Raw genomic sequence first — 51773 nt, 5'->3', positions numbered from 1 at the left:
CCACTGCAGTGCAGTACCTGTAATACCTACAGCATGTTCTAATCGCTCTAATAGGATATTATGGTCAACAGTATCGAATGCTGCACTAAGGTCTAGCAGGACAAGCACAGAGATAAGTCCACTGTCAGAGGCCATAAGAAGATCATTTGTAACCTTCACTAAAGCTGTTTCTGTGCTGTGATGAACTCTGAAACCTGACTGAAACTCTTCAAATAAACCATTCCTCTGCAGATGATCTGTTAGCTGTTTGACAACTACTCTTTCAAGGATTTTTGATATGAAAGGAAGGTTGGAGATTGGCCTATAATTAGCTAAGACTGCTGGGTCTAGAGATGGTTTTTTGAGTAAAGGTTTAACTGCAGCCACCTTGAAGGCCTGTGGTACATAGCCGATTATTAGAGATAGGTTGATCATATTTAAGATCGAAGAATTAATTGATGGCAGGACTTCTTTGAGCAGTTTTGTAGGAATGGGATCTAAAAGACACGTTGATGGTTTGGAGGAAGTAATTATTGAAGTTAACTCAGAAAGATCAATTGGAGAAAAAGAGTCTAACTTAACATCAATGGTACTAAGAGTAGCTGTAGATAATATTACATCTGTGGGATGATTATTGGTAATTTTTTCTCTAATGATAAAAATTTTATTTGTGAAGAAGTTCATGAAGTCATTACTAGTTAACGTTAAAGGGATGGTTGGCTCAAATGAGCTCTGACTTTTTGTCAGCCTGGCTACAGTGCTGAAGAGAAACCTGGGGTTGTTCTTATTTTCTTCAATCAGTGACGAGTAGTAAGCTGTTCTGGCTTTGCGGAGGGCTTTCTTATAAAGCAACAAAATATTTCTCCAGGCTAAATGATGATCCTCTAAATTTGTGACACGCCATTTCCTCTCCAGATTACGAGTCATCTGCTTTAGGGTACGTGTTTGAGAATTATACCACGGAGTCAGGTACTTCTGATTAGAGACCTTAGTTTTCACTGGAGCTACAGTATCCAGAGTCGTACGTAGTGAGGAGGTGAAATTATTAACAAGATAATCGACCTCTGTTGGGGTAGCGTTCAGATAGCTGCTCTGCTCTGTGTTGGTACAGGGCATTGACGATGATAACAGTGGCTGGATTATAGTCTTAAACTTAGTTACAGCGCTTTCAGAAAGACATCTACTTTGATAAAGTCTACTCTCCACTGCTGCGTAATCAATTATTGTAAATGTAAATGTTATCAGGAAATGATCAGACAGGAGAGGGTTTTCAGGAAACACTGTTAAATGTTCAGTTTCTATGCCATATGTTAAAACAAGATCTAGAGTGTGATTAAAGTGGTGGGTGGGTTCTTTTACATTTTGAGAGAAACCAATTGAGTCTAATAACAGATTAAATGCCATGTTGAGGCTGTCATTTTTAGCATCTACATGGATGTTAAAATCACCCACAATAATTATTTTATCTGAGCTCAGAACTAAATTAGATATAAAGTCTGAGAAATCAGACAGAAACTCTGTGTAAGGCCCAGGTGGACGATAGATGATAACAAGTAAGACTGGTTTCTGAGTTTCACAGCTGGGGTGGACAATGTTAAGCATCAGGCTTTCAAATGAATTAAAAGTCTGTCTTGGTCTTTCATTAATTAATAGACTGGTGTGAAAAATTGCTGCTACACCGCCCCCTCGACCTGTGCTTCGAGATTTCTGGTAGTTAGAATGACTCGGGGGTGTTGATTAATTTAAACTAACACAATCATCCTGCTGCAACCAGGTTTCTGTAAGGCAGAGTAAATCAATTTGTTGATCAATTATTAAGTCATGTACTAACAGAGACTTGGAGGAGAGAGACCTAATATTCAATAATCCACATTTCACTGTTTTACTCTTTGGTTCAGATGTGGATACTGTATTGTTCTTTCTTTGTAATTGTTTATGTTTAAGTTGTTTGTTGCTGGTTTTTAGTTTGTTTTTTGTCTTTTTGGAAGCTGACACAGTCTCTATGGAGATGGGTTTTTGGGGGGGTAGCAGGAGGAGAGAAGCTGCAGAGAGGCGTGTAAGACTGCAACTCTGCTTCCTGGTCCCAACTCTGGATAGTCATATTTTGAGGGGTTTAATAAATTTGTCCATATTTCTAGAAATGAGAGCTGCTCCATCCAAAGTGGGATGGATGCCGTCTCTCCTAACAAGACCAGGTTTCCTCCAGAAGGTTTGCCAATTATCTATGAAGCCCACATCGTTTCTGGGACACCACTCAGACAGCCAGCAATTTAAGGAGAACATGCGGCTAAACATGTCACTCCTGGTCTGATTGGGGAGGGGACCAGAGAAAACTACAGAGTCCGACATTGTTTTGGCAAAGTTGCACACCGATTCAATATTGATTTTAGTGACCTCCGATTGGCATAACCGGGTGTCATTACTGCCGACATGAATTATGATTTTACTGAATTTACGTTTACCCTTAGCCAGCAGTTTTAAATTTCCTTCAATGTCGCCTGCTCTGGCCCCTGGAAGACAATTGACTATGGTTGCCGGTGTCTCTAGCTTCACATGTCTGAGAACAGAATCACCAATTACCAGAGTTTGACCCCCAGCGGGTGTGTCGCCGAGTGGGGAAAAACGGTTAGACACATGAACGGGTTGGTGGTGTACCTGGGGCTTCTGTTTAGGACTATGCTTCCTCCTCACCGTCACCCAGCCGCCCTCTTTCCCCAGCTGCTTGGGATCTGCCGGGGAACAGCTAGCGGGGCCTACGCTATCTTCGGCTGCACCAGCTACAGGGGCCTGGCTAGCTAAGGGTGAATGAAGGGTGCGAAGCCGAGTCTCCAATTCAGTAATCCTGGCCTCCAGAGCTGCAAATATGCTACATTTGTTATAGATATCATTACTGCTAAAGGAGGCCGAGGAGTAACTAAACATCTGACACAATGAGCAAGAAAGTGCAGGAGGGACAGGTGAAGTAGCCATGGTGCTAACGAGTCGGCTACGAGCTAAGCTAAGCTAGCGAAACAGTACAGAGACAGTGAGTAAATACTTTGGCTATAAATTAGGTAGTGAGTACACAGAAAGTGTGCTTCGGATGAAGCACGTGAAGATTATACTCTGAAAAAAGAATGTATTTAAAAGTTGTTAATTAAACTGCTAAGCAAATAAGCTACTCAGAAACACCACTGTGTTTGAGCAGGAACAGGAATTGATACTCTACCACAGAGCGAGCGAACACCCATTCATTGCAACTATACAGTACTAAGAATAACTTGATGTTTCTGACTGTGCAATACTGTTTACAAACTGACAAACATTTCAAGTTCCACTAAATTAAAAAGCAATTTGAGGTAACTAACTATTTTTTAATCACATTATGTTTTGTCATCCTTGAAATTTCTAATACAGCACTTATATTAACATAACACTGTTTACATGATTCATAAAGAACAATTAACAACACTTCTTGTAATAACTTTGAGTGGAAAAGGACAGAAAAACAACATGGATGCTGGAATAATTGTAGCTTCCATCATTAATGGACTGAAGAGGAAGAAGTTCCCAAGGAATCATTTAGAAGAGTTTAGAACATCAACTGATTGAATCCATGAATTTGGACACATGTTTCTGAGTGAAAGAGACAGACATGTACAGATTGAACAACCTGTTCAACCGTCAGAGAGTTTCTCTAACAGGAGGACACTCTTTACACTCAACTCAGCACAGACACACTGAAGAACCAGGGCGGACTCTAAATCCAGGTTAAAGAGGTTCAGTGAATGTGGTGTTGAAGGTGTGAAGGTAGATCAGAGTGTCAGAGGAGACTCTGTAGAAGGACAGAGTGCCACATACACTGCTACTCTGTTAGAGACAGAGAAGGAGATTGATGATACTTTCTTACAGTGCCAGACACGAGAAGGACCATCATCAGAGCAGTACAGACTCCAGGACTGATCATTCCCTCCAAAACAGCAGTCATTGCTGTCTCCTTTCCTTGTGATTCTTCTGTATCTCACAGATATATAATGTCCCCTCTCCATTAAAACCTCCCAGTAACAGCGACCAGTCAGACCATTTGTACACAGCAGCTGAGGCCAATAATGGAATCTGTCTGTATGATCAGGATATGACTGATCCTCCTCCACACATGTCACCTTCCTGTTGTTATCAGACAGTTTGAGGTTTGTGTTCACTGTGTTTCTGTTGATTGTGAGTTGACAGGAATCTGATGGAGAGAACAAACACAATCCAGCTGCAGTTATTGATCCATCATCTGTCCATTGATTGACACTTTGATGATGACTCCTGACATCAGAGATGTGAATCAGTGATGTGAGAGTTTGAAGATGGTTGAATGTGTGCTGCTTTGTTTTCATGAATCACATTAAAAACACACTTACACTTCCTCAGACCTGGTCTCAACCATCGGACTCCAGCAGGCTCCACCCTGAAAGGAGGAGGGGGGCCAGACCAGCACAGTCTCTTTCAGCATGCACACATGGACATTACATTACTCTCATAGAGATAATGTTGGACACTGATAAAGGAACAGTCCAACATTTTCACGAATACACTTCAATCCATACACACAGACTGAAATGATTCACAGCCTTGTGAACAAGTTTCCAACCTATCTTAACCTGTTCATCCTTCAATCAGTGTCACTGACTGTCATTGTGACTGTGGACATACAGCATGAGAAACACACACATTTAACATGGCTGACACTTTATTAGGTACAAAGTGGCCACTTTCTTATGTACAGTACACCTCTGGCCAGAGGCAGGAAGTAACGAAGTATTTTGTTAATGGACTTAAGTAGTATTTTTGGGTGTCTTTACTTGAGTATTTACTTCTCTGGCAGCTTTTTACTTTTACTCCACACATTTTTAAACAAATATCTGTACCTTCTACTCATATTTTTAGAACAGGCTTGTTAGTTTTGGTTTAACACATTTGCGGGGAGTTATTTCATGTCACTGCGAGCCTTCACACATCAAATCAATTTGAGGCTAGACATACTGTGAAACCTGCTGCAAAACAAACTAAACTAGACTAATTGCATTATTTAAAGGTTGTTTAATATTCTACAGTATGTTTAACATGTTGATCCTGAACACAGGCCATTGCTATAAGTCAGTGTTAGAGTCGGATTGGTTCTTTATCTTTTTGGTGACCTCACCCCAGTGCATCACTGACTGAATTCCACCCTCATACCAACTTTATACCATCTAGAAAACAGACAGCATATACAGTGTACTGTCAGTGTAGAGGATGGAAATCAGCCAGGACAAGTCATGAAACATCTGCTCAGATCTGGTTGAATTCAGTTGTGTACATCCACATCCCCTTTAAAGAAAGATTTTGTTAGTGAAAACAGGCTCCAGGATGAGCATCTACCATGATTGTTTGCAGGGTGAGAGGAAAGAGAAGAGAGGAGCACGGAGACACAAGAACAACACACAAACTAAGGAGAGAGAAAACAAAAGTTAAGGATATGCAGTAGTGACATATAAAAGCATCAGACTGAAAAGATGGGAGTGGAGAAGAAAGCAGAGCATCATGGGAAGTCCAGGTTTTCTTTGTGTTAGCTGATTTGACAAAACCTAAAATCCCAGTCAGAGATGATGAGTATCATCACTGTAATTATCATTTCTCTGTTAAACCAGGCTTTCTGCTTCAGAACCTATACATGCTCACATGACAAGGAGCACTTTAAACATCATTTCACAGGTGTTAGTGCACGTGTGTGATGTAGATGTGTAGGTTTGAGCTCTCCACCGCAGCTTTCCATAAAACACAAGATACCATGATAAAACCATTCAGGAGCTGATATAATCGACTCGTACCTTTGGCTTAATCATTGCCCTGCATATCTGAAATGTCACCGCCGAAGAAAGCCTCGAACCTAGGCAAGAATAAGACCATCGACGGATACATTAGCAATGCTAATGTTAGCGACTTACAGAACCAAACGGAAGGTCAGGAATTAGCGGTCAATGCACTGGACGAGCGAATGGATGTGCTTGAAGCCAAATGCGAGGATCTGGCAAAGCTTGTTGACCAGTTTCAACCCAAACTATTGGACTTCGAGGCTCGTTCTCAGAGACTTAATATAAAAATTGTTGACATAAAAGAGGGCTCAGAAGAAGGGAGACCGACAGAGTTTATTTCCATCCTCATCCCCGAATTATTGGGTAATAATTCTGTGTGTGTGTGCGTGGGGGGGGGGGGGGGGGGGGGGGGGGGGGGGGGGTTGTTTTATAGCTCAGATGCGTGTGTTCATTTATATTTATAATGGCTGGTGTCCAGGGTGCTGTAAAGGAAGAGGGGAGAAACCTGCAGTTGATCTCATGGAACGTGAATGGACTAGGCAGTCCTATAAAAAGGGGAAAGTTTTCAAGCATTTGAAATGTGTGTCTAAAACCTAAAAGAGAATTATGGATTTGATCAACTGGTTTCTGAATGCTATTGACACCCTTTAACGAGAAGTCTGGGCTCGGGAGAACCCGAGTGCCCTGGAGGGACTTTCCCTGCTGGATACACGATGGACGGATGGCAGAGGATCGTGTGCCTGGCGGGACTGTCGATCGAGGATACTGAAGATATCTACCTATTCAGAACCATGATAACAGGGTTCTTGCTGATCGGAGCTGGCTTAAGAACAGTTTCTTCCCCTCTGCTGTTGGACACATGAACAATAACCGTATGACTGTTCCCACCACTAACACATGACCCTACGCTGTGTTCACTGCATCATTCCATGTTTGGCACTGATCACCACCTGCACTCATGTATATATCTGTCTACTTAGCACTTAATTCTTATTCTTATTTTTATTTTCATGTCTATTTAAGCGTTATATGGCAGTATGTTTGCACTAAGTACCGCAGCAATTTCCTAATGTTGTAAACCTGCTCAACATTTGGCAATAAAACCCTTTCTGATTCTGATTCTGATTCTTGGCCCTGGCTTATCGGAGAATTAAGAGAGCGGAACCGGCTGTTCAAACCCCCACAAGGCTGCCCGCTGGGATTGGAATGACAGGTGCTACTTCTCAGAAAGGGCTCACTGAAGGCAGCATGGTTAAGAGCTTGGAGGCGCTTACGACTGCAGTGAATGCTCAGAATAACACCTTTGAGCGTATGTATGTTCGATTACATCAGGAAAGAATCAACTCAGAACAACATCTCTGGGTGGAAGCTACATCTCGGATCAGTTGGCTGCGGTCGTGAGGTCTCAGAATCTGCTATGTGAGCAAAAAAGAGTGACAAGACCACAGAATCGACGGCTAATAACATCACGGAGAAACTCGCAGCTATTAACGGGAGATTGAGAGACCAGTGTGGAGTGTTAAAAACAGCTTGAAATTTTCATGAGTTGTTTGCAAAAGAAAAATTACCATCATAATGCGGCTACCCCTTCAGCGCCAGCTGTGGGCTCAAGGCTGGAGCCGAACAAAAACTCCCTGATAATGACTGTGTTGAGTCTGTTCCTTCCCATTCCATGCAAGGCCACCTGGGTTGGCTGGAAGACTGTTTACTTAGCCTGGCGGGGCGAAGGACACTGTCTCAGATGAACTATGGACACGCACACACATACATATACTGATACTGATAAGCACTCACTGACGCATCACCCTCCCTATCCAACGCCGCCTCCAACGCTTACCTCCCCCATGATGTGGACATCGGGTCAGCTGGAGGCGCAGTCGAAGATTGCAGCGGTCCCAGATCAGATGTACACACTGAAACACTTTCCCATGTTGCTTGTCTGTGTTTATTGTGTTATGGTGTGTTGATACCTGTGCAATCCTATATTATCCTTTTGTGTTACACATTTCGATGTTTTTTTTCCTCGCTACCTAGCCTGACCTGTCTCCCCAATGTGATGTTTGTGTATTGTATGTATGGTAGGCAAGGTCTGTCATGTCGGTTGTGGGCAAAAGACCTGCAACTGACAAATAAAGGCTATCTCGTCATCTCTCATCTCAAATCCTTATCTGCAGGTATTATCCTTCTGCAAGAGACTCATATTAAAAAAGACACACAACATAGATAAAGTGCAACTGGGTATCTCAGATATGTCAGTCACCATATTATTGGGGAAGAATGTCCCATTTCAGATGACTTGTGTGGTTAGCGATAGATATATAATGGTCTCTGGTACTATAAATTCTCATTCATTACCACTTCTAAATATATATGATCTAAACACAGATGAACAGAGTTTCTTTAAGAGAGTTTTTGATCTGCTCACAGATAACAAGGATTCTAATATAATAGTGGCTGGAGATCTTAACTGTTATCTTGACCCCTTCCTAGATAGATCATCCACACGACTAGCGTCAGAAACAGCATCTGCAAAACTTTTAAATAAACAGTCTTCTAAATACTCCACTGATTTACTTAGGTCCAGTCTCTCAGCTCATCCTTCTGTTCCCCAAGGAAACTACAAAGACTGAGGTATACAGAAAAAGTAAACAAAACAGAAAAGTAAAAGAAATAGCGGTATAAAATAATTTATGCCAAGCGGGGAGTGTGTTGTTATAGCTTGAATGTGTTAATATGCTTTTGCTTTGTATGATTTGGCATCCTCTTGTGGCCACAGTTGGTACTTGGGAAACTTGTTATGCCCAACTAGTTCGATACAAGTGTGCAGTAGAGGTGAAACTTTTGCCCATGCATGCCTGTAAGTGCCTGCTTTAATCTGACTCTCTGATGTCTCCTATGTGCCAATGAAGCTGCTGATGCTCTGCGATTTCCTGATAGAGTTCAGTTCCATTTTAAATCATTTTGCCATTTTGTAAGAAAAAAACTTGAATGACTTCACTCCAGGAAATAAAAAGAAAAACCCTGAAAATCAAACAGAGGGTTTTTGTTCTCAAACATCAGCTATGGAGGAGCAAAACCAAGGGAAAGAAAATAAAGTCAAACTGAAAATGCTTTAAAAAAGACATTTTGAAAAATAACTACAACAGTTGTGTCCGTACACTAGACCAGGTCTTTTTTCCTACTGACCTTCCGTTGTCATTTCTAAAATCAATCTGGCCACCTCCATCAAACGGCCAGAAGTGTATGTCTCCACCATAAGATCCACTGTTTTCATTCTGCTTGCGTTCTCCAGATGACTCTTTTTGATGGTTGGAAAATCACCTACAGGTACATTCAGCAGGTACCAGTGGAAACGTTTCAGCTCCTCCTCTCCCAAATCATCCAACAGGTCTAATAGCTGCTCCTGAACAGGCGTCTTCATCTTAAATCTACAAAACATGAGAGGATATTTTGAGCAGAGGGAACAAAGTGAAGCAGGATCAGTGTTACAACACATCATATTGTCTTTGCAGTTTTTTTGTTGGATTCTACTGTTTATTTACTGCAATGACATGATTTTAATGAAAAAACCTGCCGCTCATACAGAATCCCAGGCAATTAGACTGATACTATAAAACCTGAGGATGAGGAACTCTGATCTAAAAACAGCCAAAGATCAGTAAACTTAATCAGAGGAAAACTAGACCTAATCCTGATAAACCTGAAGATGATTTTTGCCTTTAATGTTATTGCAGAAGAACTAAAAACATGAACACGAAAATCAAGTAAATATAGACCAGTGGAGAAGAGTGTGTAAGAGGGCAGCGATATTTGATTAGTGTCATGTTGCCAGTGAAGAAAACACATACCATAATATAAACTCTGACTCTCTAATATGAAGAAACACTGCACTCTTAAATAAAGAAAGCAGTTTAATATCTACAAACAAGTTCAGTAACAGCTTTAATTTTTTTGAGATTGTTGAAGTTAAAAAAATAAGTTGTTCAAGTTGTCCTTTTAGTAGCTCAATGATCACATTCAAAGGTCAAGTTGATTGAACAATAATCTTATTTCCTTCTCTCGGGTCAAGTTTGTCCAATTTTCCCCTCACTTGAGGTATTGAGTTATCAGCTTATTCCAATTGTTGGGTCGGAATAATTTTTGTCTTTTGGGTCATGTTCATACACCATGTGTCATTTGAGCATGTAAAGGACTGAGTCTGGTATAGTTTTTATTAGTTTATTTGGTTTCCTTTTATCAGTCCTTTAGAACTGTAAATATGTCACAATGTTTTAGATCGTGTTTATTTGTGAGAATATGTTGGGGTTTTTTAATTATACATATTTATATATATACTCTGACATTTTATGCGTGTTGATGCATGCTCAATCATCCAGGTCAGGAATTCCCAAAAAGTTGGTTCTGTTCATCTGGACATTTTCAGTTCTTCAGTCTCAGCTGACTGCAAGTTTCCCCAACCTTATAAACATTACATTTGCATAATGAGTGAAACTAGAAACCACTGAATGAACAATGGGCAGCATTGTAAGATGGTGAAAGATGTACCCTTAGGCTGCTGGGGATTCCCATGATACACTGAGTGTTTCTTCAACACTCATGTGTGCATAGTCAAGTTCTGTTGGAGGTTTCTCCCTCTTGCTAGGGGTCATGTGATCGTTGGATTTTTCTCTTCTATGTATTATTGTAGGGTCTGTCTTACAATATAAAGTGCCTTGAGGTGACTGTTGTTTAATTAATAGCACTGAAAGGTTGTGTAAGTGCTTTAAAGTTTTGCCTGTTTGAAGAAGGAAAGAAACTGTTTAAGCTAATAGGCTGATCAATATTACAGTCGTTCAATATTATATATTATATTAATATTATAATAAAGTGTTTAATGATGTTTCAAAAATTAATGTTTGAACACAGTCTCAGTTTTTATTCTTTCAGGTGCAGCCTTGCTGGAGTTTAACACTCTGAGAGGAAAGAACAGAAACTGAATTCCAATGTGGGATCAGACTACAAGCAGATCTGATCTGAGGTCAGCATTTACAAACAGGTGTCCTGTTCTTGGATGATATATTAATGCTTTCAGAGCAATAGAGTTTGCAGCCAAGTGGGAACATTTGTGTCTAAGAAATTATATTTCTGACTGATCATCAAGGAAACAAAAAGACTTCAAATGCTACTGAAAAATGTTCAGACCTCCTACTGTCCACAAATTAAAGTCTAAGGGATTTTCCAGAGATAGTGGCACTATTTTCTGGTGATCTGATTGGTCAGTAGGTAATGAATTTATACCGGTTGATCCCTAGTCTGGAACCTGCCCTGCAATAGCAAATAATAATGCTACAAAGAGAAAATAAAATCCAGGCTATATCTAATAAATGTTTGTTGAAATCAGACACAGAACATGTTTTGTGATAGTGGGTGTAACCCAGCACCTTTTGGGATAAACTGAGAGCTCATGTATGAGCTACTGAGTTGTTGTTTTTTTATCTTACGTCTCGATGCATGTTCAATTATCCAGGTAAGTAATTCCTAAAACGTTTATTCTGTTCATCTGGACGTAGCGTTTTCATTGGGAGAAACGTTTTGTCACTCATTCAAGTGACTTCTTCAGTCTCAGCTGACCGTAGGTTTCCCCAACCTTATAAACAGTATCTTTGAAAAAGACTGAAACTAGCACCACAGAATGAACAATGGGCTGTGAGGTCAGTTCCTTGATCATTAATATGCAAATTGTTTTGCCCATTGATCAACAACCACTGGGTGGTTGAGTACCATTCACAGAGAGTTGGGGAATGGCTGTTAGAATTACGTTTTTTTAACAAAATAATTTCTAATGAGCAAGAACTTATTTAAATAATTTTAGTTTCAACCCTGTTTTGAATTTGAGGAATAGGACCCAGTTGCATCCTGCTGATAACAGAAACTTTGCTTCATTCATTCCCCCCCAGACTCTGCTGCTAACATGTTACATGGCTTACATTACAACTGAAACAGTAACTACAGCAAGAGGAAGTAAGAGGAGGTGTGTACAAATGCATGTGTGTGTGTTAAATGCAGACCCATGGTATGATATCTGAATAGAGTGTTTCAGAGTTTCACAGTGAGTTGTCAAGTGGAGGATTTTTTCATCTATGAAGGTTTTAAATGTGTAGCTCAACATTCCTTTGCAACAGGCAATGGACTAAGACAGAGAAGAAGAAAACAGACTTTACTTGAAGATTCTCAGTGTGGATCAGTATAATATCAGCCCTATGTCTGCAGTTTAGGTTAAGCACAACGTTCACATCATATTAATCTCAGCACAACTAAAACATGGTGACTGACCTCAGATACTCCAGTCTGCAGCCTGAACTCTCCTGAAAACTATGCAGCTCCTTCAATTCTGAATAATGCAGGTTGTTGAAAGTCAGGTCCAGATGTTTCAATTGGGAGTGGTTGGACTTCAGAGCTGAGATCAGAGAGGAGATTTCTGACAAACCACAGTTCATCAACCTGCATAAAGAATGAGAGATGTAAGTTTATCAGAGAAAGTTTGCATTTGAAATCAGTGTTTCATACCTACAGTTCTCTCCTGTCCCTGGTGGACATTTATTTGACGCTGCCTCAGCAGAGCAACAAACATCATCAAGGACAGCTTCTGCACTGGTTTTGACCTATTCAACATGCTTCCCTCAGGGAAGAGCTACAGGTGCATCAGCAAAAAGAATGACAGACTCAAAAATAGTTTCTTCCTAAAAGCCAAAGCCACCCTGACATCACAGGACTTCCCTCTACACAAAAACTACACAACTGTTATCACCAATGTGCAATACTTAATTTTACATGCAATAACCCACACTGTAAATATATAACACTATTTATTTATTTTCCCCCCAATTTGTATATTTGTACATTTTATATATATTTCTTGAACACTATTCATATGTATATAGTGCTGCAGAACTGTGCATCTCACACCCCTTTCTTTTCCCACGTCTGCACTTAGGAGATGTTCTGTATTTCATTTTACATATGTATAGTGACAATAAAAGACCATTCTATTCTATTCGTCTATTCTGTTCTGTTCTGTTCAGAGCTGAAGAAAGTTCAGAATGTAGAAGTTTAAAAAATGGAAACTCCAGACAGCTGAAGCCAACAGGATCCATTTTTTAAACTCTTCAAGAAACTCCAACAAAATTTTTTTCACATTTACATACACTGATACTAGGTTCCAGGACCATTTAAAACATCAAAATACATGCTTTTAAAGACATTTGTAAGACCTACAATGTGAATCATACCAAACGATGTTGAAATTGTTGAAACAAGCTAAACTACTTAGCAGGAGAGTGATACTATAGAAATCCAACTTCCTGAACTCACACACTAAAAACATCAAATTTAAATACATTTATCATTTATTTAATTAAAATGTAAATAAAGAGAATAACACTTATTTTGGCTGCTCCCTTATTCCGAATGTGTTGCCACAGCACATTTTGACCTGTTTTTTTGTTTGTTTTTTTTGTTTGTTTGTTTGATAATGCCCTTATTAATACCTGGTCTTAAGCAGGGACATGTCAAATTTTAGGTAAATGTGTAAACTATACTATAGAGCCACTAAAGAATGAATATGTGGAATAAATCAAATCATTAATGGAAGAATTTATTGAAAAAAAATCAGCTATTTGGTACTATTATTATGTTTTTTACAGTGACAAGGCTAAGAATGAGGCTTTCAAATGAATAAAACCTGTCTGGATCTTAAAAAGTTAATTCTGTTCATCTGGACGTTTTCAGTAGGAGAAACGTCTAATCACGTATCCAAGTAACTTCTTCAGTCTCAGCTGACTACAGGTTTCCAACCTTATAAACAGTACATTTGCATAATGATGACACTAGCACCACTGACTAACAATAGGCTGTGACGTCATTCATGATCATTTCATCATCAGATGTGAGGGGCCTTTAGAGAGAAACCAAAAAAAGCCAATTCATAACAGGATGACACAAAATAGAGCCACCTTGACAGGACAACACTCAGCGGTACATCTGCATCTAAAGGTCAAAGGTGACTCTTTCTAGGATGACAATGTGGGGTGGGATTAAATAAGCTCATGCTTCTTCCTGCTCCTTTTTGAACATGAAAGTTATTTGTAATTGTGGTTGCTCGTTTTCCTTTTGTTTTGCTTTGTTCATTTGTCTCTTTTAATTCTATGTTGTTGTACTTTTTCAACATGTTCAAAATAAAGATTCAATCAATCAATCAATCAATGTCCACATTTTGGAAAGAGAAAACTGACTCACATCTTGTGTCAGGTGACCTCAATAGGACACATGATAGGATGAGGCAAGGTCTCATAGCTATTAGCTGCGTCCCAATTTAGGGTCTGCATTCTTCAGAGGACCCGGCCTTCGCGATCTACATGGGCCGTCTCGTAGGAAAAATGAGAAGGCTGGAAGTGCGAGGCTTATGAAATGGGACGGTCTAGTCTCCTTTGCTGCTCAGGTTGCCTAGCAACCATGATACTAACCGCTGGAAACGTTTCATACAGCTTTATTTGACAGAAATGAAGTAGAAAATCTTTTTGTTCATTTGTTTGTTTTTATATGGGCTTTGTTTGATTTGATAAGTATCTGAGGCTGAGACCGCGGGACTGTAAAAACATGATTGTTGGGCTTCATTTTTGTACTGAACAGTCATTTTAAGATTAGCTAGCAAATAATATTTACCGTATTTTCTGCACCATAAGGCACACTTAAAATCCTTTAATTTACTCAAAAATCAACAGTGCGCCTTATAATTCCGGTGCGCCTTATGTATGGATTGTGGCTGTGCTTACTGACCTCGAACAGATTTTATGTGGTACACGGCGCTCAATTTTATGTGGAACACTGCGGCATCACTAAGAGTTAAAAACTGTCTACATTCTTTAATCTTTAATAAAATGATCAGCATAAGTTTAACATCCAAGCATCCATGAAAACAGAGTTTATTAAATTTAACGGAGTAAGCAGTTAGCAGGAAGTTAGCTTGTTAGTTTCCACCTAACCATGATATACCATGTTCTGACTGAGAGATTTGTGAAAAAATAAAAATGTGCAGCTCTGCCATCAATTCCAACAAATGAAGACAGAAAACAGCAGTGATGTTTGTAGGGTTACTGAAGTTAGACTAGGTGGTATATAATGATGTACTACGTGATCGCTAGTGACACAGCTATGTTAGCATAACAGCAAAGTGAAGCTGGAGGATGAACGCTAACTTTTTTCTACTCGATAAAAGCTAACAGGTGGGTTCCCGATGGTTAGGCACAAATGCAATCGCATGGCAGGATTTTGTAAAAGGACCAAACTTCAGTCAGGAGAACAACTGAGAATATCCATCCACAATACGAGGTTAGTCATTAATATACTGCAACAACATGGGAATAGAGCAGCTGCGAGAGAATTCAACATTAATTAATCAATGGTGCGGAAATGGAGAAAGAAGAACAAAGAGTTGAGTAAAGTTTGACTTATCTGACTGTTTTGTTTCGCTTAATGTGCCTTATGGTCCAGAAAATACGGTAGCTAATGTTGTTCATGAGACTAAAGTCATCTCACTCTGGTAATGTTAGTATAATATGTCCAATATTGGAGTTATCACTATATTAATCATTATTAGTTATTAAAGAAGTGAACTTGAACTCTGTATCAAATACTGAGCTTCAGTAAAGATTCAAGTTGCAGTTATTTATATGTCCTATTACCTTAAATCTTTAGTCAAAGACAAGTACCTTTTACAGTGTACATATAGATGTATTATATATAAGCAACAAATATTGTTCTTTTATTATGTTGGCATTACTAAATTTGGCTCAATGCTTACATATGTGTGTAAAAATAAAATTTACGAGGTGTGATAACTATTTCTGATAAAATGAAGAGTAGACTGATATATTCAATATGCCTTTATTGGTCAGAAAATCATACCATGTCATAACTCCTTTAAGTCATACAGAATAGATATCAGTGCCTTAAACAGGCTGACTTCTGCTAAATAGATCAAACTGGGCAGAAAGTATACAAACACATAACATCCTTAAAGAATATGATGTAACACTATAGATCAGGGGTGTCAAACTCAAATACACAGTGGGCCAAAATTCAAAACTGGAACAAAGTCGCGGGCTAACATTAATATTTATTGGAAAAAAAAAATCTTCCTCCAGATATAAGAATGAATCTTTTCTTATGGACTCAAATAAGTTTTGCTGGAAAACTGAATATGGAACAAGCAAAGCTTAATACTAAACAATATATATATTAGCTGTATAATACCAGAAGGCCAGCTCTAATAGTAATTTGGTATGGCTTCGCGGGCCAAATGTAATTAGGCTGCGGGCCAAATTTGGCCCGCGGGCCAGAGTTTGACACCTATGCTATAGATCAACTTACCTCAGAATATATAAAGCATATAAACAATTACAGAAATATGATACAACAAATACAGCAGTACTACTAATGCAAAATAATCAAAGCTTCATGTAACTGAAACAAACATGGACATTTATTTTTAGGTCCATGCTGCTGCTGATACATACTTTAGGTTTGTAAAGTATTCTTAAACTCATTTCTGCCTCGTTTCTGCCTTTCATGGTGTGTAACTTGAAGGCCCTGAGTACTTTCTCCCACACTGAAAACACTGGAATTGTCACGGTTGGACGGTCGGACGGTTGGACGGTCGGACGGACGACTCTGCTTGTGTGTATGTTTTCTGTGTGTGTTTGCTTCTCCCTCTCTCCCTCCTTGGGGCTGTTTACGGAAGTGCGCGCCGTGGGAGAGGCGTGTCCTGGCGACTGTCGTCATTGGGAGTCCCTCTTCGCTGTTGCCGGCCACCTGCAGCTGATTACCTGACCAGCCGTTGGTAATCATTCCTCCCGGCTAGAAAGAGGTATTTAACCTGGACTCGCGGCGACAGTCGACGTGGGATTATTACTCCGAACTGGTATAGTCCGTGCGAGCAATGTGAGCTTGTTATTCGGCGAGCATGTGGCTAACGGTGGATTTTCCTTCTTCCTCCAGGAGGGGCAAGCGGAGAAGCGAGTTGGGGAGCACACACACTAAGGGAGTTACAACACGGAACGCACTGGGAGCAAGGGACGAGCACGATTGGAAAATTGCACTTTTGAGTGAATTGTTGGACTTGCCTGTCTGTTTCACTGTAAATAAACGCACTGTGTTTCTGTGAAGAAGAACCGCGCCTGGGTCCCTCTTTTCCGTGACAGAATAATCCCACCACCATGGACCCAGCGGATTCTGCTTCACGCCAGCTGTCTTTCCAAGCGGAGGTTTTGGAGCGACACGAGGAAATGCTGAAGCACACAAACCGCGTTTCGGCAAGCCATAACAGACCTTAAAGGTATGTTGATTTCCTCACCTCATACGGCTCCAACACAGCCCGCCCCTTCGCTGGAAGCTGCGGCAACCTGTCCGCTTCCGGAAATTTCGGTCCGCGCCTGAAAAATTTGACAGCAAGTTGGGGAAGAGCCGGGGTTTTTTGACGCAATGCTCTCTTGTGTTTAGACAGCAACCTTGTGCCTTTGCCTCTGATTCCGCTAAAATCGCTTATTTGGTGCAACTTATGACTGGGCGGGCGCTTCAGTGGGCTCAGGCAGTTTTAAGTACCCAGCCCTCTGTGTCATATGACATTTTTCTCAGCAAGTTTCGCTGTGTATTTGATAAAGGCGCTAGCTCGGACGCCGCAGGTCATCGCATGTTTTCTCTGAAGCAAGGTAGAAGGAGCGTTGCTGACTTTTCCGTGGAATTCTGGATCCTGGCGGAGGAGTCGGGCTGGGAGGAGAAAGCACTGCGTGGAGCCTTCCTCAACAGCCTTAACGAGAATATAAAGCGTGAGTTAGCAACCAAGGAACTGCCTAAAGCTTTGTCTGCTCTAATCAATATGTGTATTAACTTAGACGACCATATGCAGGAGTTCAGCAAAAGAGCCGGGGATGGTCGGCGGCCTGCTGGGAGCACGGGTACATCTAGGGACCTTCCTACTCTGATGTGGAGAAGTGAGGAGGAGGAGCAACACGGGGATGAAGAGCAACCCATGCAGCTCGGCAGAGCCAAGCTTTCCTCCTCTAGACTGGGGCGCAAACCACGGACCGGTGAGTGCTTTCTTTGTGGAAAAAGAGGACATTTTGTTGACTCCTGCCCAGACTGAGTAAAAGAGTCGGCCCGTCAGTAATTGTGGGGATACTGGCGGGCGCCACAACAAAAGCATTCCCTCACCTCAGCTGCCCTGCCAAAATAATGTCTCACTCCCTCACTCACTCCTGCTGCGCACTCATTGACTCTGGTTCTGAACAAAATTCCCTAGACGAAGAGTTAGCCAAAATCTTAGACCTGTCCCTACTTCCCCTTCCAGAGGTCCTGAAGGTCTCAGCCTTAAATGGCGGCCATCTAGCCTCCGTCACACATCACACTCAGGAGGTTACACTCATTATTTCGGGAAATCACTCTGAGAAAATCAGTTTATTGGTATTCAAAGCCCCCCACACACCACTGGTACTGGGATTTCCTTGGCTCCAATGTCACAACCCCCAAATCGACTGGGTGTGTAACTGGCTGGAGCACACGGTGTCACGAACAATGTTTACTTGCCGCTGTCTCGGACAATCCCGGGACCGCCTCTGCGAAAAGCTCCTCACCCCTCGACCTGTCCTTGGTGCCCTCGGAATACCACGACCTCGGCCAGGTATTCAGCAAAAGTAAGGCGTTGTCTTTGCCTCCACATCGGCCTTACGACTGTGGAATCGACCTACTCCCAGGCGCTCCCCTGCCAACAAGTCGGCTCTACAGTCTGTCTAAACTGGAACGCGAGACCATGGAACGCTACATAACGGAGTCTCTGACCGCAGGTATTATTCGCCCATCTACTTCACCTTTAGCAGCAGGATTCTTTTTTGTAGAAAAGAAAGATAAGAGCCTGCGTCCCTGCATTGACTTTCGAGGGCTGAACAAGATCACAGTTAAGAATAAATATCCACTCCCCTGCTGGCCTCAGCATTCGAACTACTACAGGGGGCAGTCGTGTTCACCAAACTGGATCTCCGGAACGCCTATCATCTGGTTCGCATCCGCAAGGGTTACGAGTGGAAGACAGCTTTCAACACCCACCTGGGGCACTTCGAATACTTAGTGATGCCTTTCGGTCTTACTAACGCCCCTGCAGTCTTCCAGGCCCTGATTAATGATGTGCTCAGGGACTTTATTAACCATTTTGTCTTTGTGTATCTGGATGACATTCTGATTTTTTCCAGGTCGCAGACTGAGCACATCAACCATGTACATCTGGTTCTACGGCGCCTATTGGAGAATCGCCTTTTTGTGAAAGCAGAAAAATGTGAGTTCCATGTGCAAACTGTTTCTTTTCTGGGTTTCATTGTGGAACAAGTGCGTTTGCGAGCTGACCCGGCCAAAGTCAAAGCCGTAGTGGAATGGCCTGTTCCCAAGACCCGCAAGGAGATGCAGAGGTTCCTGGGCTTCGCCAATTTCTACTGCAGCTTTATCAGGGATTTCAGCAAGGTAGCCCTTCCTCTAACCAACCTAACTTCTCCTAAATTGTCTTTCCAGTGGTCCTCCGCTGCCCAGCAGGCGTTTGATCGGCTAAAGCACCTGTTCTCCTCAGCTCCGGTCCTCGTCCAGGCGGACCTCGGCCGGCCTTTCATCGTGGAGGTGGATGCGTCCGATTCGGGTGTGGGAGCGGTTCTCTCCCAACGGATCGACGGCAAGCTACATCCCTGTGCGTTCTTCTCCCGCAGGTTGTCTCAGGCCGAGAGAAATTAAGATGTGGGCGACCGGGAGTTGCTCGCCATCAAGTTGGCCCTCGAGGAATGGCGACATTGGCTGGAGGGCACTGAGCAGCCTTTCGTGGTGTGGACGGACCATAAAAATCTGGCGTATCTCCAGGCAGCCAAGCACCTCAATGCCCGATAAACCAGGTGGGCCTTATTTTTTACTCGTTTTCACTTCTCCATTACTTACAGGCCCGGTTCTAGGAATACTAAGCCCGATGCGTTGTCGCGCCAGTTCGCACCGGAGACCGATGAGGATGAGAAGGACAAACCCATCCTGCCCCCCACCTGCATTGTGGGCGCACTTACATGGGAGATTGAAAAGGTGGTCAGGGATGCCCAGCGACGGGAGCCCAACCCCGGCACGGGCCTGAAGGGGAAACAGTATGTTCCGGCCACGGCGCGTAGTCAGGTCATTCACTGGGCACATACCGCCAAGTTTTCGTGCCACCCAGGTAAAAATCGCACTGTCTCCTTTCTACAACGTTTGTTTTGGTGGCCCTCTCTTATTCTCGATGTCCAGAACTATGTTGCGGCATGCCCGGTGTGTGCACGGAACAAAACCTCCAACTCACCTGCTTCTGGCCTCCTGCGACCCTTACCCACTCCAAAACGCCCGTGGTCGCACATTGCCCTGGACTTTGTCACCGGCTTGCCTCCCTCTTCAGGTAACACCTCCATTCTAACCATTGTTGACCGTTTTTCCAAGGCCGCCCACTTCATTGCTCTGCCCAAGCTCCCTTCTGCCCTGGAGACGGCCCAGTTACTGACGCAGCATGTGTTTCGGCTCCACGGCATACCCCAGGACATCGTTTCCGACCGTGGCCCTCAGTTCACCTCGCGGGTTTGAAAGGAGTTCTGCGCCGAATTGGGAGCTCAGGTCAGTTTGTCCTCCGGGTTCCACCCCCAGACTAATGGTCAGACCGAAAGGGCCAATCAAGAGCTGGAGGCCATGTTGCGTTGCATCATCGAACCAAGCGACCTGGAGCGACCAGTTGGCCTGGGTGGAGTATGCCCACAACGCCAGCACTTCATCAGCAACTGGGCTCTCGCCCTTCGAGGCATCGGTGGGGTATCAACCCCCCCCTCCTCTCCATCTCTGAGGAAAAGCTGGCGGTTCCCTCGGTCCAGCACCACCTTAGGCGCTGTCGTCGGGTCTGGCGGGCCACGCGCGCAGCACTCCTGAGAACGGCCGAGCGGAACAAGGCATTGGCGGATCGCCGTCGCACTCCTGCTCCGGATTATCAGGTCGGCCAGCGGGTGTGGCTCTCCAGCAAGCACATCCCTCTTTGGACTGAGTCCAAGAAACTGGCCCCTCGGTCTCTTGGCCCCTTCGCCATCCAGGAGATCCTGAACCGGGTGACGGTCCGGCTGGCCCTTCCGCCTGCCATGAAGGTACATAACGTCTTCCATGTTTCTCTGATTAGGCCCGTCCGGACCAGCCCTTTGTGCCCGCCCTCCAGGCCCCCGCCACCCGCCCGGGTTATCGACGGCGCCCCGGCGTATTCCATTACTCGCATAATGGATGCCCGGTGTCGCGGTATGGGCTTTCAGTTTTTGGTGGATTGGGAGGGGTACGGTCTGGAAGAACGTTCTTGGGTGCCGTGGTCTGCCATTCTCGATCATCGCATGGTGAGAGAATTCCGCCGCCGGCATCCGGACAAGTTTAGCAGGTCGCCCGGTGGCTCCCGTTAGAGGGGGGGTACTGTCACGGTCGGACGGTTCTTCCGGACGACTCTGCTTGTGTGTATGTTTTCTGTGTGTGTTTGCTTCTCCCTCTCTCCCTCCTCGGGGCTGTTTACGGAAGAGCGCGCCATGGGAGAGGCGTGTCCTGGCGACTGTCGTCATTGGGAGTCCCTCTTCGCTGTTGTCGGCCACCTGCAGCTGATTACCTGACCAGTCGTTGGTAATCATTCCTCCCGGCTAGAAAGAGGTATTTAACCTGGACTCGCGGCGACAGTCGACGTGGGATTATTACTCCGAACTGGTATAGTCCATGCGAGCAATGTGAGCTTGTTATTCGGCGAGCGTGTGGCTAACGGTGGATTTTCCTTCTTCCTCCAGGAGGGGCAAGCGGAGAAGCGAGTTGGGGAGCACATACACTAAGGGAGTTACAACACGGAACGCACTGGGAGCAAGGGACGAGCACAATTGGAAAATTGCACTTTTGAGTGAATTGTTGGACTTGCCTGTCTGTTTCACTGTAAATAAACGCACTGTGTTTCTGTGAAGAAGAACCGCGCCTGGGTCCCTCTTTTCCGTGACAGGAATGATAAAATTTGAACATTACCTTATAAGACTGATTCAGGACAGACAGTTATTTTAAAGTTTTCTAGCAATCCTTCACAAACAGGGAACAGTCTGTCTATTCTCTCCATCTGTCAGCTGGTGCTGGATCTTCCTCCTCCTCTTCCTCACACACTGCTGAGTTTGTCCTGGTGGATCATCAGGGGTGCAAAGCCTCACAGAAGATGTGATGCAGTGGGTCCCTCAGTCTGTCCTTACTCTGGACACTTGCAGTTGTCACACATGAAAATCAAATGTTTGATAAGCTGCGGGATTCAAACACAAGTGTAACTTAGTAATTCATGTTCATAGTTTTATTACACAATCAGAGAGAAAGCAAAAGAGAGAGTGTGCAGGACAGACAGAAAGGTGACTGTCTCAGGTGTATACACTGCTACAAAGCAGCACAAGAGAAGGCTAAACATGAAGAGTTCCCTGATAGCACAGTGGACACAAGTGTGACTCCTGTGATTAAAGCATCTTTCTTTAAGCTTAATGAGTGAACCGTCAGCTCGTTCAAACAAACATTAAAGTCTGTTTGGCTCGACACCACCGAACAGAGGCAGCAATATAACATAACTAACATTAACAGTGCAATGAATCCTGCTTGTGCCGTGATATTTGGGACTGAAAACCGAGCAGCATTCACTGACTTTCAGCCTGTTGTGTTTGTGGATATATTACTGACTTTAACCCTTTAAGACCTACCATAAAACCAAGTCCGCCAGAGCTTACTTTATATTTTTACATGCTGTAGTGCCATTTTGGGGATTTTTTCAAATCGCTATACATCAATACAACTGTTGTAGCCCAAATTTTAATAATATGTATGCATTAAGTCCATAGTAGCTACATAAATTGCAAAAAAGTGCAATAAACTACAAAAATGTTTTTAAAATCGTTCTTGTTTTGTTTTTTTACACATATTCCTACTTAGAGAAATTTAAGATTTTTATCCCTCAAAACTTTAAATTCAAAAACGTTTCAAAAAATAGTTTACAACAACAGGAAATTTATTTTTAGTGTCTTCATAGTTTTAATTTTGAGATTCACCAATTTTTATATACTGCAGGAAAAACGAAAATAAATCCTATAAATTTGCAAAGAAAACAACATGTGCATGTCAAAATAAACTATTTAAAGCAGTGCAATTTGAGTTCTAAGTATCCCAGAAACTATTCAGAAAAGCATGGAGTCTAACATGACTTTTAAAAACACCAGCATAGGCTTATAAGGCCTATAAGTAAAAAACTACTATTTCCACGAAAATGACATCACTTTTGGACAGGTAATGGCGGACATGCGATAGTTCACACTGACGTCTATTTCAATGTATGCAAAAAAAATTAGTGCGCTAGCTTACGTGGTTCCGATTCTACAGGGATTTAAAAATAGTACGCAAAACGGAACGTGCCCACTCCGACCGGCTTTAAAGGGTTAATTATCCATAACATCATCACATTCTCTGTAGGATTAAGGTCAACTATTGCATGCCGTATATTTTAAAGTAAAGGCTTTAAAACCAAGTTAATGCTGAAAACACTAACATCACTAATGTCAAATAACTATAAGAAACTGATCAGGAAGGCTGGCTCTGTGGTCGGCATGAAGCTGGACACTCTGGTGACAGTGGCAGAGAAAAGGACACTAAAAAGACTGCTGGACATTATGGACAATGCTGGGCATCCTCTGCACACGGCCATAAACAACCATAAGAGTCTGTTCAGTGACAGGTTGCTTCTCTCAAAGACAAGAACCAACAGACTTAAAAACTCCTTTGTCCCTCACGCCATCAGACTGTTTAACGCCTCTCTGGAGCAGAGAGGGAGGGGAAACAGGAGGACAAAGGAGGGGGAACAACTAAGCTGTAGTGCCTCTTCACTTCACTGTGCAATACCTTTTGTGCAATACTTTTGTTAATAGTCAACGGTGCAATAGACCTCAATACTTTAAATGTGCAATTCACTTGTATTTTTATTTTTATTCCTATTTATTCTATTTATCCCCTTCGTATATTTTATTTATATATGTCTCTGTATTTATATGTGTGTGTGTGTGTGTGTGTGTGCATATATATAATATTCTGCTCACGCTCTGTAACTTCTATCGGTGCTGTGCTTTTGGAAACCGAATTTCCCAGAGGAACCCACCCGAGGGATTAATAAAGTTTTATCTTATCTTATAACTTTCACAACATGTGGCCAACAGTAATGTTTTAATGTTCTTCGTTATTAAACATTTGCACATATATAAGTGACATAATATTGAGTACTTACTTTTGAAACTTTATTCTTCGGCCACCCTGCTTTAGCCAGCCGCCGTTTTTTTGAAAATATTATCCACACCCACTGCCGCGCTATGAATTCTGGGATAGGTTGGGCCACGAAGGATACACCTGACCCCTCCTTCAAATTCAGAGAAATGAAGGACGGATTTTCGGCCACATTTGGAGCAGCCTTCAAATTGAGACAGCCTTCGCAGAGAAGGCATGACCAGGTGATGAGGAAAAGTTGTGTCTGTTACCTTTCCCACATACCCCTACCACCCTTGAGTGGGAGAGGAAATCGGCCATGACCATCTGTGCCGCTGGCCTATGGACCAACTTGAACTTAAAAGGCTAGAAAGCCAGATACAACACCATGCCACAATACATAATCAGCCTTATGTCTACAGGTTAGTATCAGCACAACTTTCACATCATATTCATCTCAGCACAACTAAAACATGGCGACTGACCTCAGAGTTTCAAGTCCGCATCCTGGATTCTCCAGAAAACGACACAGCTGCTTCAGTCCTGAATTCTGCAGCTTGTTATTACTCAGGTCTAGGTATTTCAGGTGGGAGGGATTGGACTTTAAAGCCAAGCACAGAGAATTGATCTCTGACAAATCACAGTCCTTCAATCTGTATAAAGAATCAAAGATGTAAGTTTAATAAACAAAGTTTGTGCTTGAAATAATTTAGTGTTTCATAATCTGTTCAGAGCCAAAGAAGCTTCATAATGTAGAAGTTCAGAAAATGGAAACTCCAAACAGTTGAAGCAAACAGGATACAGCTTCCAGCAGTTTTCAAGAAACTCCAACAAAGTTATAGAAAATTCATTTTTCTCACATTTTATCAACAGATCAGGATAAAGTGTTGGGTATCCAACCATTGAAAAATAATCCCCAAAACACAGTATTTGATGCTTTTCTTTGACACGCACGACAGTAAAGTCAGTCTTTTTGTATTCTGGAGTGTTACTCAGACCAAAACATAATTTGAAAAAGTCACTGTTTCCACTGTTTGAGATTTCTGCATGTTTGATGACCACAATAACTGGTTTTCCATTAACCATTTAAAAGCGGGCACGCTCCGTTTTCGCATAACTATTTTTAAATCCCTGTAGAACTGGAACCACGTAGGCTAGCGCAATAAAAAATTTTGCATATGAAACCGGAGGAGTTGTACTTACATCTTATGCCATCAGCCTGTCCTAGGTCACGGTTTTTGCTCATAGAGGGCTTGGGAGGCAAAGTCTAGTCTAGTCTAGCTTATCTTTTTTCCACCTCCTCTCAGACTGACGACAGATACGACGTAAATCTCATATAGAGTCATTTAACCAGGATTAAGGGAGGATCTAAGATGCTTCATCTTTACGGGGGCCACTAGGCAGGGCTCTAGACTAACCTTTTGCCACGGTTGCACTGGTGCACCAGCACAAAAGTTAGGCGCACCCAAATTTTTCAACCGCATCGCTTAACTCGTTTTACATGTGCACTTTTTTTTTTTTTTTGGGGGGGGGGGGGGTAAATTGATGTCCATACAGACAATATTGATTTGTAAATGATTAACTAACAATCCTGTGCTTAAAGTGATTTTGCACTCTTTGGAAATATTGTAGATAATATTAAAATTAATCATCACATTGGCCTCCTCTGATGACCTGTTTGCTGCTGCCTGCCGCTGAAAGGCAGTGGGGAGAGGGGACACTTGGGCAGTAGGGCTGGGCTATATCATACCGTTCACGGTAATACCGGTGTAATTTTGGGCAACGATAGGAAAATGACATATCGCGATAGAATATACGCAATATGTCATATCGTGGGGTGGCTGTAGCTCAGGTGGCAGAGCAGGTCAGCCACTAACCAGAAGGTCCGTGGTTCGATCCTAGGCTGCTCCAGTCAGCATGCCAAATATCCTTGGGCAAGATACTAACCCCATGTTGCTCTCTCCGATGCATCCATCGGAGTGTGAATGTGTATGAATGGTAGACTACTTAGCACTTAGGTCAGAAATAAGTGCTTGTGTGAATGGGTGTGATTGGGTGAATGAATTAGTTGTATAAAGCGCTTTGAGTGCTCAGACAGAGTAGAAAAGCGCTATATAAGAACAAGTCCATTTACCAATATGGGTAAAACGCACATGCGCAGTGCCTATGTTTACATACGCACATGGCGGTGACGCAGAATGAGAAGAGCGAAAGTGGATCGTTAAATGAAACAGATGAACCAGAATTGGTTTGTAAAAATGCTGCAACTTCAGTGGTGTGGAACTGGTTTAGCTTTCGTCCGTCAGATACACAGCAAAGCACTATTTTTGGTAGAGCATGCTAGCAGGCCGTTGTTATTACCGTGTTGTTTGGAAAATACAGCACACTTAAAATCAATCCTTTGATTTTTCTGAAAATTGACAGTGCCCCTTATAATCCCGTGTGCCTTATGTATGAATTCTGGTTGTGTTTACTGACCTCAAAATGATTTTATGTGGTACACGGTGCTCAAAAATCTGTCAAATGTTTTAGTACGACTTTGCTAAGCTACGAACCCGCACCGCTTGATGGATTGTTGGAGCATTACGGCTATCGTAGGCAGGAGCCTCGCGGAGTGATACGTACTGTGCTTCAACATAATATTACCGTATTGTGTGTGTATAACCTCTTTTTAAGTTTTGTGGATATTATACATGGCTATGCTGAGGATATGTCGGACAATTTCCACTGGAAATGCCTTTTGGTTAAACTGTCAGCAAGGAATTTGCACTGTTACATTTTTATATAACTTTAATGCACAAAAAAAACAGCTGCTTGTTTAAGTGGAAATACATTGATAAGGTTTTTTGCACTAATAAAGTTGTGGAGTTGTAAAGTGTTTTGTCTAGTGTCAATTATATCGTCAGTTATATTGTTATTGCAAATTTTCAAATGTATATCATGATAAATATTTTTGGTCATATCGCCCTGCTCAATTTGGCAGTGCATTTATCACGACATGTAATGTGTTTTCTGGATACACTGTGCTTTTTCAGTGTTCAAAGATTGATGGCTCCGTGTCAGAGCACTGGCTATTAGTGATGTGCGATACCACTGATTTCCTTTCCGATCTGATACCAAGTAATATTCAGGGTGGTATTGACGATACTGATCCGATACCGATACTTTGTACAAAAACGTATTTTATTTATTGTATCTCAAATTAAAGCATCATAATGATTACAGGATATCAGATTACTTGTTCTTATCACTTAATAATGCAGAATTATCATGTAGAAATAAAAAAACTGAAGTTGTGCGTTATTTGAACACATTGCCTGCCTGCAGCACTAAAGGACTCCATGAGAGACGTCTGTCTCGCCCTAGCAGCACCTGTCCCTCTCCTCCTCTTCAGTTCGCCTCAACATACGCTCGTCATATTCTGTGATATGATTTACTCTGAGGTGTTTGACAAGGTTAATGATGTTGCCACAACCATACATGCCAACCCTCCTGATTTTTCCGGGAGAATCCCAAATTTCAGTGCCCCTCCCAAAAATCTCCTGGAGCCACCATTTTCCCGAATTTCTCCCGATTTTCCACCCGGACAACAAAATTGAAAAACCATATCACAGAATTCATAGCGCGGCCCAGCCAATTCCAGTCTCCAACAATGGTCCTCAGGTGGAAGCAGCCTCTGAATTTGGACACCCCCGCTTTTTCCGGGCCGGCCAATAATAACGGTGACATTTAACGTATTTTATCCGATAAATAAACACTGTAAAATGTATTTATCACCCCCCAACAGCCCTTTTGAATGTCTCCCTAATTCTGAGGTCTCAAGGTTGGCAAGTAAGGCCACAACACCTCACTTTTTCGCCACATGTATCGCAAACCATGTCTCAGCGGTTTGTGGAGGTAAAATATGTCCGCACAATTACGCTCAGCCATTGTTGTGAGTGCGCGCGCCAAGGGGCTGCGAGACATTTATACAGCTGTATTTCGCACATGACTATGAAAGGCAGAAGAGGAAGTAGTTCCTTTGAATGTAGACAATCCGAATGTTATAGTTTCTTTCCACTGTGTTCCTGTTAATGATAAACTACAAATTTACCCTAAATTACTAAAATATCGATATTTTAATGTGAGAATCGATTCTAGAACATAAATGATTGGTATCGGAGGAATCGATATTTCAGGATCGATCCGCACATCACTACTGGCTATGAATTTCAGATGGATCGGGCCTTAACTTAACCTCTTACTTTTGCAGCAAAACAGCAAAAGTAAGAGGGAATTCATGACGATGTTTGTTAAATGTAAAGCGTAGTTTCAGAGGGTTTTTTTTTTTGTTGGTTTTTTTTAACTCGAACAATTGGTTGCACCGGTGCGACCTAGGATTTTTTTATTTCTTTTTAGACGCCCCATTAAAAAATTTTGTCGCACTCTAGAGTCCTGCAACTAGGTCCAAGGTGGTTGAGCATGAGGATAACATAGCATTCATAACTTCATCAGCCGAGGGGGGAGTACGACACTTAAGTTCCATCATATCAAAGACAGTAGTGAAATTAGCCACAATCTCAGAGTTGATTACACATACAGGGCAACAGAGATCAGCAGTGTTCATGTGTGTTACACCTAAGGCAGCATTAAACGTAACCAGATGATGATCAGAGATGCCAACATTGTCAATGTCCTTAATGTCCTTGAAGCTAGAGAATGTAGGAAAAGGCAGTCGCTGAAGTTTACATTTATTTTTAAAAACCGTTGCTATGTCTCCACCCTTCCCTGAAAGTCTCGGTTAGCTGGGGAAAAAAAACAGTCAGGGGGAAGGAGTTCAGAGAAGGAGAAAAGCTCACTGGGGCGAATCCAAGTTTCGGTCAGGAACAAAACATCCAGGTGCAGGGTGAGAAAAAGATCATTTAGGATGAAGGTTTTATTCACCAGTGATCTTGTGTTAAGCAACGCCATAACGCTCTTAGTCACCTTGTCCCTGACAGAGGCGCGTCTCAGCTTGCCTGTGTTGAGTGCAAGTCCCAAAGGTCCCAATCCAGGTCCGAAGCGATGAGCACACCACTGGAAAGGCCAGATAAAATTGAAGTCCAACAGGGCAGATCCAGCGATGGCTGAGCAGTTTGAAGGATGGCCGGCCGTGGGAGGTGAATGGAAATTGCAGAAAGTCCAGGAAGGGAGAGGAGTTAGCCGCAGCATGTGCCTTAAGTAAGGCTTTAAGGCGAACCCGAAGTCCACTCCGCTTACCGTGCTTCCTGGAGTGCCTCTTGAACAGGGAAGGTGGAGGCAGGCAGAAAGTTCTAGTAGATGGGCAGGTACGCAGCAGCGTAGCGTCTCCTAGGTCCCAATGTAGCTCCGGCTCATGGAAGAGAGATGGCCGGAGATTTAAGTTAGCCGATCACATGTGATTAAAGCATTGTTCTCAGAGGGGCACAAAGCCAAGACGAGAATAAGAAGCGCACAACAGTCGAAATAAAAAGTACGAAAATGGAGACGAGGGTAAGAAGAGGTAGGAGGAAAACAACCTGCCGAGCAGACTGGCGCCATCTTGGTTTACTCGTCTTTCACAGACTATGAGCTAATACTGGGTATAAGCAGGAGCTGAACACATGTGAACTATTCAAGTCTAGAGGTTTACAGTTTTTGTCCTTCATTTTAAGATCTTAGTCTAAAATGTTTTTGAATGTTTCCTTCTCCAAAGCTCCTTTTATTTAAATATCGAACTGTCATCATATACAGTTAATGTTTTGAAAATTTGATAGACAAAATATTCCAATACGTGAGAGCTTAATCAATCCAAAAAATATTTAGTTCCAGCCCTGGTAAGAATTTTAACTGAAGAAAACCATGAGGAGAAACTCAAGGTGAAAATGAGTGAGTGTGTCAGAGTGAATTGTCAGATGGAGGACATTTTCATCTATGAAGGTTTTAAATGTGTAATATTGTTCTGGTACAGTCAATGAACTAAACCAGAGAAGAAGAAAACAGACTTTACCATGAAGGTCCTCAGTGTGGATCAGTATAATATCAGCCTGCTGCTGATGTTTGCAGTTTAGTCTCAGCATAACATTCGCATCATATTTACCTCAGACAAACTGAAACATGGTGACTGACCTCAGAGTTTTAAGTCCACATCCTGGACTCTGCAGAAAACCACACAGCTGCTTCACTCCTGAATCCTGCAGCTTGCTGTTAGTTGGGAAAAAACTGTCACTACTCAAGTCCAGATGCTTCAGGGAGGAGTTGGTATTCAGAGCTGGGATCAGACAGCTGACCTCTGATGAACCACAACTCCTCAATCTGTATAAAGAATGAAAGATGTAAGTTTATTAGACAAAGTTTGTGCCTGAAATCATTCAGTGTTTCATAATCTGTTAAGAGCTAAAAAAGGTTCAGAATGTATTTGTCACATCTGCTATGGCAGGCGGCATGGAGTGGAGAGAGTGTGGACAGACAACGGAGATGGAATGGAACATTAACAGAAAGCGTCTTAATGCATGCTCAATCATCCAGGTAAGTAAATCTCCAAAAGTTGATTCTGTTCATCTGGATGTAGCGTTTTCAGTGGGAGAAACATTTTGTCACTCATCCAAGTGACTTCTTCAGTCTCAGGCTGAAGAAGTCAGCCTGTCACGTTTTACCCTCTTAAAAAAGAGGGTAAAACGTGAGCAGAAGTTAAACAGCAGAAATAAATATACAAATATATAAAAATAAATAAAAATGTTAAAAATACAAAGTGACACTGGCTTTAAAAGCACAAAAACACTCTGCTGTCTATCTAAATGTGGGTTTTAGTACTGACTTTAGAGAAAATTTAAAAAAAATAATAAAAACATTCGCCCAAACAACGTCACAGATAAACAGTTAAAAATACAAACTCAAGAACTGAAGAAAAATCGTCCTGATTATAAACATCCGCATCAAGATAAACTTGCAGATTTACGAGTCAAAATGTGTCAAAAAGTCTGTATCCTTACCTGAGAGCTTCAAGTTTACAGTGGGGACTCCCGAGTCCAACACGCAGAAAATCCAATCCAGAATCCTGCAGCTTTTTTAAGCTCAGGTCCAGCTCTCTCAGATGATTGGATGGGGAGCTGAGAATTGAGGACAAAGCTTCACAGCTTCTTTTTGAGAGTGTACAATAACTCAGCCTGAAGAAGAATAACAATGAAAACATATTCTTTTATTCATCTAATAGTATTAAACATTTAAAATTATTAATATATTTACTTACAGAGCTTAATTGGAGGCTTTGACCACTGGCAGCAGCCTTAGAAGAGCCTCCTCTGAACTAGAGTATTTCTTTAGGTCAAACACGGAAAGATCTGATGACAGTAAGATGAAGACTAGAGCTGACCACTGGGCAGGAGACAGTTTATCTGTGGAGAGAACTCCTGATCTCAGGGACTGTTGAATCTCCTCCACTAGAGAACGATCATTCAGTTCATTCAGACAGTGGAACAGATTAATGCTTTTTCTGCAGACAGACTCTCACTGAGCCTCCTTTTGAGGTACTGGACTGCTTCGTGATTGGTCTGTGGGCTACTTCCTGTCTGTGTCAGCAGGCCTTGTAGGAGAGTCTGATTGGTGTGAAGTGAAAGACCCAGGAGGAAGCGGAGGAACAAGTCCAGGTGTCCATTTGGACTCTGTAAGGCCTTGTTCACAGCACTCTAGAAGAGTATCTCTGTAGATTCTCTTGTTTCAGACTCCTGGGAGGTTGTTTGTTTCTCTTCCAGCAGATTGACTCCAGAGTTGATGAAGGTCAGATGGACATGAAGAGCAGCCAGAAACTCCTGAACACTCAGATGGATGAAGCAGAAAACCTTGTCCTGGTTTAAAGATCTGTGTGAATACTCCTGAGTAGACTGAGGCTGCACTGATATCGATGCCACACTCTGTCAGGTCTGATTCATAGAAGATCAGGTTTCCTTTCTGCAGCTGATCAAAAGCCAGTTTTCCCAGAGACTCAACCATCTTCCTGCTCTCTGGACTCCAGTGTGAATCTATCTTGGCTCCTCCATCATATTTGACCTTCTTCACTTTGGCCTGAACCACCAAGAAGTGGATATACATCTTAGTTAGGTTCTTGGGCAGCTCTCCTCCCTCTCTGGTTTTCAGCATATCCACCAGAACTGTAGCAGTGATCCAGCAGAAGACTGGGATGCGGCACGTGATGTGGAGGCACTCTGGTGTCGGTGCCTGTCTCTCAATTTTAAATACATGAAGATATTGAGGGTTCTCGGGAAGGACAATGCTGACACCGGCTGCTCTCTGGCAGGAAGAACCATGCCTCTTCTATGTTTTAAATACACTTTAGAACAGCATGCAGCAGCACCACATATGAGCGGGAAGAGGGAGACATGGGGTCTTCACACTCCCGTTTTCTGTTTATCATTGGGACGGGGGGGCTGGGAGGAAGAGTTGGCCATCTGATGGGGGTCTGGTGGGGGGTCTCCCTGCTGCTCTGGGACCGGGGGTGGTCTGCTTGTCTCCATCCCAGGAAAAAGGCTAAAATCTCCTGGGTCTGGCACGGTTGCACCTCTGATGGTACTCCTTGGGCTCTCACGCTCTGGGGGCCTCTGGATGTCTGGGGCCTGGATCTCCTCCATGCCTGCTTTATGCCCTTGGGGACGGGGCTTTGGTTCCCCACACCCTCTAGCAGATCGTTACATGAAGAAAACCTTTTGAATACAATACAATACCTGAACATGCAGGTGCTCACAGACACACACTATATCTTTCTTGGCTGCTACCTCAAAGCACACTGTGCGCTGTTGGTTGTACATACACAACTGTTTTACTATATTAATGTCCAGCTGCCAAAGGACTCGAGGAGTAAATAATAAAAAAATGGCCAAATGTCTGTAACTGAGGATTCTGTCTCAGTGATTTATAGCTGTAACGTGTTGGGTAAATCATGTTCATGTTGTATGGTCACAATCTGCTTCAGGACCTGATAAAAGTTGATTAAGAATTAAGACCAGGTTTACTTTAAGAAGTAAGATCAGAGCATTATTATTTTTAATTGTTTGGCCTCACATACTAAAGAGCACCAACAGGATAGACTTACCTTTAAGCTTCACCAGTGTCCAGAATAATTAATCAAATTCAGCTCAATGTACAGTTATGTTTTTTTACTCTATTACTTCAGCCTGATTTAAGTGTGACTGATCTTCTTATTATACATTTAAAAAAAGTTTTGTTCTATGCTTTATAGATTTTATAGAATATTTGTTTACAAGGATTTATTTGCATCACACCGATCGCATGTAACAAACACAGCATATTTCATGCCAGAAATAAAAGATCAAACATTCTGGAAAATTATTCTGAAGTGAAACAAACCTTATTTCATGGCAAAATCATAACTAATGCAATTTTGTAAGTGATTTCAGCTCCTAAACAGTGGCCGGAGGAAAGAATTGGCAGAATAATGTGGGCACATGTTAGAGAGGTTTCCCTGTAGATACTCTGTACAAATATTAAAACCATTTAAATCATAAAATATTAACACCTGCCTTTTGAATTTCCCCCATAAAGACAAGAATGATCACAAAAGCAAATCAAATATAGACCAGAGTCATCCAGCTACATATAGATCACTATCTTTTGTAGATACCGATATTAAAAAAAAACAGTGTTTAGAAAAAGTCACTCCAGCACTCAATAAAACACACACACACATTCCTCCCCATTCCCATGTGCCTCCTACTTTCCGCTCCACCACACCCACCCACACATGCAGAGCCTGGGGGTGCAGGTGTGTCACCAGGGTGGAGGGGAGGCATTCCTCAGCACACACACAAAAACACACAACAAATCCTCCCATACTGAGTTTTTCACTGTGTAATCCTGAGATGAGACAAAACCTCACAGCATTCATTAAATAATGGATGACTTGTATTTTGTATGCATTATTTATTAATCGAAGAAGAGTTCAGTCTTTTTTATTACACAAAAGTTTTCTCACATTGTTTTTGATCAGTTTGTTATTTGATGATATAAAAAGTACACACAAATTATATATACACAACATTAGCTCAACATAACCGCAGACCAGCTTTTATACACGCTCTCTACTTTCCTCTGCATCTGGAGGGCTGTGTTGACGGAGCTCATGCTCCAAGTTGACTCTCCTCTATCACATTTATCTTCACAAAAACAAACTGAACATCCAAATGATGTTTATCAAAGCAAAGGTAAAATAATTCCTGCTTATTAACCACAAAATAACTTCACTGATGACCTGACTGACCGTGTCCTCCAGAGCTACCCTCTGGGTATCGTTTCTAACTGAATTCTCTGTCACACCAGTGCTGCTGACTGCGGGTGGATGTGCAGATATCCCTTATGTATTTTCCCATGGTTGTTTTTCTGCAGCCGCCTCACACTCCAACTCACACTCACCGTACATCATATGCAATCACAGATGCATTTCATCTAATACTCTGTGTCAGTTTTCGCTTCACTTGTTCTTTGTTCATCCTTAAATGTTTTCTCTGAGTGGCTAGAATTTGTGAGGGGGGGGCGGGGGGAATAAGGAACTGGATCTGATTCCAGTCAAACCAGCAGGATACAGCAGATTTCACTTTGCATATGTTAAAATTCTGCATGTCGGATGCATTCCTGTTTTTTTAAGTATATGGATCTACTGCTTGTCAGTCAGCCACTGTTGTCAACAGTAACAGGCAGCGCAGGGACAGCTGCCTCGTTCTTCTCAGAGTCATCCCCATCATTCTTCTTTTCTTCCTTCTCTGTAGCTTCTAAATCAACCCTCAGAAAAGATGCCAAGCACGGCACTAGATGCACCTTGCCACTTTCCTTTAAGAGCTGGACACAAGTGTAGAAGTTTTGTGGTGAGTGGCTGGTGCTGAAAGTGAGTTCTGGGACCAGGACAGTATTGGGACCGCAGGAATATTCCATCATGCTGTAGTCCGTCCCGGGCAGTGATACGATCTTCAGCATTGGCCATGGAGAAGGAATACTCCGAGGTTTGGTGAAGGCTTCAGTGGGAGAAGAGCTGTAAGGTGACACACTCTGCACAATCAATGTAGGGTTTGGAGCCGTGAGCTGATGGTGGGCGGACACTTCCATGGGTGCCGGGTTGCAGGGAACTAGTAAGGTGTCCCTGTCTGATTCTGTAGGGTTGCGTGGATCGCTGTTGTCCTTTGGTGTGTTTAGATAGAGGTCATTGGCACTCACATGGTCCCAGACCTCGGAGGAGGAGCTTGGAGGCCTATAGCTGTGGAAGTTACTGAAGTGACAATTGATTTCATCCAAGTTCCCCTTCTATGGATGGAGGTGGGGGTGGGAGGAGGAAAGAAAGACAAAATTGAAAAAGTAATGAAAATTAAGATATGGAGGAAAGTGGGAAAAGAGGAAGAACAATAATCTTAAAGGAAATTACAGGTAGACAAAGTGATAAAATAAGAGGAGAATGGAGCAGGGAAAAACATATATGGAGTGAGGCATGAGAATTAAAAAAGAAGAGTCTTGATGCATGCTCAATCATCCAGGTAAGTAAATCCCAAAAAGTTGATTCTGCTCATCTGGACGTAGCGTTTTCAGTGGGAGAAACATTTTTGTCACTCATCCAAGTCACTTCTTCAGTCTGAGGTGACTGCAGGTTTTCCCAATCGTATAAACAGTATATTTGCATAATGACTGAAACCAGCCCACTGAAGGAACAATGGATCAGTATTTAAGGTTTGACTCTCATCATCCACTGGAGCATAAACTGGATGTCATCAGGACGCTATAACACAGAGCGAACACCATCCCCACCAACACAGCGGCCAGGAAAGCAGAAGAACATCAAGAAGGCCTTGAGTAAATGTTGCTATCCAAGCTGGATATTTATGAAAGCTGGGAAGGCACCAAAAGAAAGTTCCAGCTGATCCAGGAAAGAAGGACAACTGCTGACTACGCGAAAACCTGTAGTGATCCCGAGTATAGGAACAGCTGAGATGCATTTTTTCTAAACACCGTGTTTCTGTGGCTTTTAAATCCCAAAACATGCTGCGCCAAAAATTGGTCCACCCCAAGGATCGGGTCCCCCGACACAAACAGCACAGAAGAGCTACCTCGTAAGGATGAGGATGTACACATCCTGGACAGGGAGGAACGCTGCTTTGAGCGCGGAGTCAAGGAGGCCATTTACGTGAAAAGGGAAAGACCATCTCTGAATCGAGGAGGGGGCCTAAGGGTACATCTTTCGCCATCTTACAATGCTGTGATTGCAGCCATTCCCCAACTCTCTGTGAATGGTACTCATGACCATTGATCAGTGGGCTTTGGTCAGTGGTTGTTCATCAATGGTCATGAGAATTTGCATAATTATGATTAAGGAACTGACCTCCCAGCCCATTGTTCCTTCAGTGGGCTGGTTTCAGTCATTATGCAAATGTACTGTTTATAAGATTGGGGAAACCTGCAGTCAGCTGAGACTGAAGAAGTCACTTGGATGAGTGACAAAACGTTTCTCCCACAAAATGCTATGTCCAGATGAACAGAATCAACTTTTTGGCATAAAAAAGAGGAGAGAGAGATGAGGGAGGATATGGGGAAACAAATTAGCGTTAAAAATGTAAATATAAAATTAAGAAAGAGGACATGGAAAAATTATGGAAAAGAAAGAAAAGGGCAACAAAACACAGGGAAAAATTGGACTTGACAATACAATTACAAAAAGGGGGGAGGAGAGATTTAAAAAAAAAAAGAGACAAATGGAGGGAAGAAAAGAAAGGAGCAGAAGTACAAGATCAGAACAAATGGCTTAAACCCTGAAAGCAGCGCTGCATGCAGGCAAGTTACCTTCAAAAGCATGGGGTCAATGCCAATAATCTGTGATTTTGGAATGGCCGGCAGGAAGAACTCTTTTATTCTGAAGGTGAACGCAGACAGGGAGGAGGGTTGAAAATAGCAAAAATGAAAACAAAAACACACATATACATTCATCCTCCAACACTGTGACTGTGTGACTGCAGTAACTTCTGCTAACTGAGGTTCTAAGGGTTCTAAATAAGGTCATTGTAATGTTATAGCTATTATAGTGATCAAGGTAAGACCAAAACCAAGTTAATGATTAGCATTTGATACAAAGTCAGCAAGTAATTTTATTTTGAAGGAAAGATGTGTTTTTTCTCACCTCTTGGTCTGTAGAACAAGACTAAAGGCGATAACAAGCAGAGCCAGAACACAAACTCCAGTCTCCAGAATCAGCACCAACAGTTTACCTGCACAGGTAAAACACATTTACTCAGCTTCTGTTTCCTGCTCTCCATCAGCTTTATGACACAGTGACACATTTAACTGGAAAAGTTACAGTTCTTATAGAGATTCTGTGTGTAAGAAGCTGTCATTTTTTATTATTATTTTAGCATCTATAATGCATGTAACAGAAATATGCTTAATGCAATTACAGAACTTATCTTTTATTAGTCTGCAGGATTAATGTCTACTGTCGAGCTCTAGATGTTTGATACATTTGTTCTTTCCTGCCACAGCACAGCTGTCATGGACTTTGTGTTCAAAGGATTTTGTTTTAGGTGATTAATGTCTAAAAATTCTGTGCACAAAATGCAAAGGGATTTTACGCCTGCTTAATAAATTTTAGTTAAGCACTATCATAAAAAAGTGCTCACATCTTTTTTATGCATAGCCAAATTGGTTTTACATGGACATGATGAGAAAAAATACCAGAAATTTATAAAAACCACACATTAAAAGTAGAAATACAACTGTATTCACTACAATTAAAACTAAAATAATGGTAGCAAATAAAAACAACTTACTAATCATCAAAAAGTATGTAAATCAGCACCATATTGCCATCTGCCTGCTGACATACCTGCAGACGGTTTTGGGGGGATGCTCATCACCAGCGTGGTGCTCCAGTCACTCCACAGCTTGGAGTGCTGCGCACGGCAACGAACTCGGACCACGTAGTCGTCAACACGGAGTCCAAGCAGCTCCACCTGAGGCTCACGCAGAGGATGCTTCACCTGCAAACAGACAGACATGCAGACTATAATGAACTACTTTATTCTTGAAAATATGTCAGCAGAAAAGTAAAGAACTCAGTCTAATGAATACATTTTTAAAAAAGTTTTTCATTCTCTCTTTTTCAAAGTCTTAGTCTCTCACAGTTCGGGGTTTCTTTTGTATTTTATTTCTTTTTTGTTTTGTTTTATGATGCTGAGTTTGGGGTTTTTGTCTGTATGTTATTGAGATTTTTTTGTTTGTTTGTTTGTTTGTATTTTATTGTTTTTGTGATGTTTCTTTATACTTGTGTTTGTTGATTTTTGTGGTATTGTGACAGTGATTGTCAGTTTTGTGATATGTTATGTATTCTGTCTTGGTTTATTTTTACTCTTCAAGACTCTTCCTCTGTCTTACCTTTGTTGTTTCTTTTATTATTCCTCCTTTTTCTCCTTGAGACTTTGTTCATCAAGTTAAACATGCTCACTTTTTTCACACAGCACTGATCACAGTTTTTAGAACTGTCCCCTGAGGGACATGAACATTTCTTTTCTCCCCTAAAGAACGTTGCCAGAACAGGAAATGCAAGCGCCTTTACCCAAGTCCATTGTATTAATTTTATGACATAAGACTGCCACAGTAAAGAGAAGTCATAATGATTGTTCCTCTCCATGTTTTCTCACCATACCTTCCAGTTGTCAGACTCTGTAACATGTCTGTACTGCAGCTCATAGACCAGTGTGATCCAACCATACTGCACGTGGCCGGGCACCGGGTAGGTCCAGGAAATCAACGCGTTTTGGCCCATTTCATCGCTGGCTGCATTTGTCAAGTTGTAAGTCACGTTGACTGGAATTTCAGTCTGAACTGTTAAACACACACAAAATGTGTTTTGAAACATTAGCTGTGTGTCATTAAATATTTCTAGTTTCTATTTCCTGTCTTTGGTGCTCAGGAAAACAAAAAAAGAACATCTATAGTGAGACCACAAATTTTGATGCTAATTTTGAAACTTCAGCTTTCTCCTGCCGATGCTTCCAGACATGCATCCTTGTTGAGACTTTTTCTAACTGCAGAGTCATGAACTTTAACATGCTACATGCTACATGAGGCCTGTAGATTCTTAGAGGTAGCTCTTTGTTTTTCTGCAGCTTTTCTGAGATTTGGAGTCAGTTTTCTGAGCTGTCCACTCTTGGCATGATTGGCAGCAGTTTCTAAGATCATTGTTGATGTCTGTCCTCTTTGGCTTTATGTGAACACACACCTGAATCATCCAGATCAGAAAACTGCAAAACCACTACTTTTACAGAGGTGCTCACATTTTGTGATCATCAGTTAGTCAAAGGTTTTTTCACCTGGCTTCTACTTGTCCTCTAAATTCCTATGGAAGCAGTAAGAGTGTACATAGTTTTTCCACACACTGCTTCTGCATTTTGGATTATTTTTTGTCAAATTAATAGTGTCAATGTCTAATATGATATAGTTCATCTGAGGTTGTATTGAAAAAAATCATCCCCTGGCTTCCAGTGTTGCTATAAAGTTTGCGATTTGGAGTTTAAAAATAGTCAAATAGTTAAATAGTCAGATATAATGATAAAAGAGGTGACAGGCTAAAACACATGTGCATAGTTTACTCCCAAGGCTAATTTAGAACAAGGAAAAATCCACTCACTAATACCTAAAGGTCACTAAAGGTCTGCTTGCACTAAAAACATATTAGATGTGGGTTTTTTTTGTGGGGGACAGTCATGGATATGCAGACAATTATACATGGATTACGGTGACAGTAAACAAAAGTTAAAGACACACACAGGAGCACAGATGTTTTAGCTGGTTGGCGGAGCATGAGGACTCTTTTCTGGTTTAATTAATTTATAGCCAAGGAGAAATTTGCACCAATATCTGATTTAATTCAGAATCAAACTCAGAACAGAACTGCTTTGGTTTGTTTTTTGTTTTTTGTTTTTGTTTTTTTGCTAACTAACAAACCAAAAACTAACTACAAAAAAGAAACTGAATTTTGTGTTATCTTGACACAAAATTCAAGTTAGCTTGAATCAGTATTGATAAGCCAATGTCATCTCCATCTTTACCTATTTCTGCCACATCCAGGCAGTGCTGCTGGGAGGTGTAGTTTCTGTGGGTGGTTATGGCGGTCACAGTCAAACAGTACACCGTCCATATAGACGTATGGCTGCTGTCGAAGTGGCAGCTGTTGGGGCCGCCAGTCACATAGTCTGGACATTCAAGGTTGGCTTCCTGACTTCAAAAAAAATCAAAGAAAAAACACATTTAGATAAGCACTAACACACAAAAAGGAAATCAGTAAACTAACACTGGACATTTTTTTATACAATACCTTTCTTTTGTTTTTGGGGTTTTTTTCAACACATTTTGTTTAACTTCTAAGCAGGTTTGCATTAATTCTTCAGAGTTTAGTGGTGTTAGACAATTTGATATATAGCCCTCATGAAGCCATTGTTGTAGCTTCACTCTGCAGTTCAGAGATCCACCCAGAGTCCTGAAGAACTGTTTACAACCAAAAGAAAAACAAGGAATCCCACAACAGATGGTCTCACTCCTGAGGACCTGAGGTTAATTCATCTGAGGCTGAAGTGATGCTCAGAGACGTTTTCCATCATACCTCAAAACGAAGACGAAACCAAGTAACCACCTGGTATTCCCAACCCCTAAAACCAACTTAAAACCAGTTTCAGAACCACACCAAAGAAAATGTCAAATCATATTCCAATGTAGGAACGTCAAGGAACCTGTCTTTAAGTTTTCAAACTTTTGTATATGGAGCATAATCCCAAAATTGTGTTTAGCCTCATTAACATGCAGCACAAACATCAGTGAGGTGTGGCTGCAGAGTGCAATCTCCCTCTCTGAGCTGTGACTTTATTCCTAGTTGCTTTGCTCTTTGGTGAAATTTTGTCCTTTTTTTGTCAGATAATCCCTGATCTACATTTGTTTTCCCAAACAAGCACATGTGAGAGCGCTGAAGCCATGTGGAGGTCAAAAGCACAATCCAATTTGTCCTGATTAGAGGCAGTGTTTTCTTTGCTGTGGGTGCCATCTGGGCTGGCTGGCATCTGTCTGAGGCCACGTGAGTCTGCGTTCAGGATTTCAGAGCAGCTAAAATGTGATGTCTTAAACGCTTTCCAGTGACACGAAGCACGAGAAATCAAACTGCACAAACTCAGTGTGAAACTTCAGTGTGCTGCTGATCTGGGGCTTCTTTTATAGTTTCCTAAGGCTAAAACAAGGTTCTTATTGTTTGTTATGGACTCTGGCAGATTGTCTTCACGTCAGTGCTTCTAACTGGGCTCTCCTAATCAGAAATCTGTGCCCAGTCTTCAGTGAACTAATATTGTTGGTCTGTCTGTCTAGCCTCCACTCTCCTTGTCTGGATCCTTACTCCCCTGTTCCTCATTTGCTGTTCCACGGAGTCCAGTGCTGCCTCCAGCTCTTGCTTCTGCTTAGCCACACCTCTAACCTGTACTCAAAGGACTTACCTGGATACATCCAGATTCCTGCTCTGCTTGGAAAACCTCCTCCCTAGACTGAAACCTCTCTATTCACAGGTAAGGCTATTTCCATCACTTACTCCACAATCACATCTACACAAGCTTGCCTCCACCTAACCTTCTCCTCTCCTCTCTATCACAGATCTCCCAGCTGTTTGTCTTTGCTCAAAAGTCCTAACCTGCCAGCATGACATGTATAAAAAATCTCTAGGGAAGTTTGATTAAAACACACAAGTTTTGACTTTGATATAGCGGGTTTATGCCCCTTGCATCTTTGCTTTTGTGGAGCATTTCCATCGAATTCAGTTAAGAATTTTGGAGAGCCACATTTGTCAGTTGGTATAATATCCTGCCATCTCTGTAGGATGTATTTTTGTATATTTCTATGTATTTTTTACAATGTGGGCTAGTTTTACTTATAAAATATTTTTAATTGTAATGTGCAGTGTTCATACTCTGTAGAGTAGGTGAGGATGTGGGTGACTTGCTCGCCATCTGTCAGGTTGCTGAGTGGATGCCACCAGCAGGCGAAGTCCTCCATGTTTGGCGAGCGGCAGAAGTAGATGTGAGGCGTCACTGTGGGGCCACCGGTCGTCTCTGTGGAGTCAGACACAGGTGGAGTTACAAGCAGCATGATGCAGTCACACTCTCTGCCAATTTATTCATATTTTTCTTCCAAGAACGATCCTGGGAGGTTTTATTTTATATTTATCTTGTTACTTGCAGTTGCTATACTTTTTAGTTGTTTTTGTTATCAAAAAGTAGAAAAATATTAATTTCTCTTACTGTTATCTCATTTTGTGTCAATTTATCCTCCTTTTAATCTAATCCCTTTTGATTATCCAGCCTTATCCAGCCTTTTTTACTTCAGGCGTCCACTTTTTGTTTAATGAAGCAATGAGGCAGAAATCCTCTGCCTCCAAAAAAAACCAAGTAAAACACACTGTTAGAATTGTAAAAATTTAAAGTATGCTACACAGATTCATTAATATAGGATTAGAGGTTGTGTATGAAAGGTTTCTGCAGTCACAGTGCTGTTAAATAATAATCAAAGCTCTGATAGTAACGGATGCACGCAAACAGCAGATTGAAGTTTGTAACTAGAAGAAAAGTAACTTCTCTGATACTGCAGCACATCTTTATCCTCTGGAGCTCTTATCTAGTGGTTGCTGATCGGGCTTTTGCTGCTCCTCAGCTGTGGAACTCCTACAGAGTTTATGTAAAGATGGGCGAAGCTTTTGGTTTCTGGATGCTGTAGTTTGAATCCTTTTGGTTGCTGTTGTGTTGGTTTTATGGATCAAGAAGTAACGATATGTGTATGAAAGAGTGGAGTACTCAGTTATCAGCTAATCTATAAAATGTATGAATGCAACACCCAGACTGAGATACCTGCCAATGTGTAACTTCTGTGTCCTGTTAAAGATTTATTACATAAAACATGGAGACTTTAAATATAATTTTGTGCTGGGTAACTGTTTCACTGAGTTTAAAAAAAAAACATATTTAGGCTTTTTACTCGACTAAAAGTTACAATCCTAGTTAAATAGCTTAAAAGTAAACAAGCTCTTAGAATCAAAGTAATTCGTCTTGTGGGATTAATATAAGTGTCTATGTATCAGTCTTAGCTATAGAGAGAGTTTTTTACAAATTGGTGAAATTGCCTTTATTTGTGCAGGAGTTTCACACCCTGTCAGGTTCAAAGAGAAATGTCTAAAGAACAGAAAGAATGAAGGGATGACTTAAAATAATCATGCCTTGGATTGATGTGAATCCTGTCAGAGGATTTACAGTAATAAACTTTAAGAAACACATTTTCCCTTAAAAACGTTTTATTCCACTCAAATTAAACTGTTATAATTTTAGCACCATGGACAGGACACACAGTTTTTATGGTGATCTCATAAGCAGTCATCTTACGCTTGACATTTGAGTAGTGGACCTAACATGCACAAAATAAAAAGAAATCACCAGTTTGAAAAACCGCCAGTCTTAAGCGGTTGCTCTCAGACTCACCATGGTCGTGTCTTTCTGTGTGAGCGATGTTCTTGGCGACGATGCTGCCATTGCTCACTGGAGGAAGCAGAAAGAACAGCAGCCACAACATCTCAGATCTATCTGGTAACCTGTCAACACAAACAAATAAACATTCAAAGATGAAAACTGGAGAAAACGCCACTGAACCCCTAATGCTCTTAATACTCTTACTGTGATTTTTTACTGTGATTGAGTCTCAGTGTCCACTTGTGTCTGTGTCAGGCCAAGAGGCCAAGTACATCTAAGATTTTCTTAGGTTGTTTCAAGTTAGCGTTTGAAAGCTGTACTACCAACCAAAAGTCAAGAAACAACCTCAACACTGGACACTGGACACATAATATTGGCACCATGTTTTGAAATTTGAGGGCTTTTTGCCTATGTGTCAAGTAAGATACTGACCATTTCAAATCCAGTCTGATGGGTTCATTTTACCACAGCCAATATTACATTACTTAAAATCAGCTAACTTCTTAACTCAGACTTAATTATCACTCCAAATACTTTAAGTTGCATTAAAAACATATCTTCTGTGCATTTAAAAAAGAAACTTGGTGTATATTCACTTTCAAATTCTGGATGATTTCCAAGTTGTTGTCTTTTGTTCTCCTCTGTAACCCTGACAACAGCTGATGCTCATTAGTTCCAGCTTACATTCAGATCTTTCTCAGGGTTATTAAAAGTTAATAACCCTGCAATGTTTCATGAACTAAAAAATATTTCTGAGAAAATATCATTGCCTTGACACCGACCTTTAGATTTCTGTGTTCAATCATTTCTATCAAAAACATCAGATATTAGAGGGTCTGTTGAAAGCTTATTATTTTAAACAGCTTAGGCCACTGAACTGCTTCCTCAGGCTGGGTATGTGCAAGAAGTCATTGATGCACATTTACACACACTGTTGAAGGATCAGGATAGTGGACTTATTGATATGTTTTGGTAGTTTTCTCTGAAACCAACATAAGGGGCTGATGTCCCTCAGATAGAGGGGAAAATAGAGAAATAAAGTCAGTAATAAGCTGTTTGAATGTTGGATTTTCCTGAAGCTCAGGAACTGTTGAAGACTGCTTATCTGCAGCTTCCTAGAATCAGCTAAAGTGACTATAAACAGATTTTTCCAGGAACTCTTTCATGAGCTCGGGAACGTTGCAGGGTCTAATTTGGTTCCTGGCCTGGCCACCTTTAATATTTCAGGAGTGGCAGTTACCTGCCATACAACTACAAACCTCTTTATTCCTGATGACCTGCACTGGCTGTGAAGTTTATTTCTCTTTGCAAATTGTAGAAAAACCACTATACTCCCCTCAGCAGGTGGATGCGGCAGCATTAGACGTAGATGAGACTTTAAACCCAGGAGTCTCGGACATTTTCCTTTGCTTTCTTCTCCTCTGTTTTTTTTTTCCTTGTTTGTTTTTTTCATCCTTACTCACTCTCCTTTTCATCACATTCCTCTTCCTTACACTCCTCCTCTTCTTTTCCCAACTATTCCTTATTAATCTTTTCCTTCCTGTTTTCCTTCCTTCATTTTTTTTTTTTGACACTGTAATTTTTATTGATAGTTTTGTCACAGTTTAAACACAGACATGTATTGCATTACAGGAGAAATAACCATGCAAGCACACAGTCAAAACAAACGGAACTAAAGCGAACAAAAAGCCAATTCTAATCAACTACCGTATGCATACCTGCCTTTACTCCGCAGCATACATACTCCAGCTTATATACGTACTTTTATACGGGCAAGCATCAATAGATATACAGAGTTATAGACCTTAAGTGTTTTGTTCGTGCATTAATTTTCCTTGGTGCCATATAATGTCCACTTCTCCCACTTAGCAACGAAAATATCTTCCTTTAATCTGAGAATGTAAGTCATTTTTTCCATTGCATAGATTTCTTCAACAATATTTAACCAGTCTTTTGAAGAAGGCGGATCCAGTTTGCACCAGTTTCTTGTTATAGCTTTCTTTGCAGCTGTCAACAGGATTTTTGTCAAATACAAGTCGTCGTACATAACATACTCTCTAATATTCCCAAGATATACAGTTTTAAAATTGTATGGTAATTGATAGCCCAAGATATTGCCTATTACAAGAGTCACGTTCTTCCAAAAATTATGCAGTTTCAGGCACTCCCAAAACACGTGCGTATGGTGTGCTTCCATGTTACCACATCTTCTCCAGCATGGCAAACTGTCTTGAGTCTGTTTACTTTTGATTTTTGGTGTAATAAAGAATCGAGTAAGATGTTTCCATCCAAATTCTCTCCAGCATCTTGAGTTAGTCATTGTGTTCTGGGTTTCACACATATCTAACCATTCCTCAGTTGAGATATCAGTTTTTATTTCCTGCTCCCATTTCTTTTTTATGTATTCAGTTGATGTTGCCGTGTTCTCTCTTAGATTTTTATATAGTACAGAAATTTCCTTGAATTGGAGGCCCCTGTATGATTTAATTACGCAATTCAGCATGCCATAAGACGTACGCGAACTTTGTATTTCCTTTGAAAAGTAGTCTCTGAGTTGCAGGTACCGGTAAAAATCGGTTTTCTCTAGACTATACCGATCTTTTAAATCTTGGAAACTCATCAAATGGCCATCTTTCATCACTGTACAAATCGCTGTTATTCCTTTTTGTTCCCACTTCCTGAATCCTGAGTCGTGAGTACTTGGTATAACACCAACAACATAGGCAGCCCAGTTTAACATCTTAACCTCCCTTTCCAACTTACTTTGTTTAACTAGGCCAAACCATATCTCTAGAGTGTGGGATGTTATAGGATCAAGGAAATGCTGTAAGGTTTTCTTAAGTTGCTCATTTCCAAGAAATGTCTGGACTGGGACATCCTGTACTTTTATTTCAATATCTTTCCATTTAGCATTAAAGTTCTGATCACACCACTTTATCGCTGGTCTGGTTTGGGCCGCATGGTAGTAATCTTTTAGATTAGGGAGTCCCACACCACCTTGCTTCCTAGATAGTTGTAATGTTGTGTATTTTATTCTAGGCCTTTTACCGTTCCATACAAATCTAGAGATGAGCCTATCCCAGTCCTTGAATTTTTCCACTGGGATCTTAACTGGCAGAGATTGGAAAAGGTACAATAGCCGTGGGAGGATACTCATTTTTATCGTTGTGATTCTTGCACTAAAGTCTAGTGTAAGAGTTGACCATCGGTTTAGATCGTGTTTAATTTGAGTGGTCAGTCTATCATAATTTGTTTTAAAAAGGTCACTCAATTGTTTAGTCACAGTTACACCCAAGTATTTCATTTGTTTTGCAGTCCAGTTCAGTTTAAACTTATTTTTAATCTCTCCGGATGGCAAATAGTTGAAAGCCAGTATCTGAGTTTTGGTCACATTAATTTTGTACCCCGAATGTTCAGCAAAGATATTAATTACATTAAACATCGGAATTAAAGTTTGGTTTGGATCTTCTAGGTAGAGTATGATATCATCTGCAAATAAGCTGATGATGTGGTCTTCCCCTTTAATATTTATTCCTCTCACTTCCTCACTTTGTCGGATGGCCTGTGCCAGGGGTTCAATATATAGAGTGAAGAGAAGAGGTGAGAGGCAACAACCCTGACGGGTACCCCTCTCAAGAGAGATTTGCTCCGTTAAGCTGCCATTGATTCTAATTCGAGCCGTAGGAGATTGATAAATAGATTTGATGCACATCACAGCACTGTCATTAAAACCAAACCTTTCAAGCATGGCATATAGGAAGTTCCAATCTACACTGTCGAAAGCCTTCTCTGCATCCAGGCTTACTAGGGCCGCACTGCCCTTTTTTGTTTGTATCGAATTAACTATCTGGAGGGTCCTTCTTATACTATCTTGAGTTCTACGTCCTGAGATAAAGCCAATTTGGTCTTCATTAATTAAGTCTGTCATAATTGCTCCGTATCGCTTAGCAATTATAGATAGATAGATATTTTGTAGTCCACATTAAGAACCGATATGGGTCTGTAATTGTTACAATATTCGGTGTCTTTTCCCTCTTTAGGGATTACTGAGATAATCGCCTCTCTCCATGAGGGAGGGGTTACACCCTCCGCAAGGGTATGGTTGAATGATAATTGAAGCATTGGTATCAACTCCTCCTTAAAGTTCTTGTACCACTCCGAGGGAAACCCATCGGCCCCCGGTGATTTATTAGCTTTAAGTCTTGAAATTGCTCTAGATATTTCTTCATGACTGATGGGGGCAGTCAGTTTGCTGTTTTGCTGCGTACCAATACGTGGTAAGTCTAGGGAGTTAAGAAAAGCAGTTTTCTTGTCTTTATTTGAGGAACATGGTTGTTTATACAAGTTTTCGTAATATTTCTTAAATGTTTCTTCTATTGCTTCCTGGCTATACTGCAAGTTATTTGTAGATGGGTCCCTAATCTTGTGAATTGTATTAGCAGCTTGCTGCTGTCTAAGACGCCGTGCTATCAGTCTAGCTTCCTTTGGGCCATTCTCATAATAATCCTGTTTCAAAAATCTAAGTTTTTTTTCCACTTCTTCAGTCAATATATTGTCAATTTCCTTTTTTAGCGTTTTGATTCTGTCTTGGAGCTGAACATTCCGAGTTGTTCGGTATAATATTTCTGTGTTTTTCAATTCCTCCACCTGGCTTAGGTATAGGGCCTTCCTCATTTGGTGTTGTTTTGAAGTTATAGCAATAAGCTTCCCTCTGAGTACAGCTTTGAATGCATCCCAAAACACAGTTGGGCTAATTTCTTCAGTGGAATTTTCCTCTATGTATTGCTTTATATCTTTCTTGATTTGGTCTTTCGTTTCTTTTTTATTCAGACAGCTCAGATTTAACCTCCAACAGGTGTTTCTACGCCTACTATTTAGATTTAGCTTTAAATGAATGGCACAATGATCAGAAATATCTGCTACTCCAATTGTGCATTCAGTTACTCTATGTAGATCCCATCTATTCATTAAGACATAGTCAATTCTTGAGTAAGTGTTGTGAGTCTTTGAGTAGTGTGTATACTCCTTATCCAGCGGGTGATGTTCCCTCCATACATCTACCATTCCCTGCTCCTTCATAAAGGTATTAACCATTCTCGCCAGGCTGTTTTTGCTTCTATTTGTGCTTGTTGTATCAATTCTATGATCGAATACCACATTAAAATCTCCTGCACACAGCACAGTCCCTTCAGATTCTGACATGACTGTAAGTAGAGTCTTCACATTTTGTTGGTTGCTCTCAGGGGAAATATAGAGATTGATTAGTGTCACCGCCTCCCCTTCTAGTTGACCTCTTACAATAATGTATCTCCCCTCACTGTCCCGAATTTCTTTAGAACATTCAAAATTAACTGAATTTTGCTACCCCCCTTTTATGACTTTTCTTGCAAGTACTATAGTCAGAATCAGAATCAGAATTTATTTGTCACATACAGGTTGCCCTGCAGTAAAATGAGACACCCCCCCCCCCCCCAACCTTACACACATAACACAGACATTACATGGGGGTTACAAGTCGGAGATCGGCAGTTACGGAAAAAAACACTGAAATGTACACACAATGGGAAGGTACAAGAGGAAAAAAAGAGACCTCTACTCATGCTGTGCTTCCATGGTAGGACAGCACGAGAACAGGAAACAACTCCTCTGCACAAAAAAAGCACATGAATGTTCACAGCACAACATTATGAAGACATAACAAGCCACAGGGTTGGGTAGGGGATGAGGAGTAATCCCAGGCAACACAGCAGACATCCTGCCACTGCGCCGACTCGCCAGCGCGGGCCCAGACCCGCCTCGTGTTCCCAGGAGGTAACAAGCATCGAAGGCGTTGGAAAGGGAAGGGGAGATGAGTGAGTGCTTATCAGTGTAAGTGTGTGTGTGTGCGTGTCCATAGTTCAGCTGAGACAGTGTCCTTCGCCCTATCAGGCTAAGTAAACAGTCCTCCAGCCAATCCAGGTGGCCTTGCATGGGATGGGGAGAATAGTCATCACACAGTCGTTATCAGGGAGTGTTTGTCCGGCTTCAGCCTTGGGCCTGTGCAGCTGGCGCCGTGGTGGTGTCTGCATTTTGATCCCGAATTTGTTGATTTGTTGAGAATTTTCAAAGCTGATCTTTTAACACTCTGATGCTGGTCTCTCGATCTCCCGTTGAAGAGCCGCGAGCCTCCCCATGATGGTATCAAACTTCTGATCCGTGGTGTTATCATTCTTTTGATTCTGAGACCTCACAACTGCAGTGATCCATTCTGTGATGTGATCCAACTTTCGCTCAAGGTTGTCATTTTGAGCAGGGCCCTCTCTGATGTATCCCACCATACGCTCAATGGTGTTGTTTTGAGCCTTCACAGCAGCTGTAAGCGTCTCCAAGGCTGCGTTCGTTGTGAGAGGTCGCGACTCATCCCGTCGCTTCGATTCCAGCGGGCAGCCTTGGGGGGGTTTGAACAGCCGGTTCCGCTCTCTCAATTCTCCGATAAGTCAGGGCCATGCCAGCTCCGATCAGCAAGAACCCTGTTATCATGGTTCCGAATAGGTAGATATCTTCAGCGTCCTCGATCGACAGTCCCGCCAGGCACATGACTCTCCAGTTCTGCCACCCGTCCATCGTGTATCCGGCAGGGAAAGTCCCTCCAGGGCACTCGGGCTCTCCCGAGCCCAGACTTCTCGTTGAGAAGAGGGTGTCAATAGCATTCAGAGACCAGTTGATCAAATCCATAATTCTCTTTTAGGTTTTAGAGAACGACAGTGAGAGACTGTTCCAGGGAAAAAGTAATGCACATGAGACAGACAAGGACAGAGAGGCTAAGCAGGGAAGATAAGGGTAAGGAGGAGAGGAGAAAAGTGCGACCGCCTCCGCTGAGAGCCAAACGAGAAGAGTAAGAATTTCTGTACCCAAATTTCTTTAATTTATCATGCTCTTCCTGCGACAGATATGTTTCCTGTAGATATATTACATTGGCATTAAGCTTTCTCATTTTAAGTATCACTTTATTTCTTTTAATTGGGTTATTCATCCCATTGACATTCATTGACACCAGCGTTATATTCCTCATCTTTTCACTGTTAAGTTTTGTTTTATTTTTGGCTTATCACTATCATAGCATCCCACACTAACTCTAAGAACTTGGAACAAGATAACAAGAAACTTAAGAGAAACTGAAAATACGTATTTCTTACCCACAGCGTCCCTGTGGTTCGTGGGGTATATCCCTTTCAGATTAGGGGCCCCTGTGAGATCCAACCTAGGTTCCTTAAAAAAAGAAAAAAAGGAAAACCTACCACTTTCCGGTCTACCTTGCCTTGAAAAGCAACAGAGTAATGAACCTTAAGTTTCTGAATTCTACTGTTCAATCATTTCCACCGGATTCAAATGTTTTTATCCTCACTTATAAGTTCTCGGTGTTAGATCGCTGCCATCCTAATGCGTTTTGCAGTCGCTCCTCCAGCATCGCGCTTTCCCCGCTCCGCTGCGGCACCTCCACCTGTATTCCTCTCCTCCTTAGCTCCTCCGCCGCCGCCCGGCCGCTGTCGTATGTCCTGAAGCCGCTCTCCCAGTGGATCCTGATTCTGGTCAGAGGTGTCTGGAAGCGAATTCCTCTCTCTTTTAAGGCTTTCTTAATTCCAGCGTATTCCTTCCTCTTTTGAACCACGTCGGCAGCATATTCATGATCAAAGAAAAGCTGCTTATCCTGATGTACAACTTTTTTCTTCCACGCTGCCTTCAGCACCATCTCCTTGGTTGAGAACTGAAGAAAATTAACCACCACCGATCGCGGAGGTTTTTCTGGTCCGGGTTTTGGCACCACAGCTCTGTGCGCCCGCTGAATATTTAGAGCAGAATCCGGCGGGAGTGAAAGCTCACCCCTCAACAAGTCTTCCACACACTGCAGCACAGAGTTTCCTTCAGAGCCCTCTTTTAGGCCAAAGATGCAAATGTTGTTCCGTCGGCTACGGCCTTCCAAGTCAGCCAGTTTCATCTGAATATTCCGTTGTTGCTGAAGCGACTGGATATTCCACCTTTCCATGTCTTCCAGTCTTTTCTCAGCTTCTTCGAGTCTGGTCTCATGGCTAGCTAGCTCATTCGCAGTTTCTGCCAGCTTTATATTAATGTCTTTCTTGAAGCT

The 51773-nt window shown here is 41.8% G+C and overlaps 2 protein-coding genes across 2 annotated transcripts; both read right to left on the bottom strand.

Moving 5' to 3' along the window:
- Nucleotides 1-8979: 8979 nt before the first annotated feature.
- Nucleotides 8980-31317, bottom strand: LOC148096093 (ribonuclease inhibitor-like). The gene is made up of 5 exons (XM_087835863.1): nt 31118-31317; nt 30255-30440; nt 24635-24802; nt 12114-12281; nt 8980-9229 (listed from the first exon to the last, which is right to left on the bottom strand). The coding sequence occupies exons 1-5, from the start codon at nt 31315-31317 to the stop codon at nt 8980-8982; spliced, it is 972 nt and encodes a 323-aa protein (XP_087691989.1).
- Nucleotides 31318-34714: 3397 nt separating this feature from the next.
- On the bottom strand, nt 34715-51103 carry LOC102794170 (growth hormone receptor-like). Its single transcript, XM_087836186.1, has 9 exons — nt 51036-51103; nt 43664-43773; nt 42106-42247; nt 40214-40383; nt 38809-38987; nt 37990-38143; nt 37288-37375; nt 36954-37023; nt 34715-35429 (listed from the first exon to the last, which is right to left on the bottom strand). Exons 2-9 carry the CDS (start codon nt 43752-43754, stop codon nt 34803-34805), a joined length of 1521 nt encoding a protein of 506 aa, XP_087692312.1. The 5' UTR covers nt 43755-43773; nt 51036-51103; the 3' UTR covers nt 34715-34802.
- Between the last annotated feature and the right edge of the window lie 670 nt (nt 51104-51773).

Source organism: Neolamprologus brichardi, chromosome 23, assembly GCF_056152115.1.
Source record: "Neolamprologus brichardi isolate AB-2024 chromosome 23, ASM5615211v1, whole genome shotgun sequence".
Lineage (NCBI taxonomy): Eukaryota > Metazoa > Chordata > Actinopteri > Cichliformes > Cichlidae > Neolamprologus > Neolamprologus brichardi.
Note: the sequence above shows the minus strand (reverse complement) of the source record. Positions and strands in the feature narration are given on the sequence as shown.

Excerpts from the sequence above, each read along its gene's own strand:
- LOC102794170 (XM_087836186.1), bottom strand. The coding sequence starts at position 43,754 with ATGTTGTGGCTGCTGTTCTTTCTGCTTCCTCCAGTGAGCAATGGCAGC. Across the intron at positions 38,988-40,213 it reads CCTGGATGTGGCAGAAATAG|TTCAGACTGAAATTCCAGTC; the intron begins GTAAAGATGGAG and ends TGTGTTTAACAG. Across the intron at positions 37,376-37,989 it reads CCCCCCAAAACCGTCTGCAG|GTAAACTGTTGGTGCTGATT; the intron begins GTATGTCAGCAG and ends TTACCTGTGCAG.
- LOC148096093 (XM_087835863.1), bottom strand. The coding sequence starts at position 31,317 with ATGTTTTCATTGTTATTCTTCTTCAGGCTGAGTTATTGTACACTCTCA. Across the intron at positions 12,282-24,634 it reads TGCGGACTTGAAACTCTGAG|GTTGATGAACTGTGGTTTGT; the intron begins GTCAGTCGCCAT and ends TTCTTTATGCAG. Across the intron at positions 9,230-12,113 it reads TGCAGACTGGAGTATCTGAG|ATTTAAGATGAAGACGCCTG; the intron begins GTCAGTCACCAT and ends CATGTTTTGTAG.